This window comes from Lepisosteus platostomus, chromosome 6 (genome assembly GCF_059453375.1).
Source record: "Lepisosteus platostomus isolate fLepPlt1 chromosome 6, fLepPlt1.hap1, whole genome shotgun sequence".
Lineage (NCBI taxonomy): Eukaryota > Metazoa > Chordata > Actinopteri > Semionotiformes > Lepisosteidae > Lepisosteus > Lepisosteus platostomus.
Genome location: NC_142616.1, coordinates 21,402,711 through 21,465,241, shown reverse-complemented (window position 1 = coordinate 21,465,241; position 62,531 = coordinate 21,402,711). Strand labels below are relative to the sequence as shown.

Sequence of the window (62,531 nt, the reverse complement as noted above, 5' to 3'; positions counted from 1 at the left end):
ACATACAGTAGAGGAATGCACCATGTGAGCTGAATGAGGAACACAAAGAGACACATTTTCCAGGAATTCACTGGCAGTGTACCATGTGGACATGTGACCATACCTGCAGCAAAAACTGCAGTTTGTCACATGACCAGAGTGAAGGAGATTCTGGACACAACACTTACTGACAGCCTTAAAACACAAGGGAACTTCAGTCCCCCAAGTTCAAAGTCAAATGTAGGAGGAGAGGGACTGGAACAGGGAGGAGATATCAGCAAAAATGTAGTCACAATTTGAAACATTTGAAATGTTTTTTGTAAGGAACAGAAAAGCTAACTCTTTGCAAACGTACATTCTACCTACATAGGAAGTGAACATGACACAACAGCTGAGACAACACTGTTCACACTCTGCACACAAAGCAGAAGTAGAAACACTCCCAAAATTTACATGGGTGTAAATTTACAGGGGTTCACCTGGTTTATCTCCCCATTCACTGAAACCCTGCTAAATCAATATTTTTTGATTAACCTAAACACTGAGGTCATGAGTTATTTATTTTAGCCAAACTGCCAAACAAAGAGTGGCTGAATAGCGGGTTTTCAATAAAAATGTATTGTTCGCAGCTCTGACTCCTATACATAGGACAGAAGTGCTGTTTATTGACCCTGTTTTAAGATTAATGTATGCTTTCATGTGTGTGCTTACTGTGCGGGTCTCAGCGGGGTGTTTAAAGGTCACTTGCAGGTGAGTTGTTAATTCTGCCATCTTTTCTTTCAGTGGGATTTACATCTTGTTGTACTAGAAATTGTCTACGAGCATTTCAGTGATATGTGTCTCAAATTGAATTTACTGTATTAATCTTTATTAGAAAACAGTTTTAATCCTTTAGAGTGCAATTTTTGTCCGTGAACAAAGAAACATTATTAAAAACACATATTCACATTGGTTTGCCGGATGACTTCCACACAAAGAGCACTTACTTGAAGAAAGTCATACTGAGCACAGAGGTTTCGATGTGGTACGAATGGATTATTGATTAATCTAACATTGGTGGACCTACCGTGACAAAACTGACTTCGTCTTCTTCATCAACAAAGAAGTCCAAATTCGAAAAGAAAATGAGACAAGCAGCCATTTCACACCCTAAAATAAAGAAACATAAATCTGAAATAGATAAATACAGATATTCTCTGCTCTCTTTCAATGAAAGAGCAGAATACAACTGAAGTAGGAACAAGTTAAGGTTTATTCCTTGCTGAAAAGAGAAGAAAAGAAACACAATGTTTCGGCTGTGGAACCTGTGTGATGCCCGAGCATATAAACAGCTTTGTTCTCAGAAAAACATACAGTTAGGTATTAAGCATACAGTAGGTATACTGTAAGGCAGGATGGAACCATTGCAAAAGTGATTTGCATGAAGTCAAAACACGTAAATGAATCATTTGCTTTTATTGATATTTTAAATAAATTGATTGCACAGAAATGAAAGAGAAAGAAACTCTGCTTTTGACTCTGCCAAGGAAATATCATTCCATTGTTTGAAAATCTTGGCATCCACCCAGCCTTTATCAGTAAGCTGACCACTTATTTGCCCCTGGGTGGGGCACTAGTTCATCTCAGTCCCGTTGAGGATCGACAGTTTAGAAAAGTCAATCAAAACTAGTCAGAATATCTTAGGGAGGTTAGAGAAGGTCAGAATGCTTGGGGAAAGGTAAGATGAAAAAACATGCAAACTATAGACATACAGATGCCTGGGCCTCAAATTAAATCCATGACCCACAAATGTCATGTACTCAGGAGCCATCTGCAGCTGTGGTGGACTGCAGATGGCCTTGACTTTAGTCCTTGTAAACATTTGTTTGAAAGTTACCAGGTCACATTTTGGCAGGTTGTGGTCAAGTCCATGCAATGTGTATCTTTGACACTGTAACTCCAATTACACTGCCCGTTTCATATGTCAGATCTCTTGTCAAGATAGCATATCTTCTTTCTGATATACTGAATGTCACATTCTAACAAGAAGTCTTCACTTTTTGTGTAAATGAGATCTTAATGTGACATCTTCTCATCAGATCTGCAGTATGATGTGGTTCCCAGTTAACTGTGAGCATCAGACAGATGAAATCCTGGACTTATGCAAAGACATACTCATTCTGAGCAACACTATGCAATTTGCTTAATTGCAGATGGGTTGTTGTACCTTCACCCTTTGCGTGCACTAATATAATCTTTTGTCATGCTGATATCTGCATTCGGTGAAAGTATAAAGCAATTTACTTCCCTGCTGGAAAAAAAGAGCTTTCTTACACAAGCAAGGTAGCAAAAGGTATGATATTCAGATAAAGAATGATATGAATGTTTGAAATGTTTCCCATAATGAGTGTCCTCATAGTGTTAGTAAATAGACACAGACTCAATGTTTTTCTGAGCTAAGGTAGATGGGTCATTTTATATTATGACAGGCAGGCAGAATGTTGTGAAGCAATTTACTGTTCATGCAATGCAAACATGCACACTAATTTACTTGTATATTTTGCACATTACATCCAGTTTACTCAGGACATGCCGTAAAGTATGACAAAGTAGTATGATGTAAATTGATTTTACAATTATTCCTTTAAATGTCTTTAGTAGACCAAACCATGGCATCTGTCCATCTACATTTTCCTTTTAAACCACCCTGTATGTCTGAATTTAAAAATAAATCCTTATTCCTTACCTTGGTGTTGTGAAAATAGCAGTAAACCTTTCTTGTTCTTTAGATGTTTATATACTTCTGGAGAGGGTAACTGTAGATGTCTTTCTAGACATGGGAACAAGTGGAGTTTGATATCTGAGGAAGTTTGTGGACAGATTTGAGACACTTTAGTGGTCATGTAGCACATTTTGGTGTCAGATTCCTTTCTCCCACACCAGTTTCTGAATGTCATGACATTTTTTCCTTCACAAGTGCTATCAGCATTGAGATTTGAACCTGCTGCTGTTTAAGTTTGGCTGGGGTCCTGTGAACCTTTAACCAAACTTATTTATTAATCAACACCATATAACTCTTACATCTGCAGTATATGCATTTCAAGGGAGTGTACTGTATCTGGAATAGAGTGCCTTTTGCAAATCCCACCACTCCAAGCTTGCTGTGAATAAATGAATTCATGGGCTTAATATTATTTGCAAAGACACATCATCTACCAATGAAGGACTATTTTGTGGTGTGTGACCAGTATACATGGAAACATAGTAACCAGAACGTACCAAGAATTACAATTAAATCAATGTCTGTCAGATGATAATATAACAAAAAAGGATTTGTAAGAAAGTCCAGAGGTACCAGTAGCACAGCAATGAAAATGATTTCTTATTCAGCTTTTTGAACCAATGCAGCTCATTGTAAAACCTCAGGGACTAAAAGAAACTCTTTTTTCAAGTGCATTATTAACATAATCTGCATCATGTTAACTCAAAAGGAAAAAATATCATCTTAAGCCTCTCAGCCCTTGTAGATGACATAACCAGTATTAAAAATACGATCTCCCCTTATACTGTTTTTTTTTGTAAAGGAATGGATCAAGGACAATTTGAAAAAGACGATGTTGTCAACAACTGAATAAGCCGTTTCAAGGGGAAAAAAAAGCTTAAATGACAGATTTTTAATTACAAGATGATCTCTATTTCTATGTGTGTTGTTTTCTGATGTATACTGGAAATTGATATTTTAGATTGAGACTATAGAAAATCCTCAGAGATGTTATTTACTAGCTACCGAAATAGTTACTTTTATTTATATGAAAATCTGTTCTCATCTCAGCTGTCACGGTGTAATTATATCTATCTGTCAGCTGCTTTTACAGTTCTATCCATCTGTTTGAACTAGCCAGATGTACAGTAGCACATTTTAGGAAAGATGCAGTTGCAGTGAGCTTTGTACTCTTAAGAGTATAGAGCACTGAAGGTGTTCCCAGCTTCTCTTCCTATGGATTCTTACATAGGAAATGGCCTAATAACACGAAAAATAATATAATCTCATCCATGTGCTGTTGGTTTTAGATGACTGCCTATCATGTCACAGTTAGTACATTTACTGTATATGAAAACCTGAATCTGGATGGAGCCAGATTCTTACAGTACTTGTGAGGACCAGTTCTGCATGATGAACAAAAGTGTGCATAAGTGGATCAAGCACTGTGTGTTTGTCCACTGTGTGCTTGAGGGCAGTAAGACCATCACTGTGGGGAATAACCATGGTAAAAATGAAACATTCTGAGCCCCGAGACTGGAAATCGTTAAAAAGTTGATTGAGCGTGATTAGTGTCCTTATTATATGATGGAAGCCCTTCAACCAGTGGTCTCATAAGACTATCAAGAAAGGCTGATATGTACTGTATATGAATAAAACTAGAATTATGACATATGAGAACTTTAAAGAAGAGACTAAATTCCTGAATAATACCTGGGCTGTGTAAAATCTAGAACTGTACAAAAGGGCTTTTGAATATGCTGCCAGAATTTGTTGAACACTGTTCAAATATCTCTTAATGTAACAGAATTCTTCCATTATGTGTCCGATCATCATTCATCAAAAATAAATTACCTTTGTAAGCAATAAATACTTTCATCTATATGATTGACAACTATCATATTTTCAAGAAAATAAGGCAATGAAGTCTTAGCTGTTAGTTTTTGTCAGAATTTAAATGACTTACTGGCCTTATCTGAAGCAGCACAGACACACGGAATAATGAACATCATTAAATCCCTGAAAAAAACATTTTGCTTCTTCTTAGGTTTCAGCAGGGAATAATAGCTATGCATGCAAGCTCCTCTAAAAAAATAATCAAGGAAAAAGTTACTCTGATTCTGTTCTAGAAATAATGTTTTTATTTCTTACACACAATGATTTGGAAAGTTATTAATCATGTAAGGCGACACAGCATTGCTTAAAAAACTAAAATTATGAATTGTGCAGGTTTCCTTCCACACCTTCAGAATATGAAAACATTTCTGTACAGTATTATCTTGCAAAAGCACATTTTGTATGTTTTGATTAAGCAAGAGAAGTAAAGATTTAGCCTTGCTTCTGGTTTTGAAATCTGAGACATCCACTGGCTTTTAGACAAAACTAGATAGGTTGACTACGATCCAGCCAGAATCCTCACCTTCAGTATCAAACAAGGATTTTTATGCTGGGTCAAGGGTCTTGAAGATTCTCAAGCACCATTGAATTCCTCTTTGAAATAAGTGCCATCAACCTTTACAGCTTGACAGACAGAAGGCCCTGTGGACGAAGAGCAGGACTCACAAGTCTGTTTAACAATCTAAGAAAATATAAGGATTTTGGTTGATCATCTTTATCAGAACTCTGTGGAAGCCAGATTGATCAAAGCCAAGAGTGAAATGCACAAGGACTCCTACAGTACTCTTATAAATGCTTCCGTGGGATCTTTAATGACTAAAGCAGTCCGGAGCTTGGTTCTCCAATATCTCCTACAGCACAGAGTAGGCTGTCATAATACTGAGGCATTTTGGTATAAAGGTAATAGTGCCTATTGCTGGCAAACCAACACCCCTCTAGACAGCATTTTAGTTTTCCTTAAACATCTCCTAAATGTCAGCCCAATACTGTCTATGCTTGGAGTTGAAATATTTTCTAAAATCCATCAAAGTCAATTCAGGTTGTAACACTGCTGTTATCTTTCGTGATTTGGTCTTGGCTAAAGGATACTGATCAGTGTCATACGGTCATATACATGTGTGTGATATACAGTATACAGTACGTATAACCACTGCAATGTTAATGCAGTAGATTTGAAAGGTTGCTGTTACGGTTAGAAGTTTGTCAAATTTATAAAACATTTTCTTTGTGGTCAGTTGTTTTTGTTGTTTCCCTACATGTCAGAACTTTATACAAAAACATGCGATAAACTGAACTTGGGACTTAATCGGACTATCTCAGAACAAGAGAATGTCAATCAATTCTCTCACTAAAGAGCTATCATTTTTAGAAGGCTGCACACATAATATTTTAAAATAGTGTCACATTTAACTTCAATTTTAATTATTGGTAATTTGCACTTGTGTGTTTAAACATTTTAGTTTTTATACTACATTCAAGACATATCCAAACCTTGTATTAAAACCATCCTCTGCTATCCTATAATGTAATATTGCTTATCATCATCATCAGTTTACATTAAAGCTCAAGGTCTCTGACTGAAGGTATTTCTTTAAACTTTGCAAATACTTTATGTTGTAAATAATACAATATAGCAAAATAACTGTTCTGAGCACTCACAAGTAGTTATCAATTTTTAGGATATCAGTCTATGATTGTTTTATTTAAAAAGTAAGCATTTTTTAAGTAATTAGCAGAATGAATCATCATGACTATTTACATACAAACAAATAAACTGTGTATTCAAAATTAACTTCTATTAGCAGAATGAGAGGCATGCTAGCATCAGCAGTAAAAAATTAAAAGATTTATAAAGAAATAAACAAGTTCATATATAAGTTCATTCCAGTCCAAGTTATCTTCACACTTATGAATATTCACACATTATATTGGATGATAAAAGTACAATTACCATTTACTTTATATGATAATTCATGTTTCTGAAAAATGTAGCCTGCAGTATTAAAAGGCTGTGTATCACATCGCTTTGCTGTTAATTCTATATATAATATACTTGCTTATTACTTTATTTATGCAATTTATGCAAATTGACTGGGTCAGGGAAAGTAAATTATATTATTTATGTATTATATATTATATATGTATGTATGGAAATGTGTGCCTAGCATTATTACTTTATAGCACAAAGATAAAAAAATATATATATAATGGACATGATTATGAAGATACAGTGCAGTACCTGTCTTTCTATTTAGAAATGTCTAACAGCTAGCTGCTTTTCTATGTAAATGAGCATTGCTGACTGAATGTAAAAGCTTTGATAACTGGGTTACTATTACTAAATTATACAAACACATTCTGAATATAATCACCTTTTTGACAACACACACTGCTATTCCTCTGTTCAGCAAAATGTATGACAACAACTGATGCTTTATGAAAATGAAAACTGAAAACTGCTTCAGATATGTAGATTTTCTGGAGGATTTTATGGGAGAAACATAATCACTGTGAATTAACAAACAGGAGATGGGCAGATGCAAGGATGAGGATGTAGAATGTATTCTATTACCGTAGCTACATGGCTAGGAGCCAGGAGCCAGGAGCCAGGAGCCAGTGGTCAGCTTCAAAGATTCAGAACATTTTGGGACTAAAGTAATACGTATTAGATTCTTTTGTTACAAGAAAGTAAACATTTGCACAGCAAGAATCCATCATATCTGGCAAATTATAAGACAGTGATTAATGTATTTGCTGTTTGTCAGAGTATCTGATGGTACAGTTCTAAAAGGATTTGTATTTGTACACATTTGAAATATTTAGATAACCAGTGTTGGATATTTCAATGTTTTCTGTAATAAACTAAATGCAATATAGGATTTTCAGAACTGGACGTTGGAGCAATGAAATCTCTTAATATCTTTCTATACAATCCCATGTAATCAAAACCATGATACAGCTGGGCATGACAGAACTTACTTCTGGAACGAAAGCTGAAATTTAGTCTTTACTAAACAACAAACCTGTAATCATAAGTCTTCCAAATTGTGTTCCACATGCACTGCATAATTAATTTCATCCATTGGCATTTATAACTACTATTTAAGAACATATGTCAGATTTGTGAGCTGTTGTTTATCTACAAAAGGCCTTTAAAGGAATTAAACACTTCATGTTTTCATGGTCAGTGTATAACATAAGCAGTGCCTGATTTAGGAAAAAGAATAAGCTTCCTGGAGAAATACAAGGCTACAAACCTCATTCTTTATTTTATTAGTGACATCTTTCCCTTTTTTTGTTAAACTTGCGTGCTGTTTTTCATACTGTATGTGATAGTGATGCCAACATGAACAGTCATTTTTGGGAGGTCGAGCCAAAGGTATCGGCCATTCGATTGGCTTCAAATGAGGTTGTGTTTCCTACTGTATAACATTAAAATCCGTTCTTGATCCCAACGTTACTTATTTGTGCCAAATCATTATCATCTATTAAGAAGAAAAAAGTACTCCGCCTTTAAAAAGGAAATGGTTGACTTTCCTTTGTGTGCACATTCTCACCTATAGCAAACCAGAGGGGCTTTTTTGTAAACTTAGTATGTTTGTAATGTGTCTATAAAGGTAAATAAGGCTTTCCCTAATTGCATTTAGGAAAAAAAGAAATTAAAGACAGCAGTAAAGGAAACTAGGAGTTTAAGGACACTAGGAAAACTTATATGATAGTCTGTAATATATTCTAAATGAAGTGACTTGCTAAACTGTTAACATTCAAGCATGTCTTGTGCACAACAAATCTCCATGGACAAAGTGCCTGTAGCAGGGTGCATGTCCTACTGAGGTCTCTGTATCACTGTCTTGTCACTTTGGAGGCGTTTTCCAACCCCGTTCCTGGGGGATCCGGTCTTCTAGTTTTTGTTCCAGTTGAGTTCTTAATTATAGTCTGATTGAGTTAAATGTTCTATTTGAGACTTGTATTAAATATGATTTCAGCTCCTTAAAAAACTGAATTGGACTGTCATTGACATCAAGCCACTACAAATTCCCGAGCTTCAAAACTGCCCTCGTTCAGATGTTAGTGTCGCTGTAATGTAACCATCTGCACTTCTGTTGAAAGAAAAAAAAATCATTGTAGGGATGTTTGATAGTACTTCCTTTTTGAAGTGAACAAACATACAGTAGGTTCCTATTTGAGCACGTGCAGAACAGTCTCTATGAGTATCAATAAGGTCTGGTCTGGCAGTTCACACTAGCTGAAGTGCCTTATTTCAAGAACCTGCAACACAGGTGGACTTGTCATATATCTGTAATGCCTTGTACACACACAAGAACATAAAATGAAAGGAATTTGAGCTCAGCTGCAATACGCACTGGCCTGTCCTGTTTAACTGTATGCCGTAAAGTAATCCCAGGTGTAGCTGTATTATGTCCTTGACAATTACTGTTAGAGGCTTAATTTAATGCTCAACCTGTCTTCTCAGGCGCATTGCCTTCAATAACCCTCTTGATCTACAGCTCAGACTAATTCAATATACTAAGTACAGTATAGCATATCAGTTTAAAAAGTTGAGTGTTAAAGATGAGTTCGTTTAACTACGCAATTTTAGTATGAACTAGATGAAGACAACTGCATTTCCAGCTCCCTCAGAATGTAATGCGGAATACTAGTAATACTGTAGCTAATTAAAGGTAAAACATTGATCTCTCTTTTCACTTCCGATGTCCTTCTGTCCTCACCACCATGCCTTAGCATGCAAATTGTGCAAACTGCACATACACACAGTTGTGGCCTTTTGCACTCTGCAACCTGTAGTCTTTTCAAAAATCTTTCAGAAAGGCATGCAGTTTAGAAAAATGGTGAAATTATCCCCTCCCACTATCAAACACAGGAACGACGAACATGAATTCAATCTACAAGAAAATTGTGCACTACTGTAGTGTACAATTTTGGTTTTAAGATACAGCTTTAGGGGGGAAATACCTCTGGGGGTGTACAGTATGAGCATCAGAGAAAGAGGTGGTGTGCATTTTTTAAACTGTAATATCACCTTTCCAATTAGTTCTAGAAACGTATTATCAAAACCGTCACTCGCATGGACTATGCATGCATTCGTCCAGATGAATAATTCATATTACAGTATTTCTACGCGTCTTTTGTCGTCTGTTTTGTTTTCAGTTTAAACGCAACTCACATTCAGCACTGACAGCTTTATACAATACCCCATTAGCCTGTGCATTAACTTATTCCTACTCTAATCCGTTGTGTTGATAAACACGGTGCTTCTTTTAAGCCTTGTGTTGATATAGTTACTGGAGTAGTTGGTAATTGAAGGCTGCGCCCTAGTTTGTGTCCAATCAGAGTGTATCTGCTGTGGAATGAATAAGGCAGCAATGCGTAAACAAGCGCTGGAAACTCCTCCGCCCCTTTTTCTATCAGTCTCTCACTGAAGCTAGTTCCGTATTCTCTACTACTTTAATACATCAGCCATTCACTTTAACCTCCGTAAGGTTAGAAAAACAGTGCATTTACATCAGATCAAATTGACCATGGCCTCTTGAGATTAAAAAGGTAAGGGATGCGGTTTACCACAAATCAGAGGAACCGCTGATGCTGTATATTGCGTATCATTTTCACAGGGTACTGTACTAGTAAAGTTTTGGGGTGGGCAGGGATGGGGATCATGTGTCATTTGTATCAAGTTGCTGGGCATGTGAGTTCGACCTTGTTATCCTCGATTGCGTGTAGTTAAGGTATCTAAACTAGTCTACGAAGAAAACTGTTACCCCGATCTTATGGAAAGTGCTACTTTTTAAATCGATTACAACTTACGGTGCAAATTCCTTTAAAACAACGGTGATTAATGTCTCGGTAACTAGCAGTATTCAGGCGTTTATAGTCCACTAAACCTGTTTTAAGGGAGGTGACGCAAATTGTGACGCTTGTGGCTTCCTGGTGATGAGGGACAGATAACAGTACATTCACTGTTAAACTGAAGAGAGCAGGCAAGCTTATTTCTTTGCTGCGTATTGAGGATTTTTCTAGCAATCTATGCCCGAGCAGTTCTTAGGCAACGTGACGTTCGTTCTCTACAGAGTATGTTTTACTAAATATCCGGTTCATGATAGGGCATACTGTTAACATTTAACCCTGGCTATTTCATTTTGTAAGAGGAAAATGTTTGATTAGGCGCATTCCCCTTTTCTTTTCGTTGAAGTGAACAAATTATGCAAGGAAATACCGCACTTAGAGAGCGGCGTAGCTTCCGAATCATAATGTCAGGGTGCTTTGACCGGGCACCTGCGCACATCGGCCCACGGCCGCTATCGTACAGAAACTGTGTTTCAGGACAACGATGTCCGACTTCCTGAAAATTACGTCAGCTTTAAATTTTGGATTAAAATGACTGTTGAAAACACTGTTCATGACTGATACAACATTAAGATGTCACAAGAAAGTAAGGGAAAGTTTTACAGATGGGGAGGGAACACTTGCTGTGTAATAAAGCATGCACCTGTGCTTTGTCTTTAGTAGCTTCAATTTAACATTAAAAACAATGTTTTTTAAGAAATCGGTTTTAATGTTTCAGAACTGTAATTGATTGTTTTTTAAGATAAAATAAACGTCTTTGCCCACGCCTGTTTTATCTGACAAGAAATGTGGGTTGTGTGCTCAAAAACAGAAAGATAATACACGGTAAACTTAAGATCACAAAATGCGTTGCCTTCATGCACGCGAGAAATGAAATGACACGTTTTCTAATTTTTCCCTCTTGCGTTATTGTATCACAATTGCATAAATGTAACCTGACTTATAAACATAAATTTGACTCCAGATTTATTAATTCAATTGCAAAATATGTTATAAAATATACGTGTGTGTACATTCAGTGTATACTGCATGTGTTGAGGACAGGAAAAAGTTTAAGACTAATACCTGGTGGACATTGATAAAAAAAAAGAATATATCCAAGTTCGTTTCTGATTTCTGTAAACTTACAGTGTTCAAAATTATTCATACACTGTCAAAACAGCTTTTTGTTGAGCCTTCTTGTTTTTTCAAGAACACAGAGAATCTGCTTGTTTTAGTCTTTTAATATGTTCATGCACTTCCATGTAAGATTTTGATGTCATTCCTTCAAACAGAACTTTTCAAGATGCTTCAGAACTGCTGTCTTTAGTTCGCGAGCACAAATGTTCTATTTAGTATTTTGGTCAAATTCTAATATCGTTGAAAAGAGCAGATGAATATGAAGGGATAGCATACCTAATACTTTGGCATTAACTCACCTGACTGAGGAAATAATATTGCTGGTCAAAGATCATTCCTCCCCCCACTTAGGAGGAATGAACTAGGGAGACAGCTGGGGTAGAGGGAGAGAGGTTGGATGCACACAGAGTTGCAGGCACCCAGCAAGTCTTTAAATGTAGGAGAGTGGGAGATAATTTTACCGCTTCCTGAACTTCTGTTAAATAATAATGCCATTTGTACTGAGATCTGGAGGTTTTGAAGGCCAATCGAATATATTTTCTAATGCTGCTTTCCTGTGGCAAAGTCCGTTTGCAAACAACCATGTTCTGCTTCACAGGGGGAAACAGGTTTTTGGATGAAAAACCCTGATATATTTTGGAGCCCATGCTGCCCTTTGTTCTTACGGGGGAACCAGGAGCAGATTATGCATGACAGCCCTAGTTCTTTACTTCACAGAAAGCATTCTTTCTCCAACAAAAGCTTCACCTTTCTGTGTAAATCACACCACTGGTGAGACTGTCCAAAAACTCAATTTGTGTTTCATCCAGCTACATAATTTGGTCCCATTTCACTTTCGAGTCAATTAGTTGCTGTGTGACACATTCATCTTTTCTTTTTATGTTATCATGGAGCTCTGCCACAGACCAGTCTCCAGTGGTAGTCTTGGAGACATCGCATCCTGATGATTTCCAGTTGTTGTCCTTGACAACCAAGGACACCACTGGTAGTTCACACCAAATAAGCCTCCAAATTGTCTTCTCTTACTGCACATTTAGAACAAATGTTCCTCGTCCTCTTCTTGTTGGGGCTGAAACTCTCACATTGACTTGGAGCTTGCTGGATGATGGAGACCACAGTGAAAACTGGAATGCTACAGTATAAAGACTTTTGTAACAGTCAACAGAGTGGTTGACGTCAATAATCTCTTAATAACCTGAGATCTTTGGACAGTTCTCTGGCATTTCTCCTGCTTGATGTGATTCTGAGTGTTTTGCTTCCTTCTTCCCTCTCCCTGAATGTTCAGTAGCAATCAAGACATCTTACAGAAGCATCTATAAACTTACTGACTAAATGCTAAACCAGATGACTAAAAAACATTTGAGGCTGATATTGTCAGTAAATTTACAGAGTGTGAATAAATATCAACATTATGTATTTAGAATAATGTTTGATTGTTTTAAAAAAGGTATTTTCTGCAATGTCCAATACATATAGTTGTAGGTTTTATTTAAAAAAAGTAATGTCTGCAATAATACTGATGAGCCCCAATCTTGTTAGTCTTATAGCTCATCAGTTTCTCAATATTATTACAACTTGTATATTATGGATAAATTAAGCAAATGTTACAGGCTGAGGTAGGTGACAATAGAGGTGTCTAAAAATCTAGATAAACTGTAAGGATTTCCAGCTTCAAAGCAGAGGGGATGTCCATGAGATGCAGGGGATCCCGAGTCTGTGATCAAAGCAATAATAAAGCTTACCTTGGTTTACCTTAAGAGGTTAAATAATTGAGTGCCAATCAACAGTCCAGACAGATTAGATCAGATCAGTAGAAAGAAAGGGGTGAAAAAGGAATGAAGAAGGTCAGCCCACCAGTTAGAGAGAAGATAGGAGACAGAACTTGAAGGGTTTACTAGGCAAGAGTCCCTACTTCATGATTATCCAGAAAAAACTAGATTGGAGATAAGTATTTGAATCTTGCTAAGAGAGCTTGCTATTCTGTAGCTTTTAGGGAGCTTGGAATTTCTGAGGAAAGAATTCCTCACTTTAATACTGCCTCTCCTGCTAGTGGGTGCATTTTACAATAGAGAGATAGGCTCCCATTTGTTTTGTGGCATCCGCCTTGGAGCAAGAGAGTGATTTTACTGCAGGTTGTATTGTATTAAGTTTAGGAGGCAGCTTATTTCTTAATTTGGCCTCTATAGGCATTATTTAAGAACCAAATGCTTGGTAGCAGCCTGTGGATTTCTTGGTGGTCTACACAGAGACTTCTGAAATGCCTTGTCTGTAAGTTTGTTGAGAGACGTTGTATGTTTTGTAGAGTGTCACTATCATGTATAAATGTGTGATTTAATATGACCTATAAACCTTTCTGGTTTTACTGGAGCAGAGTTAGAGACGCCATGTAGTACACATTCTTAAAAGATACACCCAGCAGGACCGTTCCTCATAAACTGTAGGTTTGAATATTTTATATGAATACATTTTCCACCTCTGATACACACCCAGCATTCAGATGAAGGGTGAGACTATTATTTCCTTAATCCTAGTGGGATAGGTTACCAGAAATACTCGGGGACACTGGAATAATGAGAACAGAACTTTAGTGTCCTTAGCTATTTATGTGTGGTGTTAGGCCCAAAGAAAATAAGGAACTTCCTAGCACAATTGTGCTAATCCATGTCTGGAGGAGTTTCTGGTGGAAATGAACCCCCCACTCATTACCTTTGAGAGGCAGCACCTCAGGGTTTTCAGGAAGTTGTCATTATTTACCCCCCAGTACTCTTCACTTCCTTTCTGTAGCAGATTGCAGCATTCACGTCCAGGGTATCTCCCTGTCAAATGTCAGAGGGGAAAAGGCGATTACTGCAGCCGATACCAGGAGAGACAGTAGTGTCCTGAAGTGAGCTTGTTTGGATTCCTGTGGTGACGCGTGTCTTCTCTGTTACAGGTTCCCATGTCCCACTGGCACGGAATATAAAATGAAGCACCTATGAGACTACATCCTGGAGAATGTATGTTCCCCACAGTGCAGATAGGATCGAAATGAGGTGGATGCACAGAGCATCACAGCTGTGCAGCGCAGCACAGACACTCCTGTGAAACCCTTCACCCCTGCTCCTCCTCCCCAGCACACTGCCTTCTCACCTCTCTCATCCTGATACCTCCACTGAGGGTAAAAATGGCTGCTCAGAGGAAGCACCTGGTCAGAGATTTTAACCACTTCATCACCTGCTACGTTTGCAAAGGATACCTAATCAAGCCCACAACAGTGACTGAGTGCCTCCACACTTGTAAGTATGAAACCCATTGCTGAACCTCCAAAAGGAATGCAATGTATTTTGATATTTCTGCGACACATTCTAGGAAACAGGAACATGCAAAAGCATCTGATTAAGACCTAAAAAACATCTTACTAAATAATGTACAGTAGCTCAATTGAGCTATTAAAGAGAAGTACACAAAAGGTGTGCAGACCCTTACTGGCATTTCCTACCCCAGGTCTATTGAAAGTTCGGAGGCTCTGTGTGAGAGCTGCGAGAGGGCCTTCACCCAGCAGGATCGCAGGGCTGCTGTTGATAACATAACCTACTGTATGTACAGTTGCAAGAAAAAGTTTGTGAACCCTTTGGAATTACCTGGAGTTCTGCATTAATTCCTCATAAAAATATGGTCTGATGTTCAACTAAGTCACAACAATAGATAAACAATCTGCTTAAACTAATACTACACAAACAGATGCACTTCAGTATTGAAGACATCATTTAAACATTCACAGTCCAGACTGGAAAAAGTTTGTGAAGACTCATTTAGTAACTGGTAGAACCTTCTTTAGTAGCAATAACTTCTACCGAACATTTCCTGTAGCTGCTAATGAGACTTGAACAGTTAGGAGGAATTTTAGACCATTCGTCCTTACAAAACTGTTTTAGTGCATTGATATTTCTGGGATTCCTTGTGTGAACAGCTCTCTTCAAGTCATGCCACAGCATCTCAATTGGGTTGAGGTCTGGACTCAGACTTGGCCATTCCAGAATGGAAATTTTCTTCTGATTAAGCCATTCTGTTGGGGATTTAATCCTGTGTTTCGGGTCATTGTCTTGTTGCATCACCCAACTTCTATTAAGCTTCAGGTGACAGGCCACTACCCTGACATTCTCCTGTAAAATTTCTTGATACAATTTTGAATTCATTGTTCCCTCTATGATAGCAAGCTGTCCAGGCCCTGAGGCAGCAAAACAGCCCCAAACCATGATGCCCCCTTCATCCTGCTTCACGGTTGGGATAAGGTTTTGGTGTTGGTGTGCAGTGCTTCCCCCCCCCCTCCAAAAATAGCATTGCGCGTTTCTGCCAAAGAGTTCAACTTTTGTCTCATTCGTCCACAGAACATTGTTCTAGTAGTACTGCTGAACATCCAGGTGGTCGTTTGCGAACTTGAGACAGGCAGCAATGTTTTTTTTTGGAGAACAGCCGTTTCCTCCATGGTGTCCTTCCATCAACACCATTCTCGTTCAGGGTTTTTCTTATAGTGGACACATGAACAGAGACTTTGGCAAGTCCAAGAGATTCCTGCGGGTCCTTTGCTGTTACCCAAGGGTTCTTTTTCACCTCCTTCAGCATTGCAAGCTGCGCTCTTGCCGTGCTCTTTGCAGGACGCCCACTCCTAGGGAGAGTGGCAACAGTACTGACTTTGCCCCATTTGTAGATAATTTGTCTTACCATGGATTGATGAACACCCAGGCCTTTAGAAATGCTTTTGTAGCCTTTTCCAGCTTTATTCATCTCTACAATTCTTCTAAGGTTCTCTGATATTTCTTTTGATCAAGGCATGGTTCACATGAACAGCTCTTTCTTGAGAAGAGCAGACTCTGTCAGTAACCAGTCTTTGTGTGCCTTTTTTATGGGGTGGGGCTCCTCCAACTCAAACCTGCAATCTCATCTCATTGATTGGAACACCTGACTCCTGACTAGCTTTTGGAGAAGTCATTAGCCTAGAGGTTCACATACTTTTTCCAACCTAGACTGTGAATGTTTAAATGATGTGTTCAGTACTGAGAAGAAGAAGTACCATTGTTTGTGTGTTATTAGTTTAAGCAGGTTGTGTTTGTCTATTATTGTGACTTAGTTGAAGATCAGACCACATTTTTCTGAGTGATTAGTACAGAAATCCAGGTAATTCCAAAGGGTTCACAAATTTTTTCTTGCAACTGTATGTGTATATTTTTGTATATGGAACAAGTAAAGGTTTATTCCTTGCTGAAACGAGAAGAAACGAAACGCAACATTTCGGCTGTGCAGCCTTCTTTGGCTGTTACCTACCTGAACTATTTTTGTATGTGTTGCGTATCCTGTGAGCCACCACAGGATAAGTGGACTGAAAATGAAAGTGTGGATGGGTATTATTTATAAGTTGATATGTGAACTTGGCTCCAATAAATATTTGTATAAACTTGATTTCATAGTACTGTCACTTTAATGATTATGCCTGCTCTACATTGGCCCACAACAGAATCAGAATCGCTTGGCACAGTTGTGTTGTGCAGATATTTGTCCATGACTGCGCATCTCCGATACTCTTCTGTTGGGGAAAAAAAAACCAAAACCGCTCTTTTGCAACATGAAACGCTACGTTTGAGTAAACTTAAACCTCAGGAAGAGACCTAGAGGCCTAGAGACCTAGAGACCTGTGGGTTGCACATCACAGCATTGCACTTTGGAGTTGCACAGCTCACACATTGATTTTATTTTCTGTCATCTCTGAAGGAAAAGGACTTAAGATGCAAACTCTTTGGGGACTGCAGTCTGTTTGCTGCTGCTTCTCTCTGCAATCAGTATCAGTTTCTGTGCTGGAGTCTCCTGAGAGCTGGGAGCTTCTCTATGGGTTTGAATGCTTGTGTGTGATCTAGAGTAGATGGACACAAGCTTTTTTTTTTGTTACTGGTTGCACCAAAAAATAAATCTTTTTTTCTTGACAAGCTGCTTGGCAAGGTCTGCAGTTCAAAAACATTTGGCACATCAGGGAAGCTTTGGGAGTTTGGAAAGTATGTTTTACAGTTCTTTGTGCCTCTAGTTTACTCTATTCCGCTTTGATAAAACTTGTATTTAGGAGAAACAGACTATTATTGATTTGTAAGTAAATTCAGAAAACGGTGTTCAGAATTCACATTGACTGTGGAGCTATAGTACTTTATATGCATTTGTTAAATTAATTTAACAATTTGTCTAACACAACAAAGATATTTTTCCCTAACTTGTTAGTTTGCGATATTATAGCAATATTATAGAGAGATTACATTGAGTTATGACAGGTACAGTACTGTATCTTATTTATGTTGTGTGGCTACAAAAAGATTTTATGGAAGATGGAGAGTGTAAGACAAAAATCAACATTACATAGGGGGTTAAACAGAACACCATGTATGTAAAATAACAGAAACCATCCCCTCTATAAGACTCTGGCATGTGATTTTCATGATTTTAGTTTATATGGGCTTTGTATACTGACAATTGATTAGATTATTGGGCTCAGCCTTTTTGTATTTAAAAAAAAAATCAAGCAATAAACAATTGAGGTTGTCACGTGGCTAATCATGGATCAGGCTAAAGCTAACACACACACATACATTATTTGCTGCATGTATCAGGGTGAACAAAGTTACCTTCAGCTGTATGTTGAATCACCATGACAACAAGTATCGGTCTTTCTGAATAAGCCATTTGTGTATCCAATTTGTTTTTCCTTGAAGGGAAATCAGTTTTTATCTGTCATGGAAATTATATTGACCTTCACTGTAATCCCAAAGAAGAAGAATATATTTACGTCTAAGACCTTTTAATACAATGATAGCTAGCTGGGTGATGCTAATTCTTGTCCCCTGCAGAGAGCTGTAAGAAATAACTTGTACTGAGTGCATTTACAGTAGTTTGTTTTCTACCATGCAATTCAAGAATGTAAAGAAGAAACTAGCCAGTTAACTTTTAAAATGTGATATTTTTTATTTTTCAAGGAAGTCTAGCACTGATGTTTTGCTCAAATGAAGGGAAAAAAACTCTGCAGTAGAATAAAACCTTTCTCTGAGAGTTTGAGGGCTTAGTATTGGTCTGTAGCAATGAGGCAAAGAAATTTTGAAGAAATATTGTTGTGGCCACTCATTTAGTTGGAAAAAGAAGAATTAAAATTATACAGTGTAGCAGTATTACACACTATATTGGAATTTCGTTCTAATACTTTCATAATTTAAACTTGGAAAACACTGGTTCATTTCTGGTTAGGCTACTAGTGAATTTCTTAAGTTAGAGCATAAAGAGTGTGCCATTTACCAAAAGAATTTTGATAGAATACATTCCAGGTAACAAATGATTCATACCACTTACTTTTATCTGTAGCAGAATTTAGAAATTCTGCAGTGGAAGGGTTTCATTTCTGATAGTCCATAGTATTCTATGTAATACTAAAACCTTGTACTGCATTTAAATAACTTTAAAATGTTAAAATTATACATCTTTTGTGGTTCTGATTATACCCAGAATGTAAATTTGTCATCTAAGACCTAGAATACTTTCAGAAAGAAAAGGCTACTAGCGTTTTGGGACTTGTATTTGTAGGAAGGACCATATTCATTAACTAATTAATTAATTGCTTACACTTATATAGCGCTTTTCTGGACACTCCACTCAAAGTGCTTTACAGGTAATGGGGACTCCCCTCCACCATCAGCATCCACCTGGATGATGCGACGGCAGCCATAATGCGCCAGAACGCTCACCACACACCAGCTATCAGTGGGGAGGAGAGCAGAGTAATGAAGCCAATTCATAGATGGGGATTAGTAGGAGGCCATGATTGGTAAGGGCCAATGGGAAATTTGGCCAGGAAACGCCCTGGGAATTTTTATGACCACGGAGAGTCAGGACCTCGGGTTTATGTCTCATCCGAAGGACGGCGCCTGTTTACAGTATAGTGTCCCCGTCACTATACCGGTGCATTAGGACCCACATGGACCGCATGGTGAGCGCCCCCTGCTGGCCCTACTAAAACTTCTTCCAGCAGCACCTGGAACAGCAAACACCTCTTGCAGCAAAACCTTAGTTTTTCCCATGAGGTCTCCCATCCAGGTACTGACCAGGCTCACATCTGCTTAGCTTCAGTGGGTTTCCAGTTGTGAGTTGCAGAATGATATGGCTGCTGGCAATATAGATAGATAGATAATACTTTATTAATCCCGTAGGGAAATTGATGGGAATCCCGTAGGGAAATTGAGTTAACAATATCTGTTAACTGTTACAATATTCCGTTTAAAAAAGGTGGGCTAACTTTTTTTTTTGTTTGAAAGTGAAAGTGTTTCTCACCTGTAAAGGGGGAATTTACGACTACAGTTTCAAATTCATAACAAACTTTTGAAAATCACTTTCAGTGTAGCAGAAGCCTTTGCCTTCAATTACTATTTCTGGAAGGATTCCCAAGTTCCCTTTTTTTCTATTGATTTGCAAGCGGTGCTTTTTTTTCCCAGGAGAATTAGCAGGAATAATTTACATGAGAAAGTGGAGCTGTGCGTTGCAAACATCTCAGAGCCAAGCCAAATCAGCTGAAGGGTACATAGTCTGAGGCTTTTGGCACTGAAGACCAAGACTGTCGTCCCCTCGGTGAACACCACCCTCCTTCCACCTTCATAGCTTGAAAAATGAAATGCTAAATGATGGGGCTGGAGTGTTCAGGCAATGCTGTAGCATAGAGACAGGACATATTCAAGGCAAAGCCACCCTGAACCTCATTAAACCTCTTTTTTTTTTCATCACCTGACGAAACGATTCTCATCTTCTCAGGAGTGGGTAATGGATCGCTCGGCTCCTGCATCTTGTTAAGCCCAGCAGGCTTGGGGTGACGCTTTCTGTCGGGGGTGTCTCGCAAGGCTGTAACTCTTTAGAGGAAAGCACACAGCAGACTTCCTGGAATGAGGCACTGATGTCACCCTGACACACTGCCTCTCTCTCCTAGCATCAGTGAGCTGCACAGTTGCAAAGCACATTCAACTGCTTGATCACACGATTTAGTGTGGTAGCTTCAATTTTAATAGTGCTCACCACAGTCTTAAAGATATCAACAAGCATTATAAAACATGATGAAAAAAAGTACTGCACATGATTAATTATTAAGTTAAAAAAGTCATTTCACAAAGACGTGTTTTCCTCTTATGTGTGTTTCCACCCAGAATGTCACATTGTGATGGCTTTTTATAAGGAAAGAAGTACAGTATATGATACAGGACCCACAACGGACTAGATGTCCTGTAACGGGAGAATCGTGTCCTCTCTATCCCACTTTGAGCTGGATGCTTTGTGGATAGGGGCTCTGACATTCGTGGCCCTAACCAGGATCTGCTGCTTACTGGTGATGGATGGTATAGTGACTAAAACATGAAAAGCAGAATTACATTTTGAAAGCATTTTATCTTCTTTTTTGCATTAAATTATATACCATTCCTGATGGAATAATAAATTACATAAAGAATGTACTTCAAGCATCATTGTCCACAGACACCCTTGAATCAAGGTCTGTGATTTCTTGGCCCTTCATGGGTGGATGGAAATGACAGGCCATCATGTGTTTTTGGGAGCTTCTGTGTGTAGAACATTTTTGAGGTCTGTGTTTTGTACGTATCTCTGTATGCTGGCCGTTTGGGTAACATCTATATCAATCTCCTTCATGTCAGACTTCAAAACTCCAGTTAATAGATGCTGCTGGGATTACATAGATAGGAAGTACAATAGTTTATTATATAACTGCAGAGACAGCAAAAGACTGCTTCATGCAACATTTTCAGTGTTCTACCATGGAGTACAACCTGATAGAAAGCTTGGTAAGAATATACAGTATATTTGTTGTGTAAGGGTATACAAGAATACACACGTATATTTTATTGGTAAGAAGAAACAATGAAAATAGCCTTTGGAACTGAAATATATAAACCTCTAACATGTAGAGTGAAACTTTTGCAAAGATTTGCAAAGTGTATTGAAATATAAGGAACCTGGCTTTTTCAGATGCGTATATGCATCTATAAACTACATTTTCCTTGGAGTGACAGTGATTGTGGTCAGCTAAGGCTTTGATGATGTTCTAAAGCAGTTCTGTCTGACTTTGCTTGAACTTTTCCCAAGTTAACGCACTCGAGTAGACATCTAATTTCATAATGGAACTGCTTGCAATAAATGGACAGTGTGGAAAAGCTACTAAATGTCAAACACAAATCAACTGAGGCAGTCCCAGCTGTGACCTCTGCGGAATTATAATGAGTTTTAATACAAAAAGGTCAGGAGTGAGAGAGGCTGATTTTAGGTGGAAGAGCAAGGACAACATCTCAAAATATGACCAGAAAGCAACTTGACTGATCAGCTGGAGGAGAGTGATGGCTGTTGCACTGGCTGACTAGGTTCGATTGTATTTTTCTATGCTTGTAAGACTAATAATTAATGCTTTTATTCAAATCTGGGCTGTAATTGCACTTGCTTCTAACAAATCTCCTTACAAAATGTGGGCCTTGTCTTGAATCAGAGGCACTTTTCCTGAGCAGGTGAATTTCAAACTTGGAAAATTATTCAGTTTCATTTAAAGCCTGTTGATAAAGTTGCTGAGTGGCATCAGAGACATGGTAGGGCAGTATGAAGGTGGAGAGGTTAGCACTGCTGCCTTCTTCCAGCTGTAGTGCCCTGTGTCCAGTCCCGTTCTCATGTGTGGAGATTGTCAGTTCTTCCCGGGCTTAATTGGCAGTTCTGAATTGACCCTTTCTTTGTGGCCCTTTAATAGACTGGTGTCCCATCCAAGTGGACTTTGGTTTAACGTTTCTCCTGAAGGGCAGCACCTTTAATAGTGCTCCCTGACACCACTCCACAGTACGGGTTGGAAAATCTAGGTCCACAGGGAAAAGTGCCATCTACTGGTCCATCAACACTACTTGGAGCTTGGAGGTTACCTATCCCATACCCAACTCAGCATTGCTTGGCTTCCTGGGTCTAGCATGACCAGCTACAAGGTGATCATACTGCTGTCATGACACTCAATAAGAACCACAACCCTTAGACTTTGAGCCATGTAAGACATGGTTAAGGTGACCGGATATCTCCATTGATAAGAGTATTGCACTGGAAATGGAAAAGTAAAAGAGGTTTGATCCCCCTTGGGCCCCAACGTACTGACTCTCCGGGTCAGCAGGGTGCTTTCATCCTTTTATAGAACAGACTATTACTTTTATTGTTTTACTAACTTACTAACTGGTGAAATGTATGTGAATTTGTCAGGTGTCCTCTTTAAATATAAAATTATGATTATGACATATACAAAGGGGTATAAAATACGCATATACAGTCTACCGTTATACATGGTGTTCAGTTTATTGAATCGTTTGTTTTATTTTCTTCTGTTTCTAGTTTGCAAAAGTTGTATCGTCCAGCACTTTGAAGACAGTAATGACTGTCCGAAATGCGGCATCCAAGTTCATGAAACAAACCCATTGGAAATGTTAAGGTAAGGCATGTAAAAGAGGTTTATGCTCGGGGAAAGAACTGAACAGCAACACCAGTCAATTCAATAATAACAGTATACTAATATGCGTCATTTTATTCATCGTCTAGACATTGTGAGAAAGTCATAGAAAAGGCAGACAAATTGTTAGGCTATGTAGTTAAAAAATGTCAGATTTATTCAAGGGATGTTAAAAAGTGTACATCGCATTAGTAGAACTGTATATGTTGTATAATATGTAATATAAAATATACATTGCTGCCCTGGAATCTGTCCAGGGAAGAGGAACCAGATACATTCTCTGGATTCCCAGGGAACACTGACAGACTAAAAGAACTTAATCTTTTCAGTCCTGAACAGTATTCAGATGTTCAAAATCCTTTGACATTGTTAAAGTGATTGCAGTGGACGTCTTTAAAACTAGCAGTGAAACAGGAGCCAGAGAACACAAACAAACTAAAGGGATATGCATTAAAAACAAAACAGAGGACGTGTCTTTACACAGAGGGTTGTAGGAGGCTGGAACAAACTGCACAGCCTTGTGGTTGAAGCTGATACCTAAGGAACAGTTGGGTTGGGATTCTCCATCACTTACAAAGGAGACGGATTAAATGATTACTTCTTTGTGACCTTCCAAAACCTTACTAATGAAAAAAATTGTATAACAACTCAGGTCATTAAACTTGAAGAAGACATAGATGAAAAATGGTTACTGCTACTAGAAATATTGAATTGGATAACTCCACAGGAAAAGCTTGTTAATATTAAGGTTGTTGCTATTAACTACTAACTACCAAACAGGCTAGACGGGCCGAATGGCCTCCTCTCTTTTGTAACATTTCTTCTTGACAACAATAATAATGACAATGGTAATACTTCAGTAACAAGTTAAACACTTGGTGTAATGGCATCACAACCCAGTGACCAAGTGACCAGTAGTGCAGTACTCTTGTAAAAGAGGTTTTCAGGCTTAATAGTATGTTGGATGCTCAGCCATTGCTTGCAGCCTATGAGTAAGAAAGGGGACTCGAAGAGACATCGTCTACACCCTGCAGAAAATCCAGAGAACGCAAATGACTGCATGTCCTGCAGACCGACACATTTTCAACCATACCCTTCTCTGTAAATGTGACTCCTTCATTCTGGCCTTTTGAATACACATGGACGGAATTCCTGAATTCCTCATTTTCATCATACTGACTGAAAAGAAGGACCTGCCTACGCAGTGAAAAAGTAGAAAATGCAATTTCATAACGTGTCAGCGTGCACAGTTTTGATTTACAGTCTTTCTTGACTTCGCCTCCGTATTCTTCCTGACAACTCATAACTGTAGCTAATCCCTCTCTCTTTTGTGTGAGGGTAATCCTCCTCTATTGAAATGTTACAGTTCTCATGGTGATGCAGACAGCACTGTTAAAAATTCAGCCCTAGCCTCTCTCTCAGGACCTGCTTCAATAGGCATTTGTACCTGGTTCATTATTTCAGGAGTTTAGCAGATACTTGTCACCTGCAAGGGGCCTCCTCTTTCTCTCCGGCCATTCTCTTTCTGTTCTAGCTTGCCCCATAGTGCGAGAGCAAACGAAGTGCATGTAGTCAGTTTCCAAAACTTAGGTTGAAGGTGACAAAGGAGTGTGGGGGGTGGTGGCAGTTCTGTCTGTATGTTGCCTATGCCAGCGTGATCACTGTGTAGTTTTCCACACTGGCTGTGTAGCTCTTGCCAGCCTGATTAGTGGTTCTCCTCTTCAGGAAATACATCGAATGAATTAATACATAGGTGCTGAGTCTTACTGCTTTTAAAGCCACTACATAAAGTAGTTTCTTCTTCCTTTTCCGTTTGGCAGATGCTTTTATCCAAAGCGACTCTGTTGCATGCTGTCAAGATGCAAAAGGTGCAGGTGACAGTAACATAAAACAACAATTCTTTTCTTTAAAATGAATTGTACAACAGGGTAGTGGAAGAAAGTGCTCATTTGAACATGGCCTTCTTCTTCCAAGGGTGATTACTGACCACAAGCAGGGCATTCTCTATATTATAATGGGTGCCTCACACACTATTAAGCACATAAGACATGAAAGAGGTCAAATTGTTGCTTAACTTGCTCTTTCAGATTTTAGTAATTTATTACACTTCATTTTCATTCAGTACACTTATGCTTTCAGTAAAGGGAGGGCAATGTTGGGACACATCATTTCAGAAAAAAGGAGGGATTTGTTTTCTAAATGTCTGTGACAAATTCCTAAGTAGACAAAAGTCTGAAAAGTAAATAACAAATGTACTTAGACCTCAGCAGTAGACATTCTTATAGCAACAGTAAAAAAGTACATGTTTCAATATAAACACAAATATGAGAAGAGTTTTTCAAATGTCATCTGGAATGTTTTTCTGCTGCAGGTACTGCAGGTATGTTATAAGGAAGGTGCTTTTGCTGACATATTATCGGTACTTTTTATGGTGTTTAGGGACTGTACTGTAATATGGACTAGAGATGTTTAGGCAAATTACAAACATTGGGTGCCAGAGCTGATGTGGAAGTGAGTTCCAGGAACCTTCAGAAGGAAATCACCCTGCAGTCACCCTGTTGCCAGCTGAAGCTGAAGTTGGCAACAGGACTAGCTTTTATTTGACTGTTTTACAGCCTCCCTTCCTTGCCCAAGACTTGCTGAGGTTTTCAGTCAAACTTAAACATAAAGATTAAGATTAAAGCCTCTTGTGCGTGGAGAGAATTTTGCCTCTCTGGAGACAGCAGGCAGACCTGGTGTTGTCTCACATGACAGGGCATGGCTTGTAGAGCTGTGACTCATGCGCATTTTCTTTCATAATGTAATTGAGCTCAGCTGTAATTGGTCTTTGGTCAGTATGCAAAAAAGTTGTGTAGAGTATGTGTAATAATGTGAGCATTTTTATTCCATTTCTCCAGTACAGCATGTTTTGATGGATTACAGAATTAGTATTACAAGGGCATTTGAGGTTTTCAGCTCAGAGATATACCTAGTCAACATGCTGGCCTTCTCGCCATTGGGTTGTCACAGTGTTCTGGAACAGTCTGCAGCAAAGCAGATTTCAGTGTAGCATTTTTTTCTCCTGATTTGTAATGGATTTGATACAGGGAACATGAACTGTATTGTGGCAATGTTTCGGGCAGCAGCTGGACTGAATTCTTCAGTAGAGCTCTTGGCCAAGGCCTGTGGAGGCTGGCCAGTCTCGCAGAGTGACATGCAGTTGCACAGGTGCAGCAGCTTTAGTAAAACTGGAGAAACAGCGAGTCAGCAAAAATGATTCACGGAAAAAGATATGGGAGCTACCACACTCTGCTGTGGCATTTGTATGAGTTTCTTTTTATTCATGAAAATAGGTAAAGAGGAAAGGTGGGTTAATAGTCCCTGATTTAACATAAAAAACATAAGAGGTTGTCAGCAAAATAGGCAAATTGGCTTGTTTGGCTTATATGTAAGAGGTCTGAGAAAACCATGCAGGAATTGTTGAAAGAGTTTGAGGAATCAGCTTCAGGAAAGTTTTGGGCAGCTCATTCCAGATTTTATGTAAAGAAATGCTTCCTAGGTTTAGTCCTCTTAATTGCTTTGTGACCTTCTAATGTCCCTGTTTCACTGAATATTTTGTATTTGATTAACCTTGTCAATACATTTTGAATACTTGTGTCAAGTTCCCTCATCATCTCTTCTGTCTGAGAATAAGTACTGAGTACCCTCACTGAGTACCCAGTGTTCCTTCATGCTGTCGGTTCACAAGGCTGACGTTTCTGTGGTTTCTGGGAAGGGGAGGAGGGAGTTATGTATAAATGTTGTACAAAATGCCTTTGGCCTATAATTTGCCTAAGGTTCTTTTTGTTAGTTATTCTAGGGACTATTTTATCAATCAAGCAAGAGGTGTTGCTAGCTATTTTAGGTTCTAACAGAACAAGATTCACATGTGAATGTTCTTAATGTACAGTACAAAGGTGAAATCATGCTGCACAGGGAGTGAATCATAAAGCACTCTGTCTGCCATTATCTGTGAGGTTCTGCTGACTGCCATGTGTCTGACACCTCTGTTGCCATGTAATACTGAAATTAAAGGTTTTTTAATATTTTTTCCAAATTCAGTTTGCAAACACCTATCTTTTTATTGTATGGTAAGGTGTGTTGTTTTATAAAAATATAGTTCTTAACAGGTTTCTTGAATTAAACTTCCTGTATTAGTACTCTGTGTGTCAAAGGGTAAAATGTGATTATGTCCAGGTTTTATTTTTCCTTTATGTTTTCTGCATGCTGAAATGATGAGTAAAGACACGATGATTGTCTCCAATGTTATTTTTAGAAATGGTTTATTTTGAAAAGCCACGTATTTTGTCTCTTTCTGTACTGGAAGTGAAGAACCTGTCGGTTTCAGAATGACTGCATTTCCTTGGTATTTCATTTTACTGTAATTGCTTTCGCCTCTTTCTGTCAGTTCTAACTGCTACCTTTTTCTTGTTCTCGGAAAGGCTGGACAACACTTTGGAAGAAATAATATTTAAACTTGTGCCTGGACTCCGGGAAAGTAAGTCTGTGCATTTTTAAGCTCTGGTTTGCTAGTTATGAACAGAAATATACAGCATGTTTCCAACTTTCCAAGCAATGTATTCTAGTTTAATAAAAAATATTGTTAATCCTCTAATATTTGAGGTTTATTTGATAACTAAGAAGCCTTATGTACTTGGTTTATTTTGCACCCTCCTCAGTGTAGAAAGAAGGTTATTTTTTTCTTAAGGAGAGTGAGAAGTTACCTGCATTAAAGGCTCAGTGTCAGGAGAAGAAGACGATGCTTTAGGTATGTGAAAATGCTGCTCTAAATCATCTCTTCTATTTTAATCAAATGCCAAATGGATTTTAATTTTTTTATGTTCTGTTTTCATATTTCGTTAAATGGTGTTCACCTGTCTTTCATGTGAAGAATGTTATTCATTTTTATTAATATTATCCTTTTATCATCTTCTTCGTTTATTGACTAGAGGAACAACAACAGGAGATTGAATTCTGGAGGAAGAACAATTCAAAAGAAAATGGTGAAGGTAAATGTCACCTGGCCGCTGGTACCTATGTTTCTTTTAAAAACATGCTGAATTGAAGCAGAGCTGTTCTGACCAGAGTCCAAGCAAGTGTTCTGCCACAGCAGTGCACAGAAATGCAAAAGACCTGAGAGTGAATCACAGCTGTCAATGGTGTTGGGAAAATTACTGTTAGAAAGTAATCAATTACAATTACCAGGTACCTCGGTTAGAGGTTACTTTTATAAATTTATAAGATGGAGGAAAATTGCTTTTAAGAGGCAGTTTATTACTTTACATAGTAACTATAAACTCACTACATGTACTGTATCTCTGTGATGACATTTTAAAATTATATTCTCCAAACCTCTTGTTAATTTTGAAATGTAGTCCCTTACATGACTATCTTGTAACTTTAAAGAATTAATTTTCAAAAGGAACTTTCTCTAACACTGATTGTCTCATTTACATACAGTAACTTCTATTGCACCTCTGGAGATGTCCAATTCACCTTTGTGACCAAAAGACAATTCACCCACAGATGTGTTCCTATATCCCATGTGTTCAGATAACGGTGCAGTAGGAGAGGGCTGAAAGAAACCTATACTGAAGGTTTACAATGGGAAGCCAGTGAGGGCTCACAGCCTTGCACTAACAAATGCTCATTAAAGTCAGTAGTAATAGCAGTAGAAATTGCCATTCATTCTTTCCTGCCTTGTGTCATGTGCTCCCCAAGGAGTCACAGGACACAGGAAATCTGTAGAGAAACCAGACATTTTGACATCCAAGGTGTTATTGAGGTGACGTTAAAGGGAGCACAGGAACAGCTATCAATTTAATATTTAATACCTTTTTCTTACTGGTCAGCATCCCCAAATAATTTAGTATATTTTGATTGTTTTCCAAAAAAATGAATTCTGGAGGGCAGTTTCAAACTACATGTACATGTCATTTTGTATCCTGTAGACACTTGCTCTTCTTGAAAGGATAATAATGTGTCATAGAATGTGACCCAATGACCTAGATAAGATCACTTTATTAGCCATATAATGTACAATTTCTTGCATTAGGAATTTGTCTTTTCCCATACCCCAGCTTGCTCTCTATGAGACACACAGACGGGGAAAGAGAAGCTTGGGGTCAGAGCACCAGGTCAGCACCCCTGGAGCAGCTGGGGTTAAGGGCCTTGCTTAGGGGCCCAACAGAGTAGGATTCCTCTGCCAACCATGGGATTTGAACCAGCAACCTTCCAGCCACAGGCGCAGATCCTTAGGCACAGAGCCACCACTCTGCCCTGCTGATAAGCCCCTCCCTGGGTGACAGGCACATGTTTACATTTTAAAATGTTTAGATGTTAACCCTACATGCACGTGAACCTTGAAATTTGTAAATCAGAAAACAACTCCAGGTTAGACATTGTTTGTTCACAGGTTATCTATGATGAGATCCCCCCAGACCACTCAGATATTGCAGGGAGATTATCACTATTCCAGCATGCGCTGCTAAATTGATGCATTGTTTTTGGTTTTTTTATTTTTTGACTCATGGAATTAACTGTAAACTGCAAAGTTTCCAAGCAGTGGCAGTTCTCATTTGTACTTTGCCTTGCCTACAAAGCTCCTTATCTCTGGGGCTTATCACTTGCACTAGTTGGGAATTCACCCAAAAATAAACTTTCAACTAACAACAGTTGTGGTTAATAGTTAGAGACCAGTCTGATTTCAGTCCTCTTGTGGCAGGATTAGTGAAGAGACTTATTATATACATAGGACCAGAGTAATGAATGTGACGGTACACAGGTTCATTTCTGTTAATTCTTTAGCATCATCTTAAGCACTGCGCTCAAGGGAAGACAGAAGTCCTTAGTCTGTGCTAATAGCAGTTGTAACACCTTTTAAATGATGAGAACAATAGTCCTATAAAACATATACAGTATGTATAACCTTTATTTCTTCAATGCACCAAAACTGGAAACAAACATTTTCTTATTTGCTAATGGCTTAGCCGAATGATGAACATACAGCCATAATGCAGGCACACCCCCACTGACTGGTTTACAGAGCCTGAAACCTTGGGGCATTTCTAAGTGTTCCAGTATTATCCATCAGTGATAACATAGGTAATATGGGGGATGTAAATTTCTAGTTTCAGGCTAAGGTTGAAAACCATGGGATTGTTGTGTATGATAAGACTGGCTTAACAGAGGTTTTTCAGATTCATAGTTCTTTATTGTGACTTGAAAGATCTGTAGGCGAGGCAGTAGGAGGTGGTGAGTCATTATAATAGAAATTACAGAGAATGCAGAAGGAGATTAAATATGTGCAGTACCTTCAGAGAACACAAGAGCTGCACGAAGAAAGAAACGGGGATGATAAAAGCAGCATGGCGTGCGTCTGTTATAGAAAACATTTGAAAACCAGTCTAATTTTTTTTAGCTTTATAGGCAATATTTGTCTTACATCAAGTGAAGCAAAATGCTCTCAAAACATTTAAATTTGTGATAATGATAAAAGTACCTAATAAACATAGCTGGTATCAATACATTATATTTTGTTTTGCATTATTAAGATTTATTATTTTGTAAAATCCTGTTATTTGGTGGTTTTAAATTATCTGAATGATAGTCACCTTCATGCTACTGGTTCTTATTTAGGTGTTTTGTGAAGTTTTACAAGTTATTTTAAAATAGATTGTAAGGGGCTGAGAGAAATCCTGGAGTGATAAGTGCACGTATAGATTCTTGTAATATTGTATTACAGTAAGATCACTTTATTAGCCATATACAATTTCTTGCATTAAGGAATTGGATGCATACCCCAGCTTGCTCTCCATGAGACACACAGGCAGGAGAGAGAAGCTTGGGGTCAGAGCGAAGGGTCAGCCATTTATACAGTGCCCCTGGAGCAGTTGGGGTTAAGGGCCTTGCTCAGGGGCCCAACAGAGTAGGATTCCTCTGGCAGCTGCAGGATTTGAACCGGCAACCTTCCAGCCACAAACGCAGATCCTTAGCCACATTACCACCACTCCGCTCAATAATAAAATCATTGTTTTGCTGAAGACGCGGAAACAGTTCTGCGCCTCCACTGTGTGCCCTTCACCACTAAAAGAGCTGTCCTATCTACCCTAGCAAGCAGGTGTGGGATAACAGAGTGTTGTCTTGTATTGCTTGAAGTGCCCAACCTTTAAGACAGGGGTTCCCATTTCTTTTCCTGGGGACCCACACATCAGTTGGTTTTTCTCTGGACCTGAGCTCTTTAGATAAATTAACCTAAAATTTAACCTCATTTCTGTTCTGTAGTAAAAAGTGTTAAATGAGTCGGTTCCCGGGAAATGCAAGATGCTGAAAATGAAATCTTTGATTTTGTCAAATCTTTTCCTGTGACCTTGTACTAGGATGCTGAGAACTACTGTACTTTGAGTGGAGGCTGATAATTCAGTGTGGTTCAGTACGGGCTTGTTTCTCGCAGGTGAAAGCCCCAAATCTAAGAGGGCCAGGATTGAAGATGAAGAGGAGGAGAATGGGGACCAGGATTATCACAGAAGTGACCCCCAGATAGCAATCTGCCTCGACTGCTTGCGAAATAATGGGCAGTCTGGAGAAAATGTAGTGAAGGTCAGTAGGAGAGCTGAGCCTTCTGCTTTGCCTGTATACACCGTAAGTAAGAACATAGACACTTAATGAGTGATGCCTACACTCTGAGTCCTTTTCATGTGCAGAACTAGCTAACTAGTTAACCAGAACTATGAAACTTGTTTTTAACAGTAACCTGATGTAATGTAAGATGGATTATTCAGGTCACTAGGTGTATTGCATCACACAGCCTACGAGCTGTATGGTTCCATATTGAGGCCCCTGAAGAAATGTCTCCTGGTTTGAAGAGTGACACCCAGGCAGGGGAGGGTTGAGCAGAAAGAGCTGGAGAAGAAACTTTTTCACATGAAGTAAAGGAATAACCATTCTCATCCTCCTCTTCTTGGGGATAAGTTTTGTTAATCAAAATAATCTTGTTTGAATTTGTGCTACAGGGCTTAATGAAGAAATTTATTCGCTGCTCAACGCGAGTGACAGTTGGAACTATAAAGAAGTTTCTGAGTTTGAAGTTAAAGCTTCCTAGCTCTTATGAGGTAAGCCCTGTCTTAGCAAAAGACACTGTTTCACATGTGCTTATTTTGCTTTTATTCTACATACTTCTTTCCCATCTGCTTTGGACTGATAAACGAAAAAAGAATGGGACTGTATTAATATTGTGCTTGGATATGCAATACGTTTTAAATATTGCAACTCTTTATGCAAAAATATTACAAATTCAACCAATTTTCTTAGAAATTTCTCCTACATGGGGTGGGTTTAAATTTTCTTCATCTTAGCATTTGCTGAAATGCTGTACAAAAACACCATAAAAGCAGCAGTTCTTTCTTATTTCTTTGTATTACTTGTGTTATTGTCTTCTAGTTTCAACACTTGTTATTATGCCCCATTGCTAATTCAAGATCTCCTGTATTTGCTGTACATTTCATTGACAGTATCTGAGGAAGGGCTCTCACTTCAGGAAAAGCAAAATGCTTTTGTCTGCTATTTAACAAGGCATATTCTCCTCAGCCTATTTTCTTCCTGTCATGTGCTTGCCTGGTCTCTTTTCAGTATCTGCTGTGGTCCATTATGTTTGTTTGACTATTCAGCCAATGCTCTAGATCCTAAAGCACATTATGAGTGAAGTGTTCAAAACAGGACGTACTGTATACTGTGCAAGTGGTTGTTCCTTGTACATGAAGTTGCCTTGCCTGGCTCTGCTATAAAATATGTAAGAAGCTTTCATGGGCTGCCACTCTGCAAGATGCATGCATGATTGGATTAATTTTATCATCGTCAAGCCAACCAATGCAGGGAGAAGCTGTTGTCATGCACTTTTGACAGCCTTGTCGTGTGCAATAAAGTGATGTTTGTTTTGGCCACAGCTGGATGTTCTATGCAATGGTGAGATCATGGGAAAAGACCATACGATGGAATTCATTTATATGACAAGATGGAGACTTAGGGGAGAGAATGTAAGTTCTGATTCATATCTCTGTGTCTTCCTCTGTGTTCCTCTGTGTTCCTCTTAGTTTCTCTTAGTTTCTCAGTCCTCAAATTGCAGTTCCGCTGTCAAGTGGTTCTGTAGGATTCCCTTATTAGTGGTATGTCTTGAGTAGACATTAAGCTGCTTAATGTGTTAGCCTAAGAACATGCTATTGCTCATTATCATTCAGTTCCCTGTAACCTGAACCATAGGGCATGATTGCTTCTACCGCAAAGCTTTTAGGTTAAGCTAAGAAAACAATATAGTAATACTGCAATAAAATCTCTGGTTTCTCACAAGTCACATTGTACATCTCCAAAGAGATGTAAGGCATTTGGATCACTCTTTAAATTTCAGTAGTTATATTAAATAGTGCTTCCTCTTAAAAGCTGAAAGTATATAATTCTTTGAGTTGCCTGTAGTTACCTATGCAGTGGTGTTTTTCCTGCTGCTTGTTGTATTAATACAAGGAAAACGTCCCTTTTCTCATGTGTGCTTCAGGGTTTTTTTTTGGCAGGTCTAAAGTCCTATTCCCAGTCTGGTCAGGCTGGTATCCTCCCCTGGCCAATATACTGTACCTCTATCATTCAGCACGGTAGTTTAATCAGCTGTGAAACTGTCTGCTAATGAAAAATGGATGTTTATCTTTTCCAAGGTAACTTTTCTAAAAATATATAGAAAGACAAAGTAAGTTTTCCAAACTCATAAATAATCAGATTAGTTTCTACTTTAGGGTCTTGTAATATACCAAAAGTAGTATCAGTACTATACTGAAGAAAATAATAATTACTTTGAAATCATTGGTATAATCTCTGGTTTTTAATCATTTTAACAGTAGATATACATTATTGTAGTAATTAAACTGTTTTAATCTAAGGGAATTTTCTTAAATTTTTATTTTGCATACAAATCCCCTGGTAGAGTTCTGACCTGAATCAACACCTCACATCCCTTCTTTGCTACTGTTAATGTACATTTCTCTTTTCTCTCTTTGAAAACTGATTCTTTAAATACCTACAAAAAACATTTAAATGACAGTTGTTTTTAGAAGTATTCACACCCCTCACAATGATATTTGATTGTTGAATTACAAATCATGTATACATTCTTAAAGTGAATATTTTAATAAAAACTTGAACACTCAAAGTGAGCATGTTTATGGATGAAAAAAGTTAAATGTGAGCAAAAACTGCAAAGATAAATTCACCTCCTTTGCTGTGACAAATCTCGATTAGTTCAAGATCACAAAATTAATTTTAAGTCACACAATTAATTGGATGTTCTCTGTGTCCAATATTAATCAAAAACATTATGGACATTATTTGGAATTCAGCAAATAGAACACTGCGATTGAAAGAGGTTGAATATCTTTGAGTAAACAGCTGTGCCTTGTTAATAAAACACTGAAAACACAACATATTTTTCAAGGCTTCAATTTTCCAATTCTATATACATTTTTATGATTCAAAGCTGAAAGATGTTCAAATTTCTAGCCAGTTTCTGTTTGGTAATGTATCGTCACACTCTGGAAAAGCAGAATGATTTTGTAAAGATATGAGCAACTGCTACTGAAAAGAAACTGGGGGAAATTAACTGACTGCAGTGATTAGCCACTGACTGTGAAAACATCTAGAAGCATGAAGTGCAGGTGGAATGAAGCGGAAGAATAGTGTTCAGTGGAGGGAGAGTAATAGGAGGGGAATTGGTCTGTGCATTTAAAAAAATTGTGAGTTATGAAAAGGGGGAAATGATAAGGCTGTCTGAGCTGCGACAGGAAGGATGTAATTTGTCATTTAAAAAAACCCAAAAAAACTTTTGCAGAGCAGTAATTTAAAACAGTATTTGAATGTAGTCATCCTCGTTTTTAAAATATTCTTTGGGTTGCTCAAATCATTCAAGTGCCGCTATAATCATTGAATAAATGTTGTTCAGACATTTTGCCCATTTTTATGCATTGAGTAGCGTGGTACTAGAGATTCCCTGTATACATTTCTTTTGATTAAACAAGTGTAACAAGACAAGTTCCCTGGGTGTGTCCACAAACTTAGCAAAAATGGAAGCTGAAAAGGCAGTCTATACAAGAAACCTTATCCCTCATTACTCCCTTTGGTAGAAACAGATAAGTGTTGTACTATTTCTGGAAATGAACTTCACACATGCAGGGAAGCAGACACTTCAACTTCAGCTAGGAAGGCCTTCCCTTCCTGAGTACCACTCTGCTAAGTCCAGCAAAATTAATAGCGTGTTAAAATGAAAAGTCCAACGTTTGGCAGTGGGGTCAGAGAGCAGGTGTCAACACTGTAATGAAATGCTCAGTAGTCTCTGGAACAAGTGAAGAAAGCTTTGGTAGGGCAGAACAGCTGTCCCAGTCTGAGCCCACTTCTGTTTTTATCTTTGGCAGGTTGAATGTGTGGTGTCACTGTGCGGTGGCATGGAGGTTACCATTCTGATTTAGTAGAGGGCAGGGCCCTCAAATACATCTAAAACATGCTCTACAGAGAACTTTCTGTGCGCAAGCTGTAGAAACAGCCATAAATTGTGAGGGGAGCCATTTGGTATAACCATCCAACAGTGAAAAATGAATCTCCCACTTCTTAAAAAATAATGGAAATTAGGTCATATCAAACGGATCCTCCCTGGTAAGAACCATAATGTCCTAAGAGCTGCAGACTAAAAATAGGTGACTGCTTTCAGTCGATTTCACTGTGGAAACCCATTTTAAACTCACCTGCTTGACCTGGAAATGCAAATGTGTATTTTGACAGCAATCTGTTTTAGCAATCTACCGTATATGTGGTGCACAAGTCCATCTGTTTTTCAGAAAGGGATGTTTTATCTCTACAGTGCAGAGCTTAGCTTTATCACTAATAATAGTAAAAACTGCTCGTATTCGTAAGGCTCTTTTCATTCCAAAAGGGTGTTTCACATGTAGGAGGGAACCTCCTTCATGCACCGCTGAAGTGCAGCCCCATACCTTGATGATGCTCAGCGGCTCAGGTTACAGGGTGGTGTTGCTGTCTAGAACCCTTTAGGACCCTCATTGCAGCCAGCGAGTTGGGGGAGGGGGGGGTGCACGCTGTTACTTTCCTCTTCTGTTCTTTCACACTATGAGCCTCCCTGTGCCTACAGCAGAGTGAGCACGTCGCAGGAGTGAATGCTGGATATCTCAGTGCTGTCACTGCAAGCAGAGTGGGACTCAAGAAGCCACAGAGGTGCTGCTACAGTATGTAGTAATACTTCTGGTGGACTTCTGGGAACAACTGGGTAATGACCTAGAATAAGGGGTCACATAGTGTAAAATGAGGCTAGTCCAGAAGACCCCTCAAGAGCATATGAGTTGACTCGTTTTGAAAAATTAAAATGAATTAAAATATGTTTACAAAATAAAACATTTAATACCAGAGCAAGGGAGCAGCTGTGGGTCATTCAACAACTCTGAGGTATGTCTGATAAAGAGTTATTGTCACGCCCGACATCCCTCCCTAGAGGGCGCTCCACTGTTCTCATTATTGTTCGTGTCATTAAGCTCTCCAGGTGTACCCTTTTAGCGTTATTATTTAAAGACCAGCTCCTCCAGTCCTCGGGGCTCATCATTAGGGTAAGATGTCGCGAGGCCCGCCTAGCACCAGGAAACCCTACGTCCGTCTCCTGAGGGCATAGGCCTCATCCCCGACACCTCCCGCTTCCTGAGCCCGGGGTCTGGAGGATCTCGCCCCGTCACCCTTGGACCTCCATGTTTCGTTTGTCCGTGTGCTCCCCCCTCCCGGGGATTTTAACTTTGTCGCGTCCCAGGATGGATTTCCAGTTTATGGACTTTCGGACTGTGCTTTGACCTGCCCTTGGACCCGTTTGGATTTGGATGCCGTTTTGTCTTCCCCGTACACTGTCTCACGGACTGTCACTATTATTTTGTGCACTATTAAACCCCTGTGTGTTCCTTTTTACCACGCCTCCTGTTTTCTCCAGCTCTTACCGCATCGCATAGGGTCTTCTACAAGATCTGACACGGATTCCAGTCCGTGTCCGTTACAGTTATCAATCTGGGGTTCAGTCATACATTAAAACAGCCCAATGTTTTATTTATAAGACTACAGCTGTCCTCTAGACTAACTCTAGATGATAAATTTGAATGCATTTAGGCCTGTACTGGACTTAAAGCAATAACCACAAGATAGGACAGTTTAAATTACTTTTGTTTGAATGTTGTTCTTCACTTTTACATCCCATTCCAATTTGGCGCTGTGCTACAGCCTGGAACTTCATTTTGAGTTATATGCTGTGGAAATAAAGCTTGTTGGCTCAAAATAATCAGTTGTGTTATTTCAAAACCTAGACTGAAAAATCAAGAGACAGACACAAATGCATATTTTGAATACTTCCAAATGGAATGACAAAACAAGAAAAATTTCTCAACACATGAAAAAATAAGGACACAGATATATTTTGTGGATTTTGGGACTAAATTATGTCAGAGTTTTATGCCTGATATTTTGCACATTTTTAATTTCTGTTAGACATCCATGATTTACATTGCGTGAGCTAAACCTAAGGTTAAGGTTTAACTTATTTGCATTTAAGCACTTAGAGAACAAAAAGTTTGGAAAGAATTCACTTTCATAGAAGAGTTCAGATGCCTGAATTATGCTGCATTCATTCTACCTAAGGACGTAAGGAGGAATTTATCTTGGTGTCTGTCAGTGCTTTGCAGTTTTCACTATTCCAGATGTTTCCTCTTTAATGACAGTGAACAACGGAAAGAGTATCCCTCTCAAATTCATTGTGAAATGAAAAATCGTATGTAAAGAGTACAGCAATGATTACTGAACTGATACGGGTGGGGTTTTTGTTTTCTCCTCAGTCTTACCCTATGGTACTAGAATATCGACCGCGGATCGACTTTGGTTAGACAAGAGTGAGACCTGCGAGGTGACGTCTGCACTAACTTCAACCCATCGACAGATTGCACAATGAATGGATGTGCCTGGACCGGGGACACAGAATCTTCTATTCCTTTTTTCTGCATGCAGTCAAATTCCCTTGTTTTTGCCTTATTTTCTTATTTTCCTCTAATGTGACTTTGTAGTCAATACTCTGTAACATTCTTGAACATTGAGGGATAAATGTTTGTCTGTATTTATTACTGCTACAAATCAAGGAGCTCATATCATGAGTTTAGAAATGTACTCACTTCACTTCCTAGTGACTTACTACATGCCATACTGTGTTCACTGGATCAATCTTGCACTCAGTCTCGTGAAAGTAATAATTTAGGTCTTTTTCACCTAATAACATGAACATTAAGTCAGATCATGCTAAAAAGGGTTCAAATAATTTTACAAAGGTTCAGATGCTTTCTAATCAAACGATTATGACAGGCTCAGTGTAGAGGCTCATTTGTCTACTCATGTTTTAACTTTCCTAGTTCAAAGGTTATGTCACATTAAGGTATGAAAACAGTTTTGTAAGTTGGGTCATAAATGTATGAGATTTTTGAAATTAGAATTGATAAAATACTGTAAATGCAGTTTCTAAAACACCACTTTTGACATACACTTGTACTTTGTCATCTAAACCTTCCTAATAATTGAAATATTACTTGTTTAAAAATTACAGTTATATTCTGTGTGTATAGGGTTGTGTCAATGCATAGATTATTATTCACAAGCTAATGGTTTTGGATATCAAAAGTATGAAAAGCACCACACAATGAGAGTGAAATAATATGTAAAAGTGATTGCAAGTAACCTGGTAGTAAGAATTTGTTTAAGAATTTTCCATATAATGGAATTTATTTTTCCTTAAATACGTTACAGTAAGTGTTTGTCATAATCAGTATTTCATGGAGTGTTTCAGGTAAACATTCCATAATGGCAAATTGGACTTCACATATTTAAATTGAAAAAATGATAAAGATATTTTAAATATCCTTGTGAAAGTAATGGGTACAGTGCAGACTGTGCTCATAAATTAATACAATGAAGATAGGATTTCAGGGCTGTGGAAATTAGGCCTCACAGCGATATAGGAGAGGGAACTTGGGCCTACTGCTCGTGCACAGAGAGCTGAGTGACCTTCTGCAACCAGCACAGCTAAAGTGCACATCTTCTGTTTCTGTTAAATGTCTTGGTTTCGCCGCTTATTCTAAAATGTTTCCCTTCATCAAATTTTGGAGAAAACATAATTTCTACTCAACCTCTCTTGAAAATCATTATCTGAAGGATATTAGTTTGCTCATTTTGAAAGTCTCCTGTCCTCCCAGTCACAGTACAAAACAAGCTATTGACAATCCTCCTCTTTCCAAGTGACATGACTGTCGATGAGATCAGAGGGCGTTGAACTGTTTATTTTGGGAATTTGAACATTTGATCTCTTAACAATCCTCAGTCTTCTATAGTTCATCAATAAAACAAGTTTACAAAGTAGGATTTTCAGTTTTTAAAGATAAAAAAACATAAAACATGCAGGCAGTCACAAGAGTTGGATGTTCTGAGAATACAATGAATCCGTCAGGCTCCAGTTAACAGTTGATTCTTAAGCTCTTAATATGAAATTGACAAGGGGACTTGCCATGCCAAACATATCTGAAAATACCAGTGTTTATTTCAACTAAGCTATTCTATTCGCTGTATACATGACAGACCTCTGCAGGTGGTGGGGACTTGGGTCTGATTTCTGGTTGTCAACATCCAGGCAGTGTGGATTGGTGAAATTGGCTTCATTTGCAACTTATTTTTGCTGGAGGACTGTACGGACTTGCTGGTGCTTTACACACCAGTCCATCTAGCGCCTGGTCTCGAATACCACAATGTTTAAACACATACTTCTGTACAAACAGAAGTTTAGTGATGTTCTGTGTAAGAAGTGCGTTTTTTTTATAAACGGAAACACATTGAGTAATTGTTTTTTTCCAGTTACTGCACAATTGGTGTTGTAGTTGTGGATTTTGTGCTGCTGTCCTTATCCACACATTACCAGAAGATACAAAGGTCCATCTGAGACTGACAGCCACTGAGATGAAGGGATTATTACTTGATAGACTGACTATCGGATGTACATTGGCTGACATACATGAAGCTTCAAGCTGTTGGAGAGTGTTGCTGATTTTCAGCTTCAGAGTGGTACACAGAGGCCATGGAAAAAGTGGGCTTATTTTCTCAAGAAATAAAAACTGTTGTAACAGTTACAAAAGTGTTATGTTACCCAGTAATTAGAAAGATGCACAAGATGTACATTTCTAAACTTTGAATCACTGTCTGGCGAGGAAAAACTGGTTGCAAGTGTTTTGAAAACTCTTACATTCTGTTCCCTGGCCAGACTGAAATGTGATTACCCAGGCTGGATTTTGTGCCAACTTTAAGAACTGGTAATGGCTTTTTTGGCAGAACTCTGAGAGATATTGATGGGTCGGGTGGATATGAATGCGAAGAACTTGTGATGTGGATGGGATAGTGTCCCTTCACAAATGAGCACATATGAGAAAAGAAAGCTTGTGCAGTGTTCTCTTTCAAAATGTTCCCTGAATTATGTATATTTTAATGGCCTTACCTGTTCTTAGAAAACATTTTACATCTATTCTCTTTGAAGTAATTTCACAAATAATCAGATTTTAAGAATGTTGTTTTTTTCAGTTATGCATCCACTGTATTTTAACCTGCATTAATGTAGAATACAGAAGTATTGGAAAATGAAGAATTTCCCTTTTTTCATTCTTCTGTAGCTGTTCTTAAAAGTTAAAAGTCATGAACAATATCAAAGCTTGTTGACCCTTTCTTTCAACAGCACCTGAAAAGGCACTCATTAGGATTGTCCCTGCAGCTCTTTTGTTTTCTTTTGCTGATCTGGAGAACATTGTCCAAGTTTTTTTTTTAAATAGTCCTGTACATCACTAATTGCGAAAATGTGTGCTATGAAACTGTGTTGCACAGCAATCTCAATGAGGCGTGCAGACAATGTATACAGGGGAAACTGGTGTAAATCACTTATTAATTTGCACTGTAAAACATTCGGCAAAGAGAAAAAGTCCTCGGGTAGTTTATATACTCATCTTTCAATCACCAAACAATTACACACTTTATACAGCCTTAGATCTCTGATACAGTTTCAGAACATCTTTACAAATCCCCCACATTGAGATTGGTCCGAATGAGCTTTTTTGACATCCTCATTCCATATAATGCTCAACTCTGGTGTCTTTCCAAAGTAACTTAAGAAACTGCTTGTCAGGTTCTTAAAATAATCCTGTCACTGGTGTGCTTTATACTTGTCCTTAAAATGTCTTTAAGAAGTGTTTATAAAAAAAAAAGGTTAAATGTAACTTTAAAATCTCTGCAGTGGTTTAACTTAGTTCAGAATTTGTTTAGACTCAATTACCCTTGAAATGTTCCTGTGTTGCCCTGCGATGAAGAATATTATGTATTTTTGTAATAAGAAGCACTTGTAGATATTTTATCTTTAAAGGAAATTTATGTTGTATGTTTTCCAAACAAAAAATGCTGCTTAGAATAATCTATTCTATTTTTCCATGTAAATGTGCCTGAAATGCATTCCTATAGAGTTTAGAATTGTATATATGCAACAGAGTTGTTCTTTATGTGATTAAATGATTTCCTGATATTATTAAAAAATGCAAAAACTAAAGTGCATTTCATTTTACTGATAGGTTACTGATACATTGTAAATTTGTATATTAAAACAATTGTATGAAGGACTCGATAGATATTAAGACTGTGTAATGAAAAAAGGAGTTTCAGCATATCATCTTGTCTACTCTTCTGTTTTTATAATTATTACATACTCTTTACCATGGTAAAAAAATATAACCTTTGCACAATTTAGCATGTAGAATTTCCTATACTTAAATATTTTGGTATTTGTGCTTCTGTGTTTTTTTCTTCTTTAAACAGAGAACAGGAATCAAATATTGGCAAATCCATACAGGAAAAGTGAAACTATCTTACTAACTATATGTTAATAATGCAGAATCTTCAGTTCTACTACTTATTTGCTTAATTATCTTTTACCAAGCACTTCATACAGTATAATTATACTGTAATTACAGTTACTGAATTTGGGTCTACAAAAGGCCAGCCAAGGCTGGACACTTTAGTTGTTGTCCCATAGTGTAAGTGTCTAATACAATTGCTACAGCCATTTGAAAATAACTTATAAATATCTGATCTTTATTAAATTATGAATCTGTTGAAGCTAGATTGTCACAAGACCATTTTTTCTGTTCAAATGTAATTTGAATAAAATACTGTGGGATATCCCGTTGTGAAGCCAGTTTTGTGTGCTGAGAAACAGTTATTGTCTGTTTTTCAGCCAAGAAGCTACTTTAGACCCATGGTAGCCTAACAACACTCAGAGAAATTGATTTTACCATGTTGCTTAAGCATCTCTCGGTTTTGTTATATAGTCATGGATTCTGTTCCTGTTTCCCTTTTAATATGAAATAAAGCTGAAAGAGCCCTTTCGTCCAGATGAAAACAAATCTGTTTCCAGAGAGCTATTACTTTGCTTTGTGTGAGATTTACAATTACTGTACCTCTTGTGAGACCTTTCTTAATTGAGTCACACAGTTTAGCACTGTTTTCAGCAGGGCTCCGGATTTGTTGTAACCATTTGTTGTGCCAGCTTATGTTACATCCCTACTGTGATGACAGCATTCGTCTCGGCCTATTTGGAAAAGGAAGCATCATGTAGGGACAAGGAAATGTTTTGAACAGTGGCCTGAAACCTATTAGCCAACTACGGATGATTTTTGGGAATCAAGCTTCCCTCAGGACTTTGTCAACCAAAATATAAGGTCAAAATGCCATGTAAGTTAAAAATTAAAAACTACAATATAAGAGGCTCCCAAATATCTTTCATACAGCACTGTCTCATTGGCTTGTTTTCTGTCCAGGATAATTCACACTTTGGCTGGGTTTAAAACATCACTAACGGTATGTGGGCCATTGGAATGTACTGTATGTGGAGCAGGACATGCTGTGAAGCCTGTATTGTGCACACACACAAAACTAATTTGCTAAATGCTGAAATTAGAAAAGTAACATTATTTTATGGCTAAAATAATTGTGTTGTGCCTGAACACTGGAAAGCTGTAAAAACGCAGCCTATTTTCAAAAGAATTTCTACCATTGTTGTTGAAGGCTGGACAATGCACAGAAGAGAAAAGGGTGCAACTGAGTACACATCAAAATGTAAGCAATGCTGGTCACAGTAAAGGTTGTTGAGGTATTTTAAAGTAAAAGCTTCTGAGCTAGGTTTACACCCCTTATAACAGAAACAACTTTGAATAATTAACAGTTAAAAGTTTACAGTATTGAGAATTTCCGTGATCTTAAGTATTAATTTAATTTAAATTATTTGTCTTAATAGTTAAAAAGAAAAGACTTGTGCATTGTTTTTGGATGACTTGTAAAGAAAGCTCTATTATCAACTAATGTCTTAAATCCATTTTGATGCTTCCCACCAAATAAGTCCTAGTGAAATGTCTGTTATGTTTTCTATGCACCTCTTCAAACAATTAGGCCACATGTCAAAGACTGGAAAAAGTTGGTGATTCCTTAGAAATAGGCCAAAATGCTATACTAATTGCACTTTTTAGAGAGTTCATGACACCCCTGATACTTTCAGTCTTAGGACTTACCCAATATTATATCAGCAAAAAAGCACAATCATCTATATTAATTGCTAATTTGGTTTGTAAGGAATGATACATGAAATGATAGTGAGATCAGTAGGCAAGGAATCGCAATTCATCTGATACTCTGATTTCTGATTTCTCATGTTTCTTCTATAGACAAGGCCATCCTAACCTTAATCTTACATCAAAGAAAACATCAATCAACAGAGGTGACATACTGTAAAACATTTGATGTACTTTTAGAAGTACTGTAATATTTTGCCCAGAATTCTGCTTTTCTCATTTGACAAGTGTCTTCTGCTGGTGCAAACATCAAAGTCGGCAGACACGTTTAACAGTTTATAATCTTCTGCATTTCACACTGAGCAAAATATCACTGGAATGTGAAACTGATTTGCAATATATGGAGGATTATTTTGTCCTGTTAAAGTACTTAAAGTCCAGGTGGATGCTGCACATTGGTGGTGGTGGAGGGGAGTCCCCATTACCTGTAAAGCACTTTGAGTGGAGTGTCCAGAGAAGCGCTATATAAGTGTAAGCAATTATTATTATTATTATTATTATTATTATTATTATTATTATTATTATTATTATTATTATTATTATTATTATTACTTTAGGTACTCTTATAAGACCACCGGATACTCCTTGTCATTTAAATGGGTTAAAAAACAATGTAACAAAAAAATAATGTTTAGGGCATAAATGTAAGATTATTGAAGTTTGAGTGGTGTTATAGTCCTACTCATCACTATTCTAATAAAGCCCTGGAAGAGCCAAGCCCCTAACAATTAATATTTTGAGGTTTGGTAATGAACTGCACTAGAGTAATTGCATTTGACTTACTGTAATTGTCCTAATTGAAAATTGTACAAAAAGCTTGAAGAATTATACAAAACAGCTTTGTAGCTGTTTGTTGTATTTTTATCATTGTCCAAAACATATTTCTTCAGTCATTGAATACCCTGTTGTTTCTATGCACAGAAATAATCATTCAGGAAAGTTTTAACAGTAGCTGGTTTCAGTTGAATACAACTGAATTTACCCATACACTTAAGTAAGTTTTAGATTCTTGGAGTAAAAACAGAAGTCAAAGGGCATCTGTAAGTCCCTCATACAGGGCTGAGAAAAGTTTGTGAAACCCCTGTATTAATACGGGAATTGCAATTTCTTAGCATGAGACATTTGTTTGATAAGAAACAAAGAGTTTCTATTTACCAACTCAGCCTTTTTTCAAACCCACTGGTCTATAAAGTAGAAAAAAATGGAATCCACGAACAGTATGTTTAAAAAAAAGATCCCCTTGATTATGAAGCGCAGATAAATTGGAATGAGAATCAGATCATTAAATAATTGAGTAACAAGTAAACAAGGACTGAGAATGGGCAGATCTGTCCTCTGTCCTCTGTCATGGCATAATCAAAATAGATTTCAGGCTGCCTCAGAAAAAGAATAGTTGATGCTCATCAGTGTGGAAGCTGGGCTATAAAATGATTTTTAAACATTTGGCCTAAAATTCCCCAAAACAGGTGTTAGAGACTGATAAACAGTTACCATTTACAGAATCTAAGGGTACCAATATAATCCATAAAAATTCAAATATATATTGCCAGATTATTGTGTAAATAAAATGATCCAAATATATGTTATATCTTTGATTTGTATGTCTAAACAGGTTCCCTTCCTCTTTAATTGGGAGTTTCATAAAGATGTAATAATAAGAAGAATATGGACCAAAATAGAAGGTTCACAGTCATTTTCTCACAACTGTATCCTTGAGTACAGTCTTAGTAAATAGTATTCGCATGCTTTACAAAATACAGTATATGGAAATTGAAAGAATATGAAAATGCAGTTCATGATGCTCACGTTCTTTTTATAATAAAGGTATATATTTGTAGTAGCACTCGTCCATTAAAATAATGATTATCTTCTGTTAAATCACCTTGTACTTTTAGATGCTGTGATTGTTCTTTAAAATTACACACAATTGCTCTAGTTATAATGCTGATATTGTTTACTTTTTTTAATCTAATATTTTTGTCTTCATATTGCAAGGTGTCAAATTGTGTCATTTTTTTAGGAGTCAAAGCAATTTAAAAAAATACCGGTCTGTGATTTGCAGATTAAGATATGTTGTAATGAATTGTAAATCTGTTTTGACTTCACTTACTGTAAATACTTCACTTCTCACTGAATCTAGATTTATTTCAGTATTCCCCACCCTAGTGAAACTCTTAAGACATTTGTTTTAGGCCAACCACCTTGACCACTGCCTGTTAAGGTCCACACAATTCTAACACAGCATGTCTTGGAGAACTGGTATCTGCTGTAGCTCCTCATATTTTCTTGGTGATATCACAGATTTAAACACTGAGGATAGTGTTTCTTAGATGCTAAAATTGTTCTGCATTTGAAATACTTTGGCCTCTTGGCCTCTCCTTTTGGCAGGAGAAGACCAACAAGAATGTGCTGTAAGAGCTACAGATCTTACTGGAGAGCTATGTTAGTATACCCAGCTGTCCGTCCTGAGTTAGTGTTTGTATCTGAAACATGAAGGTCATACTGTATGTAGAACACACAGCTGCTGGATCGCCACACAGTAGTCCCCATTTGCTTTTGTTGACATTAATATTTGTGAAAATAATTTTAACAATCAGAAGGGTATTACTGTTGGGGTTTGGAATATTCACATGATTCATATGTTTCATGTATGAAGTCGAAGTCAAGGCATATCACTAACTTATTCTTTATCTGCCTTGGCCAAATTATTACATCATCTACTTTTGCATTTTATTTTTCTATATAAAGGCATTTGGCATAACTGCAATCACAGGGGAAAATAGCACTTTATGTTCTAAATTAAAATTCAGCCTTCTTTGGTGTATTTCTTCAGGACACTAGGACACTAGATGGTAATTCCCTTGAGCTCTGGAATTCTGAAATATTTTCAACAAGAGCTCTGATGTGCTGCCAGGTTATAAATGGATATCCTGGGGTGCTCCATCCTGAGTGTCTTTGTCACAGTGTTGGGGTGAGGCAAGTAAACCCAATCTGATTTTTATTCTCTTGCCAATGGCAAAGTTAGATTTCAGGTGCTCGACATATGTGTCTGCTACACTGGACTGAACTGTCCCGACAAGACTGAACAGTCCGCAGGAAACAAGGCTCATTTTACAAGAGTGTCACTAGCAGCAGTCTCCTGGTATTTCATCAATCCCTCTTAAACACATTCTACACAACTCCACTCCTTCAGTTCAAGCTCTTCAATACTAATATACAGTTAATAATGCTACTTTCCAATAAGAGCAGGCATTTTCTTCCCACATCTCTGGAAAACTCTCTCATTATTGAGTTTCAAACAAACTGGCAAGAGTTTTGACCAATAATTGCAACTATTAGAATTACTAAAGGAGGCAATGGAAAAACAAGAGGATTGTGACATTATTTTTTATATTAGTGGTTCATGGTTTGGATCTGGAAGTGAAGTTATATTTTCTATTTTAGCACAGACTATTTCTTAATTCTGTCACTTATTTAAGAAGAAGGGGTATCATTACTGTGTTGGTTGCTTATTTAGTAAGTAATCCCGAGGAAAAACATAGTCTAAAAATGTCGCTGCTCTTTTGAGCATCTCAAACCATGGGAGCCAGCCAGTCTGTGCATGAATATATCACCACAACCTAGAAATACTTCTGAGAGGCTGGACTGTGTGGCAAGGCTCTATATTCTGTTCAGAAATGCCCCTACATCATCATCTTGTCAGATAAAAGCAAGAAGGAAAATACATTTTGATTTTCTGCTTAATAACTGAAAAAGTCATTGCAAGGCTAGAAGAAAAAAGAATTAAAAGCCTATTAGAGTTGATAAACAATGTAAGTCTTTATCGCATAAACCACTTGGTGTTTTTACATTGAGTTACATGGGAGCTCTGATTTATCTGTATATCAGAAACATAAACAGAACAGCTGAAGTTCTGTATTTGAATTTATTTTCACTAGATATTTTTGGACATTTAAGATGTGATTTCCGTCAAGTATCAACAGAGTTTGCTGTTGATTGTCATCATCAGTACTATGCAATTTTAGCTCTAAAACTAAATTTGAGTTTTGAACAGCTGTTTGTAGTGAGTTAACTCATACAGCTATCAATGTAATAGTCTTCTAATGATAAATAGTATTTGTATGGAAAATTAACTAGTTACTTACTGTACTGTATGTTTTGATTATATTTGTATAGTAAATTGAATGTCTTTTTATATTATTCAATATGTTATTTCAGATGCTTAATTAAATAGAGTTTGTGTGTTAAAATTAATTGTACTTAAGAGCATATTTTTAATCTCTTAAGTACAATCACACTTCCACAATTCATTTCTCACTACTGTAGTTGCAATGACATTGGTATGACATGCAGTATGTGCTGGCAGAGTGCACCGTGTTTTTAATTTCACTAGGAATGACAACGCCCAAGATTGAAGCGTAAAGAACTGTTATGGAGCTGATATTTGGCTTAACCCGCTTGCCTGAGGGCCGGCCTCCCGGCCATAGGACGAGGAGGGCAGAGCCTCCCCGCCGTTTAACCAAGGGGTCGCTGCAGAGGTGGAGTTGGGGTGGAAGTGGGATGCAAAAGTCAGTGGGATGCAAGAGAGGGATTTATACAGTAGCTATTTATAGCGTTTGGTGGAGGAAGGATGAAGGGAGTGATTACTGATTACTGACGGCGGGGAATGATCGAGTGTGGTTGTTGTCATCCCTCCCGAACTTTTGTTGTATAAACTCCATAAAGGGTTATTATGGTAGTTTAAATGGTATTCTCACAGAGAAGCTGACAGAATAGCAGATAAAGAAGTTTAAATTTGCCTTTAGGGATTAAATGCCATCAGAGATTTTAATTTTGGAAGATTTATGATTAATATATGAACGCAGCTAAGTGGCCCATGCTATGGCCAACAGTGTTCTGTTCTCTATTTATGATGAAATTAAGTGCCCCGAGTTGTGGACATTGATCGGGTTATTGCTTTGAGTTGTGGACTATGAGCCCTGTGCACTATGATTGTCAATTACCTTCAGTTGTAATATATGAATTCACTAAGTACCATGAATTGAAGTGAACAGGGCATAGTGCCTGTAATCTGTGGGTATCAGAGCCAAGTGCACTGATTTCAGGGAGTCAGCTACACTGAATATAGCAGAAGACGCCTCTGAATGATTTACAGATTCTAAATGTATAAACTGTACAATAATTATAAAAAGGACATGCCTAATTTAAAAAATAATATGTCTTTATAGACTAAACTGCAAATTTTGTTAGGCCAAAAAATGCCTGGCACTTCAGTCGGATGTAAACCTACAGAAGATATTCTGTAGATTCAATGGCTCAAGCTTAAGTTCACGTAGCATAGTACTGAGGACAAGAAAGATCACCTTAAATAAATATGTAGGGCCTCATGGTACTCTATCAGTTGTATTTAAGAAAAAAAGATGTTTTTTAAAGGTTGTTAAAAAAAACCCAGCTTCCAACATTTGCTCAAGACAGGAGTAAAACATATTAACTGGAAATTGCTAATGTACTGCCCATCCATAGAAAGGGCAACACACCAGAAAAAAATAAGTCTTAGTGCAATTATGTGTTAGGTTACAGAAACTATAATTAGAACTAAATTATAGGATCATCTGTTTGGGAACATGATTCCAGGTGATAGTCGATATGGATTTAGAAAAGTCAGATCTTGCAAAGCCTTCTGATAAAGTTTACGGTAAAATTGTAGACACTGGGCATTCTAGTTAAGGGGTAGAAAACGGAGAGTACACATAAGTGGAAAACGAACAGATTGGGGATGGGTAATTAGTGTAACACGGGGACTGTATTAGGACCACTTGTCTTCTTAATTTCAATCAATGTCTATATTGAGAATGGCATGGTGGCACAGTTCATTTCCTGGGGTGCTAGCTGTGTGGGTTTTGCATGTTTTCCCTGTGTTCATGTGGCTTTCCTCCAGATGCACAGGTTTTCTTACACAGTCTAAAAAACATAGTGGTAGGTCAATTGGCTTCCGGGAAAAATAGCCCTGGTGTGAGCATGTACTGTATCTGTTTGTGTTTGTCTGACATCCTGTCCAGGCTGCCCATTTCTTCACAGTCCTCAGTGGCCCTCGTTGGCATGAACACCCAATGGGCTCCTGTGGAATCATCAGTGATACACAAATCAGAGGGTAGAGAATAAGGGGAAGAGCATTTAAAACAGAGAGCAGGATGCTCATTTTTACACAGGGGTTTCTGGAAGCGTTTCCACCGATGTTTTTGAAGCCAGTTCCCTGGCTGTTTTCAATACATGGCTGATGGGATTCTCAAATCAATAGGCTAGTAGCAACCAAAAAAGGTAAATGGGTCATATGTAGTCATTTGACTACTTATTTGTCTTATGTTTCATGCACTTAAAATTTCAAGATAGAAATTAGTCTTATTTAGTACATATTGGTGTCCAGTATTGCATGGGCATTGCATCATGCCTGCTCAGAGTTTTTTTTTATTCTAATGAACACCTAGTGCTTCCAAGCAATTGATAGCCTCTGATCCCATGGTGTCCTGCAACTAAAAGACATCTTGAAGGAACTGCCAGGTTTTGCAGACATGTCATGACTTTATGCTCCAGGCAGATTATTACACCCCCATCTGTCTGCCCAGCGAACTGTAACCTGAAACTTACATTTCTGTTTCTCTAATTAGCACCTAACACTGACAAAGTGTCTGCCTCACTGCCCCGATTTAAATGTTGCATTTTACTAATTAGATGTTCAGTAAAGCACAATTTATATCAGTCACAGACAAAAGCATTCTCTAATAACATTATTCACTAATTCATGTTAGTACGTATTATTTCTTAAAGTATACTGTACATATTGATCATTTCACATATTTTTGTTTATTGAACACTGTCTTATGCTAAGGAATCATGCTGTAAAGAAGGTGAACTATAAAACACTGTACTGCACATTTTTTGCTTTTACCGAATCAAAAAATAAAAGTGTTCAAAGAAAGATTTTTGGGGGATTTTGCTATCATTATATCTCATCAAGATATATTCAGAATGGAATGGGGGATAAATGTATGGGAGATCAATGAAGCATGTATTACCTAAAGCTGTACACATGCTAAAAGTGCAGTACAGTACATTTCCAGAAATATTCAAGGGATCTTTCAAATAAGTACAGTACACACACAAACACAACAAGTTATTTTAATGTGGAGGCAGAGCAACACTAATTGTTTTGTCAGTTGTGTATAACAACACATTCAAGGGCATGACACGTGAAAGGTGGCTTTGGCTTTGTAATGGTGGGCAAAGTGTCCCTGTTTTGCAGTTTTTCACCAGCCCCTTCCACCAGCACAGCCCCCAATAAGAAAACTATTGTTTCTGACTCTCTGCAGTCCACAGCCTTGGACAGGATTGGGCTGACTGTAGCGAAATTCTAGTCAAAGGCCTCTTTCTGTGACAAGAGCAGAAACAAAGAAAACTCTATCCCTACAGATAATAATATGTTAATTTTTTCCAAATTACCATGAAACTATGAGCATAGTACTCTTATTACATGTATTTTTAAATGGCATTGTAAGGTAAAATATGCATGTGCTATACTGTACATGCATTTTGTAAATACATTTATACATTAAATGTACAATTGTATATCTTAGCTCTACTGCTATATTTCTGATTTTATTGACTATACAGGGGTTGTATCTCTAAAATTATAATACAAAGGATATTCAAATTTACTATTTGAAAGTATTTCAAATTCAGTATTATACAGTATGTAGGGACTCTGTTCAATGTATTTAGGCCACAGTCCATCTCCATAGTCGAATACAACTCTATTAAAAAGTCCAAGTAAGGTTTATTTTATAAATTGAATAAACAATACTGCCAACATCATCACAATAACGGAGTTCGGGCTCCAAGCAGTGTTAGCAGATACCTGCAGCATCATTCCAAACCAACTTACCATTCTAGCAGATGCAGAAAGTCTAAATTTGGGGTACAGTTTTGTGCAGTGACCAAATGTCATTCATTCTATGTCACAGCTCAGCAATGACATCACATGTGAGACAGCTTTCCAAACATAGAGAAGCACGCATGCCAAAGAGGTGTCTGCCCAGCTCTGCGAGGCACAAACAGGAGGTGATGGGGGCGGCGGCTCTTCATGCGCTGATGCAGGAAAGATGATAGGGCCTTTGGTAACCATGTGACACTTTCTGCTTGGGAGTGCCATTGCGTCATGTCCTTGGTGTGTGTTATATGATATGGACAAATGACAGCTCCTTTTCAGGTTATATCCTGTTGCTCCTGTCTACTTGTTTTCTACTTGCTTGCATTGTCCTGTTTGTGCTTTATCCTCCAACTTTTTTAATTTGCCTTGACTCATTTTTAAAATCTGTCATTTATCTGTTGGATGATTTTTATTTTTTTTGTGCTGTATGTATTCTTCCTTGTTGTAGTGGCTGCGGCAGCATTTGTAGGCTGCGAAGGAACAAGTAAAGGTTTATTCCATGCTTAATCCATGCTTTTCTTCTCTTTTCAGCATGGAATAAACCTTTCCTTGGCCATTGGTCGTTTCAATGAGAAGCCAATTCTCTTTTCATGAAAAGAAAGCAAACAGATCTGTCATAATGGTGGAGCGTCGGTTGGTCACTATGCCTTTATTCCAGGACCAGTTCTGGTCCTGCTGGATTGTGACCCACTTGAGCACTTAATTAAAAAACTGAATCCTTAGTAGACAGCATGATAGGTTTAATTTAAACTCTCAAATTGTTTTCAGTCTCTAAAGATGTAAGGGGTTGTGTTTGAACTATTGCGCTTCTTTAGTAACGGAAAATCTCCCATCAAGCAATCTATTGAATCAATGTGAGTAAAGAGAGTGGCTGCAATGAAAACCAGCAGGTGTGGGGGTCCCCAGAACCAGGGTTGAGAACCCCTGTTTTATGGTACACACTCAGCTGTGCTAATGAAATAAGAGAGGCAATAAAAAAATACATGGCATCTAACATGCGCTGGACTATGTTTGCTCACAGAATTGAATGCATTTAATCCTTGACTTTTAATTGCAACTTAATTAATTAAATCTGCTACAACAATAAGACTTTTATATATTTTACAAGGGCTGCAAAAACATGAATATTGATTTTCAGAACTGAAATGGTATTGCTTCATGAATCGTATTTATTTACAATCACTTATGTCTCAATGAAAATGCACACCTTTGTAAATAACGCCAAATTAAAAAACACAGTGATTCCTATGAAGCTGTCACAAGCCCACCACTGGAAAATGGAATCTTACTGTGCCCACAAGCCAGCTAGTCCCAGACAAACTGTATTTGTTTCACAGCAAAGGCCACCTGACAAAGATTCACACATTGCTGTAGGAGCAGGTGCACTTCCTGAAATAGCGGATGATGAAAGGACTTGACGGAGAAAACTAACAAGATGCTGACTAAACTGTTATTTGCAGAAGGGAAGAGTGTGATTCTTGAATATTTTTATTGTGAGCATAGCTGCTTGTTGTCACTTGGTATGCAGGGCACAAGAATGGCAGTCTGGTGATGAGAAAGGGCAAGTTATTTTCATATTTCTTTCCTGACCCTGTTTGTACTGTATGTTAGTCGCTGTTTACTTGGAGCTGTGAAGAATGGAAGCTTCTAACATGCCGAAATCTTGAATTCTGTGTTGGCACTCATATCCTGGCATTAGCACTGAAAATAGTATTGGTAATTCAAGCTAGGCTATTCGAAATGCTTTGTTTTTCGACCTGTCATGATTGTTCATAATTACAGCTTGCTCAGAAGTTAGAACAGAAATAAATCTGCCCATGAAACAGTTACTTGTGTGGGCAGAATATTGCATTTGTCTTATTCAGTCAGATAGATACTTAATAAACCTTAAGGCAATCAGTGAGATAAACCACATTAAGTGTGGACGATTTCATTATTAGAAACTGTTTTCAGCAAGGCCTCAGAAGATGCGCTACTGGAGAAAATGCTCTAGTGCCCTGTAGTTGTCGATTTCAGATGATGACTGAAATTTCTCATCAGTGTAAATATGATTGGTACAGGTTTTACTTTCAACTCTGATTTGCTCTGTACTGCATTTTAAGGCTTAGGAGAGTTTAGTAGAAAGCAATGTGTGAAGTTAAAAGACAAACTTCATCAATGTTGATCAATTAAACAGGGGAATTTTTTAGAATTAGAATTAGAATAGAACATTGTAACATTCAATTTTCTATTGTGGTTCAGATTTAAAATGCACAGAAGTATTAAAAAGAATAATGAATGAAAATGACATTACTTTCAACTTGAGCTAATGTGCTGTTTGTACTGTACAGTGTACAATACATTACAAAGGACATTTGTTATGGTTTGTGAAATATTACCTGTTGATGAGATCCAAACGGATTGCTTAAGAATCTTAATCGCCATGTAATTATCTCTGAATGTTCCCGTTTGGTAAATGCACTGCAGAATGTCCTCCAATTAACCTTTAATTATTAAAGGAGTCAAATGAACTGTTCATGTTTAATTGAGTATGTTAAATGAATTAATTGTTAAAAGTCTGTAGCCTTTAAATAAGGACACAAACGTAAGCAAGATCTTTGCTTAAACTAAACAGGCATCGAAGGGGCTATGGTTAGAGAGAAAAAGTCATAACATACTGTAATCCTTCCGACCCATAAAAAGGCTTTAAATTGAATCTCAAGATGACATAGTGACATATGAGCTAGGAGGATCAATTTCTTTAGCTTTTTCTGGGAGGACAATTTCCTCCTTTTTCAATCTGAGATTGAAAAAAAATGGAGGAATTAACTCCTGCTGGTTTTTAATCTTCTTGACAAAACCATCTTCATAAAAGTAAAAAAAATAGATAGGTTACATTTCAAAATATTCATTGCTACATATCTCATCATTCTAACACTATTATAGTAGCAAATTTAACAATGATGCTGTTCAGCAGAGAGATTGATTATTCTGTAAATAACCCAAGAGGGCCATGTTAATGTCACTAGGTGACAGGGGTGGGCAAATCCCATTACTGAGGGTTGGAGTCCTTCTGGTTTTATAATAATTGCTTACACTTATATAGCGCTTTTCTGGACACTCCACTCAAAGCGCTTTACAGGTAATGGGGTCTCCCCTCCACCACCACCAATGTGCAGCATCCACCTGGATGATGCGACGGCAGCCATAGTGCGCCAGAACGCTCACCACACATCAGCTATCAGTGGGGAGGAGAGCAGAGTAATGAAGCCAATTCATAGATGGGGATGATTAGGAGGCCATGATTGGTTAGGGCCAATGGGAAATTTGGCCAGGACGTCGGGGTTATACCCCTACTCTTTTCGAGAAACGCCCTGGGATTTTTAATGACCACAGAGAGTCAGGACCTCGGTTTTACGTCTCATCCGAAGGACGGCACCTGTTTACAGTATAGTGTCCCCATCACTATACTGGGGCATTAGGACCCACGTGGACCACAGGGTGAGCGCCCCCTGCTGGCCCCACTAACACCTCTTCCAGCAGCAACCTTAGTTTTTCCCAGGAGGTCTCCCATCTAGGTACTGACCAGGCTCACACCTGCTTAGCTTCAGTGGGTTGCCAGTTGTGAGTTGCAGGGTGATATGGCTGCTGGCTTATAGGTAGTTATCAATTTGCAACTGATTCATACCTAAACAATAGGTGATTGGACTTCATCCAAACAGCGAAAAAACAGAGGTCTCTGTAGCTCTAGGGTTGCCCATATTATCAGTATAATAGCACTCTGTTGTTATATTTTATATTTTTAAATAGTAGTTAAAAGGTGTATTTACACCAAATGAATGTGTACAATAGCAGATACAGTATATTGTTTTCTAGGCAGAACTAGTTATTTTGATTCAGCATTGTATAATACACAACAGGAATCAACCTTCTTTTAGTGGGCGGTATCAGTTAATAAAAGTATGTTCAAAGTTAAAGTATGTTAATGATTAATATAAAAGCACTAAATGTCTGAGAATGTAAGGGCCTGAAGACTGCTTTCCATAGTGCTATCTCTTTTCATAGGCTTCAGCTCAGCTAAAGGGCCATGTGAGATTACTTGAATGCTGCCCCCTGATTGTCCATGTTTCCTCTAAGGAACTGAACCCTCTTTGAACAAGGAAGGTACAATATTCTCCATTGTCGCTGGATTTGAAGGCTCTTTTCTTGCTGCAGTGCAGAGATGGCAAATTCTTTGTTAAACCACAGCCCTGGTAAAGATGCCAAGTCCACCCCAGTGTTCAGGCTTCATTCTACATCTGGGCAGCAGCCTTGAAACCTGTGACTACTTCAGATGTATTTTCAGCCTCCCCCTTTCCCTGTCCTGTGGGGTGACCTCATTAATCTTTTTCATAGTTCAGAGATTTCGCCACCTGAATGCTTACCTAAAATTAGAACACATCTTAGCAGGAACTCAGAAGACAACTACTGTATATGAGAAAAGCTCCTGAGAAAGAATGTTAGACATGGGTAACTATTCAGTATGAGCCAGATATAACAGCACTATTCCAGCAAAAATATCACAGAAATTGCATTTTTTTTCTTTTCTTTCCCTCCTACCCGCTGAAATGGTTATGCTGTTAATCTTTAGAATCCAAAAAACAAAGGCAAAACTGATGCTGTTGAATGATTACTTTCCAATTCTGAATTCTCCAGGTGAAGTAAAGAACTGTGGCCTTTTAATTGATAAAAATGGACATTTAAAAAATAGATTGAATATTTGTATATGGCAGCTGAAAAAGTTTCCAGTCGAATTTTAAGAATCACAGAATAATCTTCAACAGCTCCAATAAATAGAACTAATAATTTCTCTGTCTTCTTTAATGATGATCCATTATAACAAGTTTGCATTCTACATTTGAACTGTGAAAAACAAATGATATATAGATTACCAGTAATATTAATTTCGAATGGCAGATGATGAGGAAAAACAAATGTCTTTTGTCGGGCTAAATACGGTGTCTTTATTTGATCATTTGCACTGGGCTGAATAATAAAGCAAAGCAATTTCAGTTGACAGGGAGAATGTCATTCAGTTACATCATGTGAGGATTTTTTTATTTCATCAGGTAAGTCTAGTAGAACAAATTCTCATTTACCCTGGTGATGACCAGGGGATCTATTTATATATCAGAGTGTTTACGGGAGCAATCTGTGTGAAGAACCTTGCTCAAGGGTACAAGAGCAGAGTCTCTCCCAGGATTTGAACCCATGATACTCTGGGTGGGAATCCAGAGTCCTAACAACTGTTCATCACTCCTGCCAAAATGTGGAAAGAAGCATCTAGGAAGCTACGATGTGATGAAAGAGTAATGGTCAAGCTGAAACTTATACTTACTGTACACCTGGTCTGTCTCAAGTGTCAAGCTGTTGAAAACAGCTCTTATCCTTTTATGCCTACCTCCTTTCACTTTGATCCCTGTTAATTCTGTTAATCGAGAAGAAGATCAGACTGAGAGCTTAGCGCTTTTTTTTTCTTTGATTGTGTGATTTCTTGTTGTTTTCAATACACAGGAGAAATACATTTGAAGAAAGTACTTAAAGCAAACATAAGCAGGTAACAGGGTGGTTTTGATTTTCCAAAGAGGGGTCGAATTCTCTTTTTGATACAATTTAAGCATCTGTCTCAGCTATTGAATTAATAAAGAAATGTTGTTTATTTTGGAAGGTCAAAAGGAATGCTTCTTTTTTTAAAAAAGAGGACAGTATTGTTTCCACACTTCTGTTTCCAGTCTTTAGGCTTGTTCCTGAAGAGACGATCCCTTTTTTAAGTTCAAGCTCCCTGGCCTTCACACCTTTACTGGCCTGCTGTCTACACAGTAATTGTAGTGGAGACAAGCAGACACGTTCTCTTGTGACCACTGGGTCATAGACACACTGCATTTTCTTAAACTGGAGGGAATTACAATAGAAACACTCTTAGTGGCACCAGCAATAAATTTCCTATTGCATGGCTGTTTGTTATCTTGAAAACCTGACCTTTCTGACATAGTAATATTCCCAATAATTTCCAGCTACATCACTTTTTTGTTTCCCTTTCTTTCTTTTCTTCCTCTTGGTCTTTCTTTTCTTGCTTTACCTTCTGTGAATTATTGAACTTCTCTGAACTTTTAACTGTCAATATGTATTATATAGTGGAGATGATAAATATTCACTTTTAAAAATGTACAGTATAATAAAATTAAACCCCACTACCCTGTATTGGATAAAGCTGTTAGAAAATGGATGAATAGATGGAAAGTAATCCCATACTGTGTACACTGTGTAAATCGACATAGAAATATTGTCATGTGGAAATGTTTATCATCTCTTCAAAATGCCCTAAATGTATTTTTGTTTTTATTGGAAATCAATAAAAAACAGAAATAATGCACACCAGCTAAAGGTTCAGGGCATATGAGCACAGAAATGCATCGTACTTCTTTTTGTAAAACAACTAAATAAACTTTCATGTATTTTAGTCACCCTCTTAAGTTCTACGTAGCTGCCAAAAATTTAGTAATGAAGAGTCCTTCATGTCTAAAATCTTTTTCATGTCAACTTTTTGCCTTCCGACTACATGAAAATGGAATTCCAATATACGATTACTGAACACAATCATTGTGTTTCTTACTGAAAAACAAGCACAGGGACTATGTTTGTTTATTCAATACTGTACAGTATGTCCAACATGCTCTGGTTACACTATCAACATCCCAAAAGAAAACCATTAAAAAGTGGCAATCTGAAGCAATAAACAGATTGGGTTGTAAATTTGCATGTTAACTTCTGTAGATAGACTTAATGTCGTGGTGACAGCATGAGTCATCTTTACAGAGGATCACATCCAAGGCTAGAAGGTGCCAGTGAGTCATCTGAGATGTGTTCTCCTGGGTATGAGCATAAGCTTTGGCCCGGGATAGAAACGCTCATGTTACTGTCGGGAATCTTTCTCCTAGTTGCCACATTCCATCAAGTGACCTGAAATGGTAAAAACCAGTGACAGCAGAGCAGTGTAGGGTCGATTCTGACTTTATGGTAACCAATCATAATGCTTGGAATCCAAATATGAAGACACAAGCACTGGATGCTAGGTGATTCATACCTATAGCTGGGTGCAGTCCATACAAGTAAAAGTGACATCACATGTATTTTAAGCAGTGCATCAGCTGAGGAAAAAGCTGTCAGTCACAGGCTTTGGGGAGCAAAGGGGGCCTTCTGCTGCGATAGCAGGAACTACACATGCTTATTCCTCTCTGTTGGACGGCTTGTTCCACAAAACCATAATTCTCAATATGTTTTGTAAACATGCTAATTGGGGGTTAAAAATGTTTCCGGTTGGTCTCAGAAGTAGTCATATGATTGTGTTTTATCTAGTTTATGTGGTCAGACCATTGATTTGCACTCCTTCCAAGTTCCCAAAATACTCAGTGTGGCTGCTGTGTGATCCCCTAAACATAGGGGATTACAACTCTTTTGAGAGCTCACTGTAGTGACATCATCAAGAAGGACTCACTGTTGAAAATACGCCCTGTTACATTTACCCAATAACGCCCTTCAAGTAGAGCCTGAGAGTGACATCACAAACATACAAGGTGACTGAGACTTGAACAACCCGGTGTCACAGTTTACAAAGGTATATTTTAATTAGCAAGTTAAAGAATAATTAGCAAGGGAAAAGAATTATGCCCAATTAAGCAAACAATTCGAGTAAACAAGTAAATGTCATGATCGGGAGACCTAAATGCTGAAATGCTGAGCCCATCACTTGTAAATGAGTTTCTGACAAATCATTTGCCCTATGTAAGTAATCAATAGCTAGAATATCCATCTTCAACTTGAACACAAGCCAGTAAATTACAGTATGTACCCTGGACTGACAGGGACACAGCACAGAGCGCTACAGAGATTCTCTTTCATTCCTTCTGTTATGTGGCTACCAGATCTCCAGTGGTACAAAGGTTTTCATGTTTTAGAGTTGCCTGTTACCATTCTCTTGTGAGCAAACAATTCTATAAATGCAGCCTATGGATATAATTGTATTTAGTGCAGCTAATAGAAAAGGTGTTATTTTAGAATGGAAGCAGTGAAGCTGGAAAAGCAATCATTTACAAGAAGAGAAAATCAGCAGACTTTTAAAATTATGTTCTGTAACTAAAACAGCTTGAAGTGTAGAATCCCAATTAATTCAATTCCAGTGTTCTGTTTAAAGACTGAATCCTGAAAGCCTGGCCAGAAAAATAGTGTATATAAAGTGTATATACAGAGCCTAGTGAAAGTATTCACCCCCTTCCAATGATGTATTTTTGTTGAATAACAAATGCTGTATACATATTTTAAAGAGAATATTTTAATTAAAACTTGAATGCTCAACCTGAAACTTTTTATGGGTGAAAGACATTAAATTTGTCAACAACTACCAAGAAATATAAATCTAAAATATAATTATTGCACCCAGAATCAGCACTGGTGGAAGCCCATTTAGCAGTGATTACGGCAAAGAGCCTTTTAGGATAGTTCTACCAACTCTGCACACCAGGATGGTGCAATTTACACTCATTCTTTGTTGCTCCAGCTCAGTGACAGGTGTGTCTATTCTGATATAATGTAGTGTTAACCACTATTACTGCACACAGGCGAACTAAGTTGTACTAAACTTGCCATTTTTAAAAGTCATTTTGTGCCTCTGAACCAGTTTAAGTTTGCCATACCAAAGTTTTCATTTTTTATTTATTTTTTTATTTTTCTTGCCAGTTTATGTAGACATTTAATCTACAGTATTTCATCCATAAAACGTGTTTAGTTTGAGCATTTAAGTGTTGCTGAAAAAATGAAAAATATTTGTTTTAAAAATGTGTATGCATCATTTCTTATTCTATAAAATGGGACCTAGACTAGGTCTGGTAGTCTCATGGATCTGTACACATAAAAACTCCACAATAACAATGAAAGGTAGTACAGGAGTCTGTATTGAAGGCTTGTTAAAGTTTCACAACACAAAGTTAAAAAAGTATTTGAGCCCGCCTCCCTGTATGCATGACCTTTTCATATCAAACAAAACCAAAATCACTCCCATACGAAAATGTGTATTTCTATACCCATCGCCAATTATCTAATAAATAATTCTCACCTAGTGTGGCTATTTACAAAAATTACAGGCCCTTAGATGGCCTCTAGTGGCAGGCTAGTTGAACTGACATTAAAAGTTCTCATAAAAATATACCTGCTTGCATTAATGTGTTACAGTTGCATAATTAATAATTAGTGGTGAAAATACAATTAGGATGTTTTGTGAAGATTTATAATGCACGTTCTGCTTTTTCAGACTGTCGGGAATGGTAAAAGAAGATTTTAACTTTGCTAAAGGTGATGAACAGCCCAACCTTGCTCATTATGTTTAAAAAACATTAAAGCTTTAGAAAAACCTAGGCTTTGGGTACTAACTGTTCTTAGTTAATTGGCTCTGTGGGTAGTTAAGTTTATGAGGATTGTGCTGTAGATGTTTATAGAGTTATTAGCCTTCACAACATACATTTTCACTTAACATTAATTATAACTCTACGGAATACAATCATAAGCCGGCAACATGGCTGGGTATCTTCTTTCAGTCTCACTCAACTCATTGTGTAAAAATGTATGTTCTGTTCTCCTGTTTTGAACTCTGTAATGTCTAACAGATAAAAAAAAAACAATATTTAAAACAGTGCGTTCTTTAAGGGCAACAAATGCAAATCTTTTTGCTGAATATTGTAAAATGATTATCACATACACAAATCTCTCATACATATGATGAGATGACAAAAGATAACAAAATTACAATTCCTAGTTTAAAAGTGGCACTTCTAGTCCTACTGCAAGAACAGACTACAGTCTTATGACAAATCACCACGTCAGAAAGGCCATACCACAGATAAGAGTCCATTGAGCACATATAGCTCCATTTCTCTGATTTCCCACAGTCAGTGGTGGGACTTTTAACTCGTTCAATATGAAATCCCCATGAATCCCCACCCAGAAAGAGTCAACGATGAAGTAGCAAATCATGACAAGCCAGTCTGTCTTTGAATGTGCGAGGATGCTCTGCAAAAACCTATACCAATCACAGGGGAAACAGGCAAACTCCACACAAACTGACTCCCTGAGCTGGAATCAAGCCCAGGCTGTGTAGCAAAAATGTTAAACACTATGTCACCCCAATCAAGCCCTTCTCAAGATGTTATCCTGAGGGAGGTTTACACAATGAATTTTATTACTTTTATTAGCACTTCTACTTAAGTACATTACCCAGTAATTATTAATACTTAGCGGGAATGTAAAACTGGAGGAGGAGATCTTTGTCGCCATCTGCTGGTAGTCTAGAACTACAGTGCTGGCTGAATCAATCGAGTACTTGATATTTTTGGCATTAAAGCATCACAGGCTGTTCTCAGCTTTCTGTTATTTATTTTATAAGGTTGGTGCCTTCTTGAAATATATCTCGATAACCTTGCTAAGTTTCTTGGGGCTCCGCAGCCTCATGGGTTTGGGAATAAAAGTGTCAAAACAGAAAAACAAATGCTGCAGAGAATCCCGTAAAGAAAGCTGTTTGCGACGGTATATCTTTAATGCACTGTGTGTTTGTCTCTGGAACAGCAACTATGTTACAATCAAAGTATGCCATTA

The 62,531-nt window shown here is 37.8% G+C and overlaps 1 protein-coding gene across 2 annotated transcripts; it reads left to right on the top strand.

The window, feature by feature from the left end:
* The first annotated feature begins 10,020 nt into the window (after positions 1-10,020).
* pcgf5b (polycomb group ring finger 5b) lies at positions 10,021-42,443 on the top strand. Of its 2 annotated transcripts, XR_015939491.1 has the most exons (10): positions 10,021-10,177; positions 14,529-14,871; positions 23,003-23,099; positions 27,578-27,633; positions 28,085-28,144; positions 31,588-31,733; positions 32,147-32,245; positions 33,077-33,166; positions 38,036-40,038; positions 40,072-42,443. XR_015939491.1 is itself a non-coding variant. In XM_088634751.1 (9 exons), the coding sequence occupies exons 2-9, from the start codon at positions 14,760-14,762 to the stop codon at positions 38,081-38,083; spliced, it is 708 nt and encodes a 235-aa protein (XP_088490877.1). In that variant the 5' UTR covers positions 10,021-10,177; positions 14,529-14,759; the 3' UTR covers positions 38,084-42,443. The 2 variants fall into 2 exon arrangements, 1 of the variants encoding a protein (XP_088490877.1); XM_088634751.1 differs by having other exon boundaries at positions 38,036-42,443.
* Positions 42,444-62,531: the final 20,088 nt, after the last annotated feature.

What these genes read in the sequence shown, in the direction of transcription:
- pcgf5b (XM_088634751.1), top strand. Translation starts at nt 14,760, where the DNA reads ATGGCTGCTCAGAGGAAGCACCTGGTCAGAGATTTTAACCACTTCATC. An exon ending in AACCCATTGGAAATGTTAAG is followed by an intron (nt 23,100 to 27,577) that starts GTAAGGCATGTA and finishes GTTCTCGGAAAG; the next exon opens with GCTGGACAACACTTTGGAAG. An exon ending in TTCAAAAGAAAATGGTGAAG is followed by an intron (nt 28,145 to 31,587) that starts GTAAATGTCACC and finishes TGTTTCTCGCAG; the next exon opens with GTGAAAGCCCCAAATCTAAG.